The 71,204-nt window shown below is 48.6% G+C and overlaps 2 protein-coding genes across 2 annotated transcripts in view; one reads left to right on the top strand and one right to left on the bottom strand.

The window, feature by feature from the left end:
* Window positions 1–5,597, bottom strand: part of Csmd2 (CUB and Sushi multiple domains 2) — a 547,489-nt gene extending 541,892 nt beyond the window's left edge. Inside the window, exon 1 of the mRNA XM_055610909.1 lies at window positions 5,326–5,597. Within this exon, the coding sequence (XP_055466884.1) occupies window positions 5,326–5,533 (208 nt within the window). The 5' untranslated portion in view covers window positions 5,534–5,597. The remainder of the gene's footprint in view (window positions 1–5,325) is intronic.
* Window positions 5,598–24,074: 18,477 nt separating this feature from the next.
* CUNH1orf94 (chromosome unknown C1orf94 homolog) lies at window positions 24,075–67,783 on the top strand. The gene is made up of 7 exons (XM_055611513.1): window positions 24,075–24,388; window positions 43,726–44,414; window positions 47,761–48,021; window positions 49,234–49,415; window positions 55,942–56,019; window positions 60,135–60,331; window positions 67,708–67,783. Exons 1-7 carry the CDS (start codon window positions 24,075–24,077, stop codon window positions 67,781–67,783), a joined length of 1,797 nt encoding a protein of 598 aa, XP_055467488.1.
* The last annotated feature ends 3,421 nt before the right edge of the window (window positions 67,784–71,204 follow it).

Genomic DNA, 71,204 nt, shown 5'->3' with positions numbered 1-71,204 from the left:
GACGAGATTCCTGTTCTGAAGTTTCTGGATCATAATTGCACTTAAGTGAGTCTGAAGGAGACCCTGGCTGGGAAGAAGGCTATTTGTGCAGCAATGTGAGCCCTCGACCACACAGAGAGTCTCAAATAAATTTATAAGAGTTATCTGGCATTCTCAATAATTGACCTATGCTATATTTAGCATCACAAAATAAAATCCTTCTGATGATGATTCCTGGGAGGAGGCCGCCAGCCCTTCAGAGATCAGCTCAGTTTCGAATTTTCCGATGATATGGCAACAGATAGGTGGGAAATGGGGTTTTCAGTGGAAAAACTCTCTCCAACAAGGACAGGCATGAGTCAAGAGCTCCTGCCCCACCCAGGCCTCAGATGCTGATGGCTCAAGAACAGACACGAAGGCTTTCTGTGTACTGGGTTTGACATGAGTGGCCTTAATGTTTCTGGCTTGTACCAGAGGCACTTCTCCGATTATGGCTCCTGGTGGTGGCCACCCAGGACTCTCCCTGAAGAGTGATTCGTTGCCGTTGGATAGGAAAACCCACAGCACTTAAGGACTCATGTCATGTGGGAGTAGAAGGTACAACGGAGGGCTTTGCTGCCCTGGACGCTCCACAGTTCAGGCAAGAAGCTGACTGGACTTTAAGGAATCTTAAGGAGGATGTGGGGAGATATAAGCTCCCACATCAGCTTTCTACCTAGAGAGGTGTCTGGGGCTCAGCACCAAAGTGACTTTGTGTTCATCTCTGAGACACTTGCCCTGAAGATGGTGGAGCCATTGCTCTTTTTGATGACTGAAAGTAGCGGATCCAGGGAAGGAGTCCGAGTGGCTGATACCTTTTAGGTCCCCTGGGATGAATGGCATTTGGAGGCATGTGTACGGGATCTCAAGTCAGGTAGACCTGGGTCCTGGCCACTAGCACTTGAGACTTTGACAGCAACCCCTCAGTGAGCCTTTGCTACAGGTCTCAATCCCCTGGCTGTCCGGACAACGTCACGAGAACCCTAGCTTGAAGAATGTGTGCTAAAGGTACACAGGCTCCCTGGCTGGTTTCTTTGTCCTCCGTGTTACTGCGGCACCTCCCCAAGGCAAGGACAGCGGCTGCAGTCGGTCAGCTTCCCTTCTCTTTTGGAATCTTATGCTAACAGAGGAATGACGTGTCCCTTTGGAGTTGGGGAGCCTTGTGCCTCAGAGACCTCGGAACATCATCCAGGTCTCTAGGAGAAGCATGTATTCTTCTGAGCGGCCAGCTTCCCTGACTCCCGCTCCAGTGACAGTGACAATGAAGTGGGTGAGTCAGATACAAGAGCTGCTGCTGCCAAAGCCACCTGCTGGATTCTTCTGGACCAACAGAGCCCCTCAGTGTATCCGAGCCTGCACACTAGTTTTTCAGTCTCTTTGATTCCAGCTTCTCCTACAAAGCCATACAGTCACCAACCCAAGATGGGCCAGCACTGCCTGCTGTACTACAGTCAGCCTAATTAAAAAAAAAAAAACAATCACCACAACAAACAAAAACCATAAGCCCAAAAATCAATACTAAATGAGATTTCAAGTCCAAACCCCTTGGTGACCAAGCAGTTAAATGCCTTTCCTTGCGCATTCCCCCTTTGGGGCCCGGAAGTATTGAGGATTTGTTGCATTCCTTCTAGAATCTAGCACACCGGCTCATCAACCTGTGACATTGGTTGTGAGTCAAAACAAACAAAAAAACAAACAAACAAACAAACAAACAAACAAACTAGGAACTGGGTGTCTTTCACTGTGTTTCTTCTGCAAACTAGCTGGCTTCCTTAGTCCCTAAAACTTGGGTTTGCTTCATCAGTCCCTGGAAAAACTGTCCAAGGAAAAGACCATTGAAAAAGGATCTGCTGCTGGAACAGCTGTCCATCAAACACCAGCTCTGTGCTGAGCAGGCCTGGAGTAACTGGGTGCTGGGGCTACCAAGAGAAAGAAAACACTGTTTCTGCCCCCCCCCCCCAGCTCATGGTTTAGTATTGAGACAAACACTGTTACATTTATTGGATACCATAACAGAACATTGGGTCTTTCTGGTGCAAGCGGCAGACTAGAAGTCAACCCTTAAGTAACAAGCGATGCAAAAGACATTGACTAAAACTTCGTTTTTAAACCACAAAGGTGAGGACATGAGAGAAAAATCAGAGCTCCTTACATGTACAGCTTAATATCTGTTCTATTTCCTTATATCTGTCCTTACTCCTTAAGGACTCGGGGACATACCAGCCTTTTCAATATTTAGAGTCTCTCATTCCAGAGAATAGCAACAATGCTTGAGGAAAAACTGAGGGTGTCAAATTTCAGACCTCAAGGACCAGTGCTGCTGCAGAAGGGCATGAAGGCCCTCCTAAGGCTCTGGGTAGCTGGGCAGTTCTGGAGGCACGTGAGAAGGAACCACCAAGGTAAGGTGCCCTGAGGGCAGGTGAGTGTGCAGGCTGACTGGACTGAGCGTGTCTGTGGACTAGGGAGCCAACAGACGTATACCTGGAGACTGTTAGGCAGGACAGATCTGTCTGGCAGCCTCGGAAAAGTATTAGAGAACAGAACGAAGCAGGGATGAGCTCGCCAGGAGAGTACGGAGAGGGTAAGAGCAGTGACTGTTTCAGGGCCCTACGCTTCAGGGAGGAGGTTGAGCGTTAGTGTTAGAGACTGGGAGGCAATGAAACAGAACCCCACAGCCTGAAAACAAGAAACTTCAAAAGGACTGGCTCAGAGGAGCTACTGGGAACAGGGAAAGTGAATGAATATCCCCTTTGAAGAACTTTTTTTTTTTTTGGGGGGGGGGGGGGGGAGAAGCTGGGTGAATGAGGTCAGGAAGGCCAAGCAAGACATCTTCTTGGTGTATTACATGAAAGACACACCTACAGGCTGACGGTAAACAGGCTTCAAGGAGGAAGCCTCTTTCCTGATGACTGATGGAAAGTAGGAGGGCAGGTAACTGAGGAGGGGTCTCTAGAGAGGCTGGGGTCCCACAGAGAGGGGGTATGAGTGTGATGGGAGGCAGGCCAGGAAGGATAAAAGGAAACAAGCATCGACAAGGAACATGAACACACACACACCAAATCCTCCTAGTCATTCTATCCAGCAGCCCCCTAGCCAGGAGAGGTCCAAAATCCCAAGGCAATCTTTTATAAAGTCAACGGTGCAAAGAGATCACAAAGGGAATGCCTTTTCTTCCGCCAGGCCTCACACCTCACTTCCTGCAGACCTCCCGTCACTAACTCCATTTCCAAATCTTTGCTGCTTGCACGGTGGCGGGACGGTATGTGGAAATGCACAGGAGAGCTTCCAACAGAAACTAGCGCTCTGCAAGCCAGGGCTGGGCCTGCCAGGGAGCAACTGCCCGTCCTTGAGACACACACCCTCCAACGTACGCACCTACCCAAGCGACAACGACAAACGGATCTCAACAAGGCAGCCTTCCAGTACAGATGAACACTGTGCAGGCCCGAGTGAATTAGCCTTTTTCTCTCCCGGGGGGCCATGGCGTGCTCAAGGGGGCAGGGACAAACCTATCAAGAAAAACAAATTTGGCAATCCCAAACAAGTTCCAGTTGGCCAAGGCGGAGAGGGCCTTTGCCTGGACAGATATCCTAATGGACCCCACAGCAAATAACAACAGACCCCACACCTCATGTGAGAAGTCTTGGTAACCAGAAGCATTTGATGCGGGCAGCCTCCCGGTGGGTGTGAATGCGTGCGAGAGGCCAAAGCTGAGAGGCACGCGCACCGCGGGCGCCCCTCTCTGGGTGTCAGTGGCTATGACTCCTCAGGAGAACCCGAGAAAGTCCGGTCAAGTAGGGATAGATAGACAGGACTGTCTTAGGGAGCCCTCACGACAGGGAACCCCGACATTGAACGACTGTCGGGATTATGACAAGGTCTGAGGGAACAGTTCACTAGATGCTGAAAGCCAGAGAGGGCCTGAGAGTTTTTACCACTCACTCACTGGCCGGCCAGGGGAGGGGCGCACTTTCGAAGAAGCGGCAGGATTTGGGGATGGTCCAGGACAAGGCTGGAGAGATTCAACCTGTGGTTTTAAAAACACCAAGCAAACAAGCAACAACCACAAAAGCGCTACTCTAGGCCGGGTGTCCCGGCTCCGGACCCAGGCATCAAGCGCTTAGGGTTTTCTCTCCCAGGGGGTGTCAGCATCCAGGGAAGTGAAAATGCAGCTCCAGGCACCCCTGGGTAGACCGGTCCCAATACAGGCAAACGGAACTTTCTAGATTGCGGCTAAGCTTCCGAAGGTGCGGTGGGGAAAGTGGAAAAGGACCAGTTGAAACCAGTAACCTCCAGTGTGGCCGGGCTCCTTAAAAGGTCCATGTGCCTCCAGGCCCCTCTACCTCCCACCTCGTCCTCCCCCTCCCCCCCGCCCCAGCTGTACGCTGCAGCCAGACATCCATCTTTAAGTCCCGGGACTCTCCACACCCTTCAAGTCTGTCCCGGATGGCTTAAGGAGATCGGGTCCGCCACCCGAGCCACGGATGCCGCAGCCCAGGCGTTTGGCTGCAGCAGGGCGCGGGAAAGGGCACTTTGGCGCGGAGTGGGAACCGAGCAGAAGGGATGTGTCGGCGCGGACTCTGGCGGCGACATTCCCCCTCCTCCCTCCCCACCCGGCGCGACCCCCGCCTCCACCTCCAGTGGTTCGAACCCCTCCAGACCCCGACACGGGCCCTTCAAGAAAGACTGCGCCGGACCCCGGTCCTGGGCGAGCTCCCACCTGCATCCCGCCCCCAGCTGGAGCACCGAGGGGGCGGAGGGCGTACGAGGAGGAGGGTGGCGACCGCAGTCTCCGGGCTGCTTGGGCGGGGGCAAGGGCTCTGGTCGGAGAAAATGGGCGGGGGCAGGGAAAGACAGACCCTGCAGACGCTGAGGGGGCGCGCCGAGCCTCTCCAACCCCCAGGACGGGCGTGCCAGGCAGAATGGGGAGGGGATGGGGGAGTAGGGCTCCGGGAAAGTTTATCCCGGAAAAGCTGGCATCTTGGGGAGGGGGGAGGCTGGCAGGCTGGAGAAACTGAAGCCACAGTCCGGGTGCCCTGCAACCCGAGGAGGGGACGTCTGTGGTCCCAGGTCCCCCACACCGGCCGGATCCGGCCAAGTTGCGGCTTGGGGTTGGAGACGTCCGTGAGGGTAGAGGTGAGGATGTGGTCGAAGATGGAGATGAAGGATCTCCAGGCAGACCGAGGCGAGGAGGAGCAGGCGGGTGGGTAGTCGGAAGGAGGAAGCCGAGCCGGCGTGGGGGAAGGGACGGGACCGCGTCGGGGTTGGGTGGGCTCGGGTGGGGCGCGCGGCGCGGGCCGGACTCACCCGCGGCAGCGGAGGCGCTGAGCAGCCCCCAGCCCAGCAGCAGCAGCAGCGGCGGCGGCGGCGGCGGCGGCGGCGGTGGCGGTGGCGGCGGCGGGCGGCCCCAGCGACTCCCGGTGCCCGGCACGAGCGCCCAAATCCCGGTTTCGCCGCGAGCCCTCCCTGCCGGGCAGCCGCAACATCTCTGCTCCGGTCCCCGCGAGCGCGGCATAGCGCGGCCAGCAGCCCGAGGGAGAGGCTCCGCTAGCCGCCGAGGAGAAAGGAGGTCAGGAGAGCTCTGTAGCTTTTTTTTTTTTTTTTTTTTTTTTTTCCTTCCTGCCCCGGGGGGGGGAAAAAAAAAAAAAAAAATCCCGGTACGCGGGAGCCCTGAGCTTCTGCGGCTGGAATGAACCAAGTGTCCGCCCGGCCGGGGAGAGGCGCGCTGCGCTCTCGGAAATGACTCGCTCCAATCCTGCTTCGCGGGGTTCGCGCCGGGGGGCGGGGGGGTGAATTATCCCCGGATTAATCACTCCGGAGCCGCTTCTCCGCCGCTCCAAATGCTGAGGGTGGAGGCTCAGCTAAGAAAAAAAAAAAAAAAAACTGGGGGGGGGGGTGTCTTCAGCGCCACCTGCACCTCCAAATAAAGCACAAATTCCATCTAAAGGGTTGTTTATTCCTATTTGTTTTACAATTGACCGGTTTAAGTTCAGTCCTCCGGCTTTCATTTTGAGGCTCACCATTAATACACCCTCTCCCGTACACACGCATGCATACGCGTAGAGACACACACTCGCATACACAGGCGCATACTCGCCTCCTCCGGGTTTGGAAATGGGAATACTGTCTGGGGAAAGGTAACCAAAGAAGATTGCAGTTCCCCAAGTCATGGCTCTTAGACAATCTCGGGGGCTGGCTTTGAACTTGCGGTCTTGGAGCTGGAGAGGACTCTCGGGAGCTCACTTGGCAGTAGCCGGTTCCAGGAGATGGGTGCGCGGATGGAGAGAAAGGCAGAACTGAGGGGTGAGGGAGGCAGGGGCGAAGGATCCCCTTCACTCAGTCCTACTCCCAGCCTAAGACAAAATCGCAGGGATGTTTACTGGGATATGGGGGTTGGGGATGTGATCGCTGGAAGCACCGTGTAAGAGTTACTTGTACAATTTATCCTCTAATTTAAATGACCGGGCCCTGCTTGTACCCCCCCCCCAACACACCGTCCCAACCAGAGCCCCAAGCCAGATGAGTTTCTCCCAAGGAAGTGAGCCTTTCTCTTCCACGGGCTGGTAACGGCTGCCTTCAGACCCCAAGCGCTCAGAGTAGGTCCCCACCCCATCCCCCACCCCGCCTCGGCAGCAGTCTCGGTCTGGTCTACCCTAGACTGCTCTGCCAGTCACGATGGCTCCTCCGTTGTCTACGCCAAACTCTTGCCTAGGGCGAAGAGACGCTTAGGGAGGTGGCGGAGGCCGGAGGGGACCACGAGCTACAGGGCTGGAGGAGGAGGCCCCGCCTGGCGCTCGCAGCGTAGAAGCACCTGCCGGCGGGCACCCCGCCCCCTCTGCTAGAGGCACCCAGAGAGGCAGCTCTTGCGTTTAGCGAGTCTGGCAATCAAGTGATTTGACCAAGCTGCCGCTCCGACATCCTGCAGGCTCAGGAGACAGGGACCACTGATGGCGGGCGGCAGGGCCGGGACATTTCCTGGGAAAGGCTAAGCGAGAGGCTTCGGGGTTGGTGACTTGGGTTTGGGGGTGGGTGAAAGCCAAGTTGGCCAGCTGTGGGAGAGCCTGGGAATTTTGCAGGAAAGGCACGCGAGAGGGCTCCGGGGTTACGGCTGGGATTGGAGAGGAGGGGGAGATGAAGGAAGAGTGGACGCCAGTTTCTTATTCCCATCAAAAACTTGCTCAGCAGAGCACTCCCCCATCCCACCCCACCCCTGGTTGTTCCGGTTTCCCCGCATGAGCTCATCTCACAGCTGGGGAGCCAGCCCGTTGGCCCCCGGGGTGGGTATGGAGAATTCTCTGAATTGCGGGCCCCATTCCCCACCCCCATCACACTTGCTTCCCTGGGCCATCTCTCGCTGGGTGCCAAGAACCGACTGAAGCAGCCAGAAAGCCTCAGTGAAAGGCCTGCTTTATATGCCTGGGGCAGAAACGAGGGGGTGGGGTGTCCGCTTCTCATCGTCCAGCCCCAGCCCCCCAAAGAGCTCAGCTAACTGAGGTTGGCTGGGCCTTCCACCATTCGGGCAAGGCGAGGGGTTAGGGGTGGTATGGTGCTGTGGACTTAGGGGAGGTTGCCAGCTGCCTGGGTCTTGCCTAGGATGGACTCTTGGCCCTTCTCCTCCCTCTTGTGGGCAGGATTCTCTTCCAGGGAAAGGCAGACAGTGATGGCGAGGCCTTTGCAGCCTACAGCTGGGCTGTTCCATAATTCCGGGGCTCGAAGCCAATGGACTTTCTCCGACCCAAGAAATCAGCTCTGACTGCCCCTTCATTCCCTAGATAAGCAATAGGCAGCCCCGATTTAGCCTTTATTCCTCTTGGGCGGCGGGGGGGGCGGGGAGTGCTTGGCTTTCCACTCCTGGGGTCTGTGGAAGTCAGGGGCCCACGTTTAATCCCTGTAAACGACCCACTTACTCACATCCACCACTGGGGTCTACTCTGATCTATTTGGGTCTACACAAATTTCCACAGCACCTCCTGCGTTCAGGGGACCTGTGCTAGGCTGTGCTGTGAGCCCTGTGGAGCTGCTCAGTGTGCGGTCCTGGTTTGGGAGGAAGCAGAGGTGCAAAGCCACAGGTAATTGATACGCTCAGACAGGTTTAATCACCACGGATGGAGGAGAGGCATGCTACTTAGAGCCACATCAGCACACCGAGTGGGCTTTGAACTTGGGATATCAGAAGGCTACTTTAGGGAGGCGAGGAGGATCTGAGCTGGACCCTGATGCCAGGATAAGGACTCCGAAGAGGATGAGGATTCAGTTGCTCAACAAATATTGATTGAGCCTTATTACGTGTCCAGGTGCCCTTTTAGGTAAGGAATACACAGGATAGTGGATGGTTCTTGACTTGCTGCAGCTATTAAGTGAGCAGACATGCCTAAGGCTCCTGATGAAGGGTGCTTATGGGGGAAATGTGGAGAGCATTTCTCTGGGAGCACCTGGGAAGCCCTCTCCGATGTCACCCCAGAAGTGGTTCTTTAATTAAGCAACTTGCAAAGGGCTTTCTGTATAGAGGGGTCAAGCAAGCTTCCTCATGAAAGGCTCCCAGTGACACAGGGTAAGGCTGGATCGAGGTGAGCAGAGCTGCAGGACACCCAGTCAGGAGGCAGATCCTGCAGATCTCCTCAAGGCTGGTGAGGATTTGGAAAAAGAGGAGTGTCTGCTTGCTAGGGCTGAGATAACTGCCAATTGTGTGGCTTGGGCAACAATGATTTCCTCACAGCTATGGAGGCTCAAGGTGTCCCTGGGTTTGCTTATTCCTGAGGTCTCTCTCCTTGGCTTGTTGATACAAAGGACTTCAACTCTCATCCTCCATGCTCTCCCCCCTCTACACGCCTGCATCCAGATTTCCTCTTTTTAGAAGGCTATTGATAAATCTGGGTTAATATCCCACCCTAAACAATCTCATTTTGACTTAATCGCCTCTTTAGAATCTCTATCTCCAAATAAAGTCACATACTAAAAATGGGAGAAGGGCCATCAGGGTATGTCTTTTGGGAAGTGGGAGCAGGAAGTCAGTCCCTAACATGTGAGGAGGCCTGTTCAGGCAGAGAGGAATGGGGACGGATGACAATCAGAATACATATGCAGCAAGGCAGGCATCTGCTGCGGCTCAGGGGTAGAGAGAGCATCTGGCTGGCCGACAAGCAGGAAGCCCTGAGTTTGATCCCCAGCATGGAGGTGGGTAAAGAAGAAACAAAGAGGGGTGTCTCCTAGCCTGTGGACATCACAGAGACTGTAGCAGGGGCTACTGTGGGGGGTGGACACAGTACTGGCTTAAGAGGTACATTTTCATATCTATGGAAACAAGCGGCACAACTCTGGCCTCTCCGTGAGGAGTGAAAGAGGAAGGGGAGGAACCCAGGAAAAGCTCAACCCCTCAGGATGCTCCCGCTATGGTCTGCATTCCAGGTCTGTGCAATATGGGTAAAGGCGGGACTGGGGTAGGGGGATTGCGATGGTGATACCTTCAGAGGAGCTGAGAAGTAGGAATCAGATATTCCAGGCCCTGCTCCCTCAGGCCTAGCAGAGGGTGGCCATCAGCCCAGAGTCAGCTCTTTGGCCCACCACTTCCATTCCCCAGATAAGCAACAGACAGCCCCAGGTCGAGGTCTCTTCATAATATCACATTGCAGGGAGGAAAAAAGAAAAGAAAAGGAAAAAAAAAAAAAAAAAAAAAAAGCCCAATGCAGTGAAGTGACTTGCCAAGATAAGCCTAATATCCAGATAAGATCGTAGTTTGTTTTAGAAAGAAAACAAAGCCTGATGCTTCGGAGAACTCAGCCTGATTCGAGTAAGGACTGTTGTAGTCTGGGAGCCCTGAAATTTTCATTCTGACCCAAGAAGAAATCAGAGAGCCTTCTACAGCTGGGGTGGAGGGGGAAGCAAGGGAAAAAGGGATGAGAGAGTCCACAAATGAGACATGTGACGGCTAGGCCGGATATGGGTACTGAGCTCGCGGAGGAGTGAGCCTACGGAGGGTCTTTGGAGCCAAGGCTGGACTCAGAAGGAAGACTGGGGTCTAGCTGGTGTTCTAGTCCTCAGTATAATTAGGCAGAAGGGAAGATTTCTCAGGGGTGAGACTGGAGTATGATGCTAGCAGGACAGGTTGTAGAATCATGGATGAACAGCCCAGGAGGAGCCACACGGAGCTTCACAACACAGAGGGAGAAGTGCGTAGGGCCAGAGTCCACACTATCCTCCAGTGTTACTGAGTGCTGGAGCCACCAAGTACTCTTCTGGGAAAATCTCTAGTCGTGGAAGGAGGAAAGAAACAGGGCTCACATCATGGACAAGGCAAATCAGTTTTCTCCCTGTGTGTCAGGTCATAATCATAGAAAGGGGGGCTCTGCAGGGTTTATTATAGCTTTTTTTTTTTTCCTAGACAGGGTTTCCATGTGTAGCCATGGCTGTCCTGGAACTCTGTAGACCAGGCTGGCTGAGGCCTGGAACTCATAGAGTTCTACCTGCCTCTGTCTCCCTCATGCTGGGATTAAAGGTGTGCACCATCATCAACCAGCTATTATAGCTTCTTCTTCTTCTTCTTCTTCTTCTTCTTCTTCTTCTTCTTCTTCTTCTTCTTCTTCTTCTTCTTCTTCTTCTCACCTTTTTATCTCATCTGTATTAACCTTTTAAAGCAGAATGTGGTTGGGTACTCTTTCCATTCACAAGACTTGCTGAGTTACAAGACCTAGGGAAGAAGCTTAAGGTTTGTTCTCAGTACTTTGAAAAACAAGCCACAAGGGGAAATCCTCTGTCAAGCTGCTTTAACTTGTGCTGTTCTAAGACTAGTACACGCAGAATTAAAACTACATGGGATGAAAAAAATTACAAGATGAAACTTAAGTCACCTTAACTTTTATCCTTTCTAAACATGCATATCTCAGAACACTTAAAGTGACAAAGGATTTGGTCTATGAAGGAACCCAGCTCAACCACAAAGTTGACAGTAGATTACACTATGTCTTAAAACAAACATTCTACCAACCTGTGGAACCAAACCTATAATATCACAGAATCACAAGCAGAAAGGAATTTTATCTTCCCTTAGTTTTCATGCCATAGATGTTTTAAATGTTAACAAAAAAACAAAACAAAACAAAACAAAACAAAAAAACCCTGGAAAAAATATATTATCAGAAGGAATGAGGGTAAGTATAGCTTCTTCAAGCTGTCCTTAACAGCCATTCGCCTTCCTCATTCGACTTCCCATGCCTGCAACATCATTTCCTCTCCTAACCACCACTCAGCTCAAAACCTACCTCCTCCAGATAGTCTTCCCTAAGTCCTTCCCACTCTGATCCCCTGTTGGGTTAGATGACCCTTTAGGCATGGTTTGCTAGCTGGACACTACAAATACTGCCTTTTTCTTCTTTCCATTTGTTTGTTTGTTTGTTTGCTTGCTTGCTTGTTTGTTTATTTGAATCATGGTCTCCTTGGATTCCAGAAACTTGCTTTGTATACCAAGCTGGCCTTGAATTCACAGAAATCCTATGCCTCTAGTGCTAGCTTTCAAGATAGAGATTCTTAATGGAGGGTAATTTTTCCCTCTAGGGGGCATTTGACCATGTATGCAGACATTTTTTGCTGTCACACTGACAGGTGCTCCTGGCATCTAAGAGACAGAGGCCAAGGTTGCTGCTAACTGTCCTATGATGCCTGGAGAGGCTCCTTCCACCCCAAATAATGGTCCCATCCAAACTTGGTAGTACTGAGCTGTTAGTGCAAACTGAAGAAGAACCACATCTCCCAGACATCTTTGCAGCTAGGTGCAGTGTGAGACAAGGTTCTAGCCAAAAAAGAAAAAAAAAAAAAAAAAAAGAAAAGAAAAGAAAAAAAAAAGTAAGCAGAGGTGGACTGGATTGTAGAACATTTGGGGATGGCTAAACCACAGATAGATGAGGTCTGGCTCTCAAATCACCATGGGACGTCACCTGCCCACTGGAAATACCCCACCCTGGACCATTCTGTATAAACTACTCTTTCACAGTAATAAGCCATTGAGTGACTGGGGGCTGCTATAGCAGCTAGTCGGCCCTGGAATAGCTTTCTTTGTTTTCTCTGTTTTCCTAGGCAGTCCATTCAAAACTCCCCACTTATTCACTCATTCATTCGTGCCACAAGTATTCCTTTATGCGTCCGGCTCTGTGTTGGATCCTAAGGAAACAAAGAAGGAGACATTGAGACATCCCCCATGGGTCCTGCCCTTACTTGATTGATGGTTTATCAAGAACAGTTAAACAAGGCGCAGCTAATTATGCAAGGAGAGTGATGGGGTGTGATGGAGGCAAGAAGAGCTACACATTGCTGTACTTTGTTCCCCCTCTCCTCTTCGTCCCCTCAGGGTTCAGGTTCATGATCACTCCAGACTCTCCCAGAAGACCGCCTCTGGCTGTGTCTCCTTTATACCCATCCTAAACTTTCTCCTCCCCCATCCCTAGGAGTGGTCATTTCCTTTCCTTCTTTTTCATTCACCTGGGGTATCACCACCAAGGCTCTCACTTGGCTCCCATGTCTATAGGATCATTAGTCTTCTAAAATCAGCCTCCTTAACACTATGAAGATCCTGACCAAGATGCCATTCATTAAGCCACGGGCACCCTGCCTCTGCTCTTGCCCTAGTCAATCTTACTCTTTGTCATCAGTTTTTTTTTTTTTTTAAATACTAACTTAGCTTCATAATTTGACTGCTCTTCACGTGCTTTCTGTGAGCTTACAGGGTGAAATCCAAACTCCTGCCTGTCAGGCCCCTCTGCAAGGGTCTTCATCATCTGTCTTTGTCAAGACAAGCTCAGGTTCTTGACTCCTTGAGTCTGCCCTTCTGAGGCCCTCACACTCCTACTGGGAGCCTTCCTTCAGGATCCTGCTGTGTGCTGCTGCATCTTCCTGCAATGTTCTCCTCCCCCTCCTATGTCTGGCCTTCACTTATTTGCCCTTCAAAACTTGGTGCAGATGGGAGAGCTTACAAGTAATCCTCACTAGTGCCATTCAGGGTTCTTGGTGGATTTTGGAGCTTGAAAGTGAAATGTCTCACATAGGTTCACAGACTGGAAGACTTGGTTCCCTGAGAAGGCTGTGGGACCTTTAGGAAGTGGATCCTTGCCAGAGGAAGTATGTCATTTGGGTCATCCTTGGGACTTTATAGCTTGACACAACTTTCCTATTCAGGCTCTTCCTAGATGTGGATAATCCTTTCTCCTTAAATTGCTTTCACTGGGGTATTTTAGCACAGGATCAGAAAATTAGAAAGTGGACATTCAGTGAACATGAATAAGTGGGCATATGAGGAGATGGATGGATAGATGGATCTTGGATGGGTAGGGAGATGGGGAGTGTGTGAACGGCCAGATGAATGAACAGACAGAACGGTAAAATTTTGAGAAGGTTCTCAGTAGTATTTGTGAAATGGGCCTACTACTATCTCCTAGATTTCACTGACTCAATTTCTTAAAGAAATGTCTTCCCTGGATTATGATTTAATGTTACACTCTCTGTCTTCAGAGAACCCTGATATGAGAAACTGACCAACTTAACAGCATTTCTGTCTTGTATGGAAGCAGAATTGAATATATTGCCCACTATGTCACTCAGTGTCCTTTATACAAGGACTCATGATAAATTCATGCTTGGGGTTATTTCCAGGAAGCACTCTGTCTCTGCAGATGAAGATGTGTGCTTTCTGCTGTCAGAAAAAAAAAAAAAAATCTGCTTCTCGACCTGTTTCTACTTCTGCTTTGGCTCACAAGCAGGGACATCTAGCTTTATTATCGTAATACCTCCATTCGGTCAGACCGTTCAGGGGCCTGGAAGCAGCAGCTCTTCCTACCCTCTTCTGATGGAGTCATCGTGGGCTTGTACTTATAAGTCTGAAAGCCCGCCTCGCAGCAGCTCAGCATTAAGTTAGTAGAAGCTGAGAGGAACGCATATAGGGGACCAGTGTCCCAGTGCAAAGTCAAGAAAGGAGGATAAAGCACGAACAGTTCCTATTTGATGGCTCACTTAGGGTTTCTATTGCTATGATGAGACCCCTCTACCAAAAACAACTCGGGAAGAAAAGGGTTTATTCCGTCTTACACTTCAGGTCACACGCTAACACTGAGGAAAGTCAGGGCAGGAACGACTGATGCAGAGGTCATGGAGAAGTGCTGCCTACTGGCTTGCTCGCAGTGGCTTGCCTGGCTTTCTTTTTTAAGATTATTATTTTCCTTTTTTATTATTATAGAATGCATTTATTTCTGCATATGAGTGCTCTATTTGCATGTATGCCTGCATGACAGAAGAGGGCATCAGAACCCATTATAGATGGTGGTGAGCCACCATGTGGTTGCTGGGAATTGAATTCAGGACCTCTGAAAGAACAGCCAGTGCTCTTAGGCACTGAGCCACCTCTCCAGCCCCTCAGCCTGCTTTCTTGTAACATCCTGGACCAGGAGCCCCTGGTGGCACCACCGGCAATGAGCTGGACTCCTTCCACATCAATCACCAATCAAGAAAATGCTCCATGGCTTTGGGCATTTTCTCAATTCCTCTTTCTGAATTATAGTTTATATTAAGTTGACATAAACTAGCTAATCCAGCAGAGATCTTGTATAGAGTATCTTTAAAAATTGCCTGGTATAGAAGGGATCCAAAGTGAACAAAGTGTAATTAATGAAGAATTAAAAAAAATTACCTGGTGGCTAGAGTAACTGAGGTCTAGCAGAGAAACCAAAATGGGAGTAGAAATGCTAGCCTTATGCTGGCTTTGATGTCTTATTGGGCCAACCTTGCAAGTCACTTCTGCCTGCCACATTTCAAACTCAGGACAAATGGCTGAGGTGCCTAGATAACATACCAAAGCAGATGCTGGCCACCATGTTCCACTCGCATCCCTCAGTCTCTACCTGTTACAGGGTCCTCCTGGATGGCACACCCTGGCCCCTGACCCCTATCCTACTCTAGACTTCTCCAGCCCAGCTTTTTCCCTAGCTGCCCTTCCCTCTATAATCCAACCACTTTGGTTCCCCCCTCTCTTTGGGCTGCCTGGCTGCTGCATCTGGTTCCCCTATCTCCTCCCCTATCCTTCAACAGCTCATGGTCAGGTCCACCCTGGTCTCTCCCAGATGTCCCTACCTCTGACTGGACTCTCCCACATCTCTATAATGAACTTTCTCCCTCATCATACCTCAGAGCAGTCCTGTCCTTTCCTTTTGTTTTGTTTGTTTGTTTGAAATGGGGTTTCTCTGTGTAGCCCTGGCTGTCCTGGAACTCTCTCTGAAGACCAGGCTGGCCTCAAACTCACAGAGATCTGCCTGCCTCTGCCTCTTGAGTGCCCCACCACCACCCAACTTTTTTTTTTCATTGATCACCCCAACTTTAAGGATAGTTTTCTTAGATTGCTATTTTTACAAGATTGTTCATAATAATTGCTGTAATTTTTTTTTTTTCTGTACTGAAGGCCAGAACCCATACTAGGAATCTTATGTACATCTTGCCCTGTTTACTTCTTTTTATTTTTCTTTTTTTCTTAGTACTGAGGGTTGAGTTTAGGGCCTCACTCATGCTAGGCAAAACTCCACCACGGAGCTAAATATATCCCCAACCTTCATTTCCCTACTCAAAATCCTACTAACTGCTTGCTGGTTTTTATTTTTATTTTTGTCTGTTTGCATATGAAGGCACAGCAGAGAGAATTCCAAAGGGACAGAGCAAGTGAGCAAATAACAGAGCACGCATTTTAACTCAAGTGTATCAGTTGCTACCTTCCAAGCTCCTATTTACCTCACGTGTGGGCAAAAAGGAGGCAGTAAGGAGAAATGATCCCCCTACCACCACCGCCGCCAGGCCTGAGGGATTGCTGGTGATGTTGCCTAGAGACAGATGGCGCGAAAGCACAGCCTTGTTTCCAGAACACTGCACATTTCTTTCTAGAGCCCTGGAAATGGCTGGCTGGTCTACAGCCTTCTTCCACACCTGAGAGAGCATGGCCTCAACATCCTCTTTCATCTCATACTTTGTACCTCAAGAAATTTCAAATCATAGATGTCCCAGACCCACTTCTGGGCGGTTTGACTCTTTGGATATGAAGAAAATGAGGATAAGAGGAGTGTCTTTATAGATTTTTAGGGATTTCCAAAAGAATTTGAGGCCTAGAAATTTATTAACCCCACAATAAAAGAAGAAAATGACAACATGGAAATCTGTATATATTTAATTAAATGAAAAGTATAACATGTCAATTTCCTAAACTGTCAGATTTAGTAGGCATAAAAACTTCATTACCTTTGATAAGGATTTATAGGTTAGAGTTTGCTTGCTGCCCAAGATTTCCTGAGCAATCACCAAGACTGGGGAGAACCTGCAGTGACCATAAATTAAATAAATTACTTGTGGCCAAAAACACTTTCAAAAGCAAAATGGCAAACAAAACAAAACAACAACAACAAAAAAGAAAAAAAACTCTGCAATGTTTCTTTTGTATCTTTATTTTGTATCTTTTGTATCTTTATCTTTATCTTTATCTTTATCTGAAAAGTTACCTTTAGTGTGAGAAGTAGGCGGTAGGCTTAGTAACATATGCCAGATGAGGAGGAAGGTGGGCACGGGTTGGGTTTGTTTGTTTGTTGGGTTTGTTGTTTGTTTGTTTGTTTTTCTTTTTGTTTGAGACAGGGTCTTACTATGTGTGTCTGGCTTAGAACCCATTACGTAAACTAGGCTGGCTTCAGACTTAAAGAGATCCTCCTGCCTCAGCCTCCAAACAGCTGGCTTTCTGAATTTCTTTTTCTTTATGCGTTCTAGGGCAAGTACTTTAAGCTGTGCCCTGTGCTCCATTGAGACTTTAAAAGAGCCTGTGCCGTGTCCATTTTTCTTTCTTCATCCTTTCTTTTCCTTCCTTCCCTCCTTCCTTCCTTCCTTCCTTCCTTCCTTTCTTTCTCTCTCTTTCTTCTTTGTTTTCTTTTTCTATAGTTTTTGGAGATAGGGTTTCTCTGTGTAGCCTTGGCTGTCTTGGACTGGTTTTATAGACCAGGCTGGCCTTGAACTCACAGAGATCTGCCTGCCTCTGCCTTCCTGAGTGCTGGGATCACAGGTGAGTGTCACCACACCTAGCTCATGCCCACTTTTGTAAGTTTTGTAACCTAGTCATATTTGTGTCAGGCATGGAAGCAGCCTTTGGCTGGGGGCTGGGTAGGAATGCTGTCTTCCCCAGAGGTTTTTCTGATTCCAGATCAGAGGCATGGGGCTGGAGAGGTGTAGTCCATTTGGAAGAGTGCTTGCCTCACACTGGATTTGATTTCCAGCAGAAAAAAAAAAAAAAAAAAAACAGGTGGGAAAGTGTGTCCTGTAGTCGAAACATATCTTTGGGAAGTAGGACCATAAGGATCAGAATTTAAGCTTGTCCCTGGGCTACGCAGACCATGTTGTTGCTTTTTGTTTTTGTTTGTTTTTTAAAGAAAAATAAAAAGAAAGTAGGAAAAGGGTGGGTGGGGACAAGAACCCTCCCCCTTATGACAGCTAATGTTCACTGGAGATACCGTGGTCACCAAACTAACTTCTGAGCTCTTTGCATATATTGTCTCAATTGGCACCAGAAAGCTCTGAGGTCCGTGTTTTTATTACATCTATTTTGTAGAGGAGCCAATTGAAGCATAGAGGGGTGAAACAAGCTGCCCAGGGTCACAGTCAGAGTAACAGGGAATTTAAGAACTTTTCCAAGTTAAAATAACTCATAAATACAATGGTGTCTGTGACCGTTAGTGCCAGGCTTCAAGCTCAGCTAACTCTCTGGACACTGGGATGAGCTTAATTTGTGCCATGCCTGCTCCGTGCTGATGGGATGCTTTGCTCCTTCACGAGGCAGTGATCTGTCTAGGGTACGGGATTCCTCTAATCCTGTGCCTTGTGCTACGGGGGCTCATGACTGGGTGTTCAGAAGTGCAGCCAGCTGGTGAGGTGGTACAGTGCATCCAGTGCTTGCTGCGCAGCCCCGAGAAAGAGTTCCTCTACCCAGCATTCACATAAAGAGCCAAGTGACCATAGCCACCCTCCTAATCCCGGCATTTGGGAGGCAGAGAGATTTCCCCGGGCAAGCTGGCTAGCTAGACTAGCCCACATGACGAGCTATTCTCTCGGCTGGGAGAGGAGACCCTGTTCCAGTTACGGGAAAAAAAAAAAAATGTGGCAAGCAATCAAGGAAGACACCTGAAGTCAGTCTCTGGCCTACACATGTGTAGACACATGCACACACACACACACACACACACACACACACGCACGCACGCCAAGCACACATGCATGTATAAAAAAATAATCACATCCTGGGGAGGTTCACCCGGTGGTTTCCCCAGAACAGTTCAAATTCTCCCTCCCTGCACTTGGCCCAGAAACTGTGGCTTGGAAACTCTAATAGCATACATTTCAGTGTAATCAAAAAGCAAACCGAAGGACAGTGCTTTGTAGGCCCTTTCGGGGCCAGGTGTTGTGCTAGAGATTACTGTGTGTTAAGCGGTTACTTCACGGTACAGCATCTAGCACCAGCAACATTCCGCCGAGCCCCAGAGAGTCACTTCTCTCTGCCTCCCCAACCCTGGGATTACAGGCAAGGACCACTATGTGCAGTTTTCCAATGGGGTAATGAGGATCAAAGGCAAGCACATCTTAGTGCTTGCTTGACAAGTGCTTTTCCAGCCAAAACACCTCCAGAGTCCATGAGATCCTTTTAAGAAAAGGAAACTGAGACAGGGTCCTGCACAGAGAGAACCTCTGTGAAGATGAGGGAGAAACCTAGGGGAAAGAGATCCTGTCTTGGTTTCTTTGCGGTTACTGTTACAAAATACCCGGACAAAAACCAATTAAGGGAGAAAGGATCCTCACAATTCTAGGTGACAGTCCACCAATGAGGGGATGGCAAGACTGCCATACATCCACGGTGGAGAGTAGGGACAGTGACTTCACGATTGCATGCTAAAGCTGAGCCCATTTCATCAGTTCTCCTCGGTTCAGGATCCTCTACACAGGGAATGGTGCCTCCTACAAGTGGGCGGAGCTTCCCACCTCAATTAACTTAATCTGGGCTTATTATCTTATCTCCCACAGCCATGCCCACAGGCCACCCTAATGTAGACACTCCCTCACCCGCACATCGTTCCCAGGGGGTTCTAGATGATGCCAGGATGGCAATTAAAATTGATCATCAAACTTGTGAATGAAGGCAGCTCTGCTGACTCTGTATCCTGAACTTCTAGCCTCTAGAACTATTAGGAAGCAAAGTTCTGCATTTTAAGCATGTAGTGTGACAGCCTCGACAAACCAATATGCTTTTATTGATTTTTGTTTTTAAGATTTATTTTATGTATGGGTGTGCTCTATCTGCATGTACTCCTGCGCACCAGAAGAGGGCACCAGGTCTCATTATAGATGGTTGTGAGCCACCACGTGGTTGCTGGGAATCAAACTCAGAACCTCTGGAAGAGAGGCCAGTGCTCTTAACCTCTGAGCCACCTCTCTAACCCTGACAAACCAATATGCTAAAGAACACAGCAGCTCACCTCAGTTTCTAGTGACGGACAACTCAAAACCTAATGAAATCTTAATGTGAACCCAAGTAATCTGATTCTAGAGTCCATGTGTTTTGCAGTATGCCCTCGTGCTCTCCAACATGATACTTCCAGACACAGGTGGCTCTTGAGCACTGGAGATGTGCCTAGTTCAGGAAAGGAACCCTTTTATTTTATTTTATTTTATTTTATTTTATTTTATTTTATTTTATTTTATTTTATTTTATTTTATTTTATTGGTGTATATGTCGGGGGGCGGGGTGCTTGTGCACTCAGACATGTTCCTATATGTGTATATGCATGTATGGAGGCCAAAGGTCAACACACTGAGTTCCTTTCTCTACCTAGTTGCTGTTACAAAATACCCAGACAAAAGCCAATTAAGGGAGAAAGGATTCTCACAATTCTAGGTGAATTCTAATTCTTTTTTAGACAAGGTCTTTCACTGACAGTGGAGCTCACTGATTTCTCTAGAATAGCTGGACACACACGCACACACACACACACACACACACCCCAAGCCCAGGGTCTCGGTTAGGGTTCCTATTGCTGTGATAAAACACCATAACTAAAAGCAACTCAGGGAGAAAAGGGTTATTTCAATTTACAGCTGAGTGTCGTGGTCTTATCATCCAAGGATGTCAGGGCAGGAACTCCAGGCAGGAACCTAGAGCAGGAGGCCAGGGACAAGTGCCGTTTACTGGCATATACCTCTCGGTTTGCTCGGTTTGGTTTTTCATACACCCCAGGAACTCCCCTCCAGGGGTTGTACCACCAAAGGTAGACTGGACCCTCCCGTATCAATCACTAATTAAGAAAAAGCTCCTGCAGACTTGCCTGTGGACTCATTGCATGGAGACACGTTCTCAGTTATGATTCCCTCTTCTCTGACAGCTCTAAGCTGTGTGGGGATCCACACAGTGAAGGATCCAGGATGCCAGGGACACTCCAGTCTCCACCTCCTCAGTGCTGGGATTACAGGCATCTGCTGCCTAACTTCTTTCACGTGGATGTTGGGAAAATCTAAACCCAGGGCCTCCTGCTTCCAGGGCAAGTACTTTATCTACTTTCCAGTCCGGGAACTGAATTTTTAAACATATGTTAAAATACAATTAAAATTTCAACAACCCGTGTGATGGGTGGCATTCATATGGGACGTGGCTTTATGCAGCTTTAAAGACAGCACTTAAGGATCTTTCCAGCATCTTGAAGAAGCCTCTGTGCTCAAAGACACCCACCTCTACCATTGTTTCCTATCCCCGTTTGTTTGTTTTATTTTTTCCTTCTGTCCTTTCTGGGTTAGCCCCTCCTCCCTGCCCCCTAGTGCCTGGTTCTGGGGAGAGGGTGAGGCATCTGGCTTTCCTGAATCCTGTGGCCTGGGCAGTGCAAGGTCTTGGCACTCGGCTCTAAGCACGGGTGTTAGCCAACCAAATGCCAAGCGGCACAAACACTGAGTGACATTTTCAGAACTATTAATATTTCATCAGAAGTGATCACTTTTCCTTTAAATACACTATCTTAAAAGGTTTTCTACATTCTTAACTATAATTTTATTCAGTCTAGGTCCTCGGAATTTTCCCCAAAGGAGCACATCTTCAATTTCATAATGAAAATCAAAAAGGAATGAAGCTCAGCTTGCAAAACTCAGAGTCAACATTTCCAGGAACTCGGCCCCTCTGTAAAGAGCAGAGCTGTGTAGTGAGTGCCTACAGCGTGCCAGACACTCTCTATACAGTATACCACTAGTTTATCCAACATGTATTTATTGAGCGCCTACTGTGAACCAGAAATGTGATGGTACTCGCTATGTAGCTCAGACTAGCCTGGAACTTGAGATCCTCCTACCTTAGCCTCCCCAGTGCTGGCATTACAGGTATTTTACACACACGGGTTAGTTTATAAAAGGGTTAGAGGCAGGCTGGCAGGATGGTTTAGTGTGGGGTTAGGTGTTTACCAACAACTTTGATGACCAGAATTTGAACCCCAGGGCTCCAATAATGGGATGAAGAAACAAAGTCCTGCAAATTATCCTCTGACCTCTGTTGTCTACAAACAGACACACACACACACACACACACACACACACACACACATATACACGAATGTAATAAAAAAATTTAAAGGGTGAGGCTAGAACATATATCTCTTAGTAGAGTGCTTGCCTGGCATGCACAAAACCCTGGGTTCAGTCCCCAGGACTGCTTAAAGCAATCCTGGTTGTGTGTGTGTGTGTGTGTGTGTGTGTGTAATTCCAGAACACAGGAAGTAGAGGCAGGATGTTCAGAAACACAAGGTCAAGACCAGCCTGGGCTATTTGAAATGGAAAAAAAACAAAGACATAAAGAACCTGGACCTATTCCCACTATCCATCCATTGGCCACCTGAACCGCCAAGGCCTGAGCTGTGAACACTCCCTTATCTCTACTGTCTCTATCCAACTCAGGCTGGTCTGGCTGGACACCTGTAAGTTTTCCATCTGGACCGTGGGGTTGGATGCTCCCCCCAAAACATGTCAAAGGCAAGCTAGTGACATTTAACTAATCTTCTGTGCAGTAATGACACTTTAAGAACCGGCAGTTTGCTGGGAGGTGGGGGGATGGTGGCACATGCCTGTATTTCCAGCACTCAGGGAGGCAGAGGCAGGAGGATCTCTGTGAGTTCGAGGGCAGCCTGGTCTACAGAGCAAGTCCACGCCACCATGCCCAGCTCACAAATGAGATTCTTCACGATCCGTTACTTTAATGGCAGCTCTTTGGCCCATCTGTAATCATCGCTTCTGCTTCTGGCTATTTGGGTTAATAATACACCTCCCTCGTTCAGAATACAGCCCCAAGGGGTGGGGGTGGGGAGAGTACCAGGTCTTTCTCCATCATCTTGCTTCTCCGGTGCCCAGAAGCTCACCTGGTACAGAAGGAGGGTCCGTGAGTTCTGGAGGGGAAGAGTCAGGGGAAGCGAGGAGATCACTGTGACTGGCTTCTCCAGGCTGGGACTACCTGCTTCTAGTCTCTCTTCCTCCACTTCCGGCGGCTGGTTTCCCTGGGTGGACCCTGGGAGGAGTAACTGCTGCTTTGGGGATCCAGGGAGTGCCTGGCAAGGTGCTGTGCAGGCTTTCTGTAAGGAAAAGCCTCTTTCTCGGGAGGGGGACTGATTGGACGATGGACTACCAGTCCCTAATAAAGCCTGAGTGAGTGAGGTCTTTGTTGTTGTTTGTTTGTTTTCCATCTCCTCCCGCATCACTGTCCTAGTGCTGCGGCCTGCTTGGGAGCTAAAGGGCGTTAGATCAGGCTTTACTCCTGAGCTTTGAATTCCGGTCTTGCTTCTTGAACTCTTCTTGAACTCGGGACACAACTATTTGTAACTTGGAGACTCAGTTTCCTCCCACCGTGTGCGCTGAATAAAAAGCGGTACTAAACTCGTGAGCTTGAACAGGGTAAGATTTGAGCTCAGCTCCTGCTATTCAGTGCTCGCCTAGGAAAGGCAGTTAGGATTGAAATCAGAGAACAAAGGTTTCTGCCACTCCCCGCCCCCACCCTCGCAGCAGCTGAAGTTTGGATACAGACAGGGTGTTTCACTTTGACTTACTTCTAAGGGGAAGCTTCCCCGGGTCTTGCCAACTGCACCCCGCCCCCACCCCACCTGCGACCCTTGAGTGCGAACGCCCGGCCCGTGACCCCGCGCACCCAGCCGCCGCCGAGCCGTTGCGCTTGAACCCACTGAAAGAATCTCAGCTCTCGACGGCAGGGGTGTGGGAGCTACTGGCACGCCAATCCGCTGACCCCGCCCGGGCTTGCCCTGCCCAATCGGCGCCCTTTTAAGGGTCGGGACCCTTTGCGGTGCCGGGAGCCACAGGTGTCCGCTGGGGACCTGGGCCAGGCTGACTGCCAGCAACACCGCATTGGAGATATCTTTCCTGGGAGGCAGAACAGCAGCAGCAGAGAGAGAGGGACAGAAGGGGGCGGCCGGGAGAGCTAAAGCCAGGACCTGAGGCGGGCTGGGGCCTTTAGCCCTCGGAGTGCACCGGATCCTTGGGAAGGTGGGAACCCACAGTCCCATGGCCGGTCCAGGCCCAGTCTACTAGCAGTGCCCCGCCCCTACCCAGCCCCTCTGGCGGTTTGGCCTGCGATAATGGGCTGAGTCCCAGGCCCTGAAAAGTGTCACAGGGGTGTCGCAAACGGGGGAGTGCCGGGTTCTGTGGGGAGAGCCAGTCCTCCCCTCCAGCCTTTCCCAGATGTCATTCTGCCCGCCCAGGCGCTTGGTTCCTGAGTTCCGGGCCATTCCACGGTTACCAAGTTACTGGTTTTTGTTGACTTTTAAATATTTTCTTCTACGGGAGAGGGGGAGGGGGGCAAAAGTCAGGAAAGAGCAAATACAAACAAGTCAACATAAGCCCCCCCTCCCCAAAAGAAAGTTGCCCCCTACTCCCCATCCCTACCCAAACCAAAGGCCTCTGAAACCCACCCCTTGGCTGGAGCAACAGCCGGCCAGAACTGACTACTTCCCAGGCCCAGTCTTCAGCTCCATTTCTGGTGAATGAGGTCTGGTGGTGGACAGTCCCTTTGTCTCCCAGCCCTGGGTGGACAAAGGGGCTTCCGGAAAGAGAGAAAGAGGATGGCCAGTGGAAATGGTCTCCCTCCATCCTCGGCCCTGGTGGCCAAGCGTCCCTCCGCCCTGGGGCCATTCCCCAGATATGTCTGGATCCACCAGGACACACCCCAGGATAGCCTCGACAAGATTTGCCATGACATCTGGAAGAGAGTTCAGGGCTTGCCGGAATCCCTGCAGCCCAGGACCTCGTTGGAGAAACTCTCTGCCCCCATGACTGCGACTGTCAGCTTCCAAGACGAGTGAGTAGTCCCCAGTTTGGTTGATTGTCAAGGGAGGGAGGGAGAATGAAGTCTGAGTTTGGGTTGAAAGCTCGTGTCCAGTGTTAAATTCTTATATAGATTTTCTCCATTCCCATAATACTGAGTCTCAGTGGTTTGGTGGAGCTGGCCACGGTCCTGAAGTTGCAGAGGCGAGCAAAGAGACCATTCCTGGCAACTTCTTTTCCAGCAACTAAGGAGACTTTTTTTTTTCTTTCATTCTAAAGGCATAGGAGACTAAGATGAAGATCTAGGGTCCTTGCAAGAGCATTCTCGCCAAGCCAAAGGGTTAAGTGACTCATTACTGTCCCCAGAGGCAACTAGATGATCACTCCCTGTCTCCCAAGACAAGTCCAGGGATTAGCAAGATGAGTCTTGTGGTTGGAAACCACATCTGGAATCCCCTAATACAGAGAGCAGCTGTCCCATTTAGCCTCCGCAGAGCTACTGCAAGAGCACACATCAAAATATTTACTGGGAAGGCATTGACATATTCAGAGGACATAATAGAAAATTAAAGTGCGGGAAGATGCTGTAAATAGCCGGTTTCCCGGATGGGAAATCCCATGTCTGGGAAACACAGAGCTAAGTGTTTGTGTACTAGGGAAACACTGAGGAGATATCGTCGGGGCTGGTTATTGGAGAGAAGGAGCAGAGAGGAAGAGGGGATCTCATTAGGAAAGGAAGAGCATCAGCTGTGGTGATTAACGCCACTGCTGAGTACTCTTTCAAAGCTCTGCATCTTCAAAGTGGGCTGCAAGTGTTAATTAATCCTCCCAGCATCCCTATGACACAGGTATTAGTGTCCCCATTTTACAGATGGATTAAGTGTTAATAATTAAGTGCTAATTAAAGACTGAGTGATAATTAAGTGTTGTCTGCCCCGAAACACATGCTCCAACTCAGTTCAGATACGCTCAGGAGTGAGGGGAACCATTCAGGCATTTGTCAGCTGCCTCTGGTTTCAGGACTCTTCAAGCAATAGCTGGGTGGGAAAACAAAGTACAGCTGAGGCTCAGGTCTGCGCTTGCTGCAGTCCCTTTGCAGGCTCCTTTGCTGGTTGCAGATGAAGGTGGAAGGCATGCTGGTTGCTTCTGCTTTCTCTGCCCTGTGCTCAGCAGGACCCGGCTCTGAGGGAAATGGCCTTCCTACAGCCAGAATCCTGCCGTTAGCCTGTTCAGTGGCACTGAACTCCTTTGCCATCTGCTCTGGGACAGTGCCTTGGCACGAGGAACCTTAGGTCCGTACTCAGCTCTCCCAGTGGCCAATGAGCTGATCGTCCACTTTCTGGATCAAAGGTCAGCAGCAATTTCCAGTAGACAGCCCCTTCTCTGCCAGGTCATACCGAATTCATGGAGACAGACTCTACTTCCAGTCTTCACTTGGCCGGAAATTGAACTGGCCTACCTTTGGCCGGTTGCTTCACTCCATTTGGCCTTGATTTCCTCATCTGAAAATTAAGGATGATGCACCCTGCCTTGTCTGCCTGAGTCGATAACGAGGGTCGAATGTGATGGGAAACAAAAAAAGTGAAAGATGAATTATACAAACAAGGCTGCCTTAATGTGTAATTCATTGAGTTTGGGGGTGGGAGGGTTACCCCTGTTGGCTTTCATCTAGGGTTTTCATGTTGTGCACCAAGAGGGTCCTTCAGATGGCCACCCTGGAGTCAAGCAGGCTGTTCACAGGGCTGGTCTCCTTCTCCCTGACCCCATATGCTTCAACCCGAGCTGTTCAAGCTTTTGTCAATTTTACTAACCGGAGTTCTGAGTATGGTTGCATTTGACAGAGTTTTGAGACTGAGCAGAGACCCGGGAATCCATTGACTCCGATGAATAAACCACATCATAATTGTTTAGCCATCCACCCCGTGGAACACAAGGAGCTCTTGAAATGAAAGCCAGCCTCGCTGCTGCAGGCAGATAACCAGGCTCAGCCCCATGCTGACTGCAGAACCCGTGACTGTGTGATTGATCCCAGCTTTGGTTTCCTCATCTGCCAAATGGGGCTGATGGGAGGGGCGGCAGGAGGTGACAAATCAGGATTGTCCAGTGGTTCTGCTAGCAATTAGGATTGACAGATTCCCTCTAATAATGACAATTATAATTTCTGTAAACTCTGCTGTTTTTTTTTGTTTTTTTTTACTTTCACTACTTGCAAACTCAAAATATAAATTAGGAAAGTGAGAGTCCATGTGCATATAGACCTAAATTTCCATAATTATCAAACTGTGCCATTCCAATTTCAATTGCTCCTCTCCCTCCTTTTAAGAGAAATTCACTCTCATTTATTTGTTTGTTTTCATAAGACAAGGTCTCACGATGCAGCCCAGACTGGCCTGGGACTCATTCATTATACATCCTAGGATGAACTCAAACTCACAGCCTCCCAAGATGTTACAGGGGAGTAGGCTGAGGTTTGAATTAGTTCCTCGGCCTGAGGTCTGAGGTTCTACTCCTAAGAAAAGGGTAGAATTTCAGAAATGAAGTACTGGACCATCTTGGCCCAGCTGTAACCAGGTTGGCCATCTTCCCCTACAACGTGAGACATCTCTTTGCAGTCAGTTTACCCCATGCTCTGAGTGATCACAGACAGACTTTAAAACCAGAGAGCACGCCACAGCGCCTTGTGTGTTCAGGCCATGAGAAAGCTGCCTACTGTTCTTTTTCCTGCCTAGTCCGTAGAGATGGATTTGGTGGTATCTCTTTGCAGGATAGCTAAGGTTTTGGATCTTGTAATTCATAAATTTTAAAGATTTTTTTTAAAAGTATGTGTGCGTGTGTGTGTGTACCACATGTGTGCCTAGTGTCCACAGAGGCCAGAAGAGGTCATAGGATCCCCTCAGTCTGAAGTTGCAGACTGTTGTGAGCTGCCATATGGGTATTGGAAAAAATTGCAGCTGGGTCTTCTGGAAAAGTACTCTGCGCTCTTAAACTACTGAGCCATGTCTCCAGTCCCCAGAAAAAAAAAATTTTTGACCCTGTCCCTACATGTCATGGAAACCTGGACATGAACTCTTGGAGGCCAGCCTGAATTTCTTGAGTCATTTCCTTGCTGACCTTGTCAAGTACTCATCATACCTCTCTGATGGAGAAATCTGAAGCTGTGAGCTCTCTCAAAGGGGCCTGAATCCCCTACAGCTGAAATCTCTTCCCTTCAAACTAAGTGACCTGCATTCCCTTTTGGGGGAACTCCAGAATTAATCTATTCTCTCTGTGATGCTTTAGATGGTAAAGGATGGCAGATGATCCCTCAGGACTTTTGTTTTCTTTTGTTTTTATTTTGCATGCTGAATACCCTTGGTTCTCTTTTCCACCTTAACTGACTCATTTGTTGGATTCCTCTTTACATTGCTGGTGCTCATGACAGTGGGGGTCCCCAGAACCAAGTGCAGATATGTGGTTGGGACCAGCGCATGCTGACTGTATATGCTCCTCTGCATTTTATGTTCCTACTAGTGATGACTGGCACCGTGGTCACGTTCCTTCTCATGCTGTTTGCTCTAGAGGAACATAGGAGTTCATTTATTCAATCAAAAAAGTATTTGTTAAGAAGGTACAGTGCTTAATGATAGGGGGTGGGGGGACAACCTTTCTGAACCAGATGAAAGAACAGAAAATAAGTAAAAATTTAAAAAGTCTGTGATAGGTGCAAAACATGAAAATGTTGTCACTGGAGGAGACCAACGATAAGCATGTAAAAGTGGTGAGATAATTTCAGAGAGCAACAAGTGTAGTGATGGAAGCAACTTCCAACGACGTAACAGCAAGAGACCCATGAGACTGAAGTGTAGGATCCTTTGAGTCTCAGACGCCAAAGAGCAGCTGGCTACCTGGCAATCCTAGAAGAAACATCTAGGTGGAGGACAGGGGGACACAGCAAGCACAAGGACCCTGAAAGGATGATGTGAGCTTTGTGGCCGGAGGGACCTGAAGCATGGGGACATGGCATCAGTTGAGACCCACATACGGCTGGTGAGGTCTCAGGAGGTCTCAGAGTGCCACCGCATAGAGCGTAGATCCACTGCGTGTTTGCTGGCAGACCCTAGGAGTTTTTCAGAGATCCCTTTAGTTTCTTGTGGTGTGTGAGAGGAGTGAGGGGTTTGTGGGAAGATGCTACATTAGGGCCAGCTGAGGCCCACATGGATAGTATCTGGACCACAGTGACTGCACCACAGATGGAAGGCGTGGGGGTTCCATGTGCCACATGAGGGGCCAGGGACCCTGCTGAGGGCTTGGGCACAGCGAGGCTCTGAGGGTGGAATGTGGGGTTTCTAGCTTGGGTTACTGGTTGAACAATGGTGCCATTTAAAGAGGTGGGGAAGAAGTGGGGAGAAACGGGTTTTGGCAAGAAATCAATAGTTCTGTCTAGAGTCAATTAAACTCCAGAATCTTGCTCAGTTATCTTTTAATTAGCCTTAAATTCGGGCTTAGAGAATTGTGGCTAGCCACTTACTGACTCATATTCGAGGATAACATCTTCATTCATTCGCCACAGCATACACTAATAAATTCCTCAGCCTCAGAATGGGGGCTCTGGGTTTTCTGTTGCCTCCACTGCTCCGACTTGCAGAGCAGTACTTGTTGATTTGTTTTTGTTTTAATTCCTCCAACAAATGCTTGCCATTGCCTTCTGTAGGCCAGGCCTCAGGGGCATGGGGCTAAGAAGCGCAAACCCCCTTCCCTTGAACTGTTGCCAGTCCAATGAGTAGGATAGCACACAGACTCATCATCAGAAAGCAGCAATACCCAGGAAACATTTAAGGCACACATACTGTCTTCAAGAAAATGTTTTGGTTTAAAAAACAAAATAAAACAAAACATTATTTTGTGATGGAAAAGAGGAGACAGGGCCTGACATCTTTCATGGAGCTTCGGTGTCTTGCAAAGGATGAAGAGTGATATGTAACAGTAAGCATGCTAAGGAAGGAGCATGTGGTTGAGACTTGGGGAAGGCTTTAAAAATAGATTGGGTGCCCCTGCACTGTGAGTGTAGTAGAATATGTGGGTACCTGGAAGGAGATGGTGCCATCATTAACAATAGCTTCACTATCAAGGTTTCCATGCTCTTGAGGATGGAAAAGGTAGAGCTTGCGGAAAAATCTCAGCAAGTCTGGAGAAGGATGGGCGCTTCCTAAGGATGGACCACACCATGAGTGAAGAAAGGAGTAGGAAGGTGACCCTGGTCTGGCTGGCTGTGCTCAGCTTCCCTGACTGATTTCAGGCCCTTCCTGGGCAACTGAGCTTGTCAAATCAGGTAGAACCTGGTTTACAGCATTCAAAGGCTTTGCGGAGGATCATGTAAAGCCAGATTCTAGCAGGAAGATCAAGTCTGCAGGAAGAAATCTGTATGAAGCATCCAAAATCCAAACAAAACAAAAAGCAAAATCAGGAATGAGCCCGGTAACCTGGTGCTTTGTGCTTGATGCTTGAGCCAATCTACACAGGGCAAGCCAGAGAGACTTCAGAAGCCAGAGCACCGCCTTGTCTGAATAACTCTCCCAACAGGGCAATTTTTTTCTACTATTGTTATTAAGCAACTGAGTGGATTTACTTTGCTAGAAAAATCGCTTCAGACACACACTGTCTTTTACCATTATCTTGAACGCTTGCAGCCTTGAGATGAGACTGAAAGTAACAAGACCCACACGTGGAGACCCAGCCTGGTGCCCCATTCCAGAAGCCAGTTCTGGGTATCTTTGTGGTCTAAAGGGATAAGCTATGCTTTCTTCCCCTCCAAGAGTCAACACCTCCTTGAGAGTCTGTGGAAGGCAGTTGGGCCCCATGCTGCTGGAACACATATTTTCTGCATCTCTCACCAGGTGGAGAATGATAGTGGAGACCCTGTGGGCTGCAGGTTGGAACCCATAAGCAGATGTGTCTCTCTCCCCAGCTTCCCAGGCTGAGTCTCAGCACCTGTCCATGTTGTGTGATACCCGCATCCTTGCTTGTCATGTGAGCTAGTACATGGCAATCAAAATCAAACAAAACAAAACCAGGAGTGAGTCCAGTTAGCTTGGTGCTCTGTGCTGAAGTTCACTCATTTCAGTAGATCCTTACTTATTCCAGTCTTCTACCCAGGACAAGCCAGAGAGACTTGGGAAACCAAGGCACTCTCCTGTTTGAAGGACTCTTCCAACAGGGCGTTCTTTCTATGGTTGTTAGTAAGTGGTTAAGTGAGTTGGAGAGACAGAGACTCAAGAGCCCCTGGCCTTTCTCCTCTGGTTCCTTCCATCAGGGCCTTTGAGTCATTCCTTCCTCATTGTTATCATTTCTACCATCATTCACTTTCATCTTCTGGTGCATTTGGTCCCTCCTCCTGAAGGATGTCCTCTTCCCTTCACCGACTTCATCTTCCTGAAGCTTGTCAAGAGCTCTGCTCAAGCATCTCCCACTGGCCCCTATTCTTTTGGCTAGGCTGGCAGCCCTGTGTAGCATCTCTAGACATACATTTTGCTGTTCTCAATGTTCTGTAATCCAAGCTGAGCACCAGCAGGCATACATGGTCTTGTCTCTCCTCAGGCTATCAACTATCAGGAATGCCTTTCTCCTTTTATCTGTTGAGTTCCTATGTGCTCTTAAAAACAGGGGATAAATATGCTATCTCCTGTATCACTGAGGATTGAACTGGGGACCTGGCAAGTGTACTATCCCTAAGCTTCCTCTGCAGAGAGTTTCTGTTCACTTCAGTACTTTAAAACAAACAATTATATTCCCCTTCTTTTTTTCAGGGTTTTCTAAAATTCTATATGACAGAAACTAGACGGAAGGATTAGAAACATGGCCCTCCTTAGCTGAAACCAAGTTACTTAGGATGTGTCCCTTGTTGTCCTCATCTGAAAAGTATAGAAAGGTTACAGTGACTACCCCGAAGGGTTGTGTTGGTGGAGAAATGAATGTCATGCCTTCATGGTACCTGGAATAAGATAAAAGCTCTGTTACTCATTGTCATTACTACCACTGCCACCATAATCGTCACAACACCATCACTGTCATTATCATTACTGTTGCCATCACCATAATCATGGCTGTTACTATCATCGTTCATCATTTTCACCATCATTTATCATTACCAGCACAATTCTTAACATCATATCATCATCACCACCGTCAGCATCACACCATCACCATCATTGTCATCATCATCATCATCCCATGGCTGTAACTATTATCATCTTTATCAACACTAGTACCATATCATCATCATCATAACCACTAATCACACTGCCATCATCATTGCCATCACCATCACCATCACCATCAACTTTATCACAGTCATTGCCAACATGATCCCTCTCACCATCATCATCACTGTTTCCATCACTATCAACATACTCCTCCTCCTCAGCACCACCACCACCACCACCATAATTACCTTCACCATCAACATTTCACCATCAAGGATGAAATGAGAGCACAAGAATGCAACAGGGAGAGGAGAGTTTATGTCTCCTGCGTCAAGCTAAAGGAAACCACTCAAGTAAGAAAAAGAGATTTGTGTTAACCATGGCAAAAATGAAGAACAGGTTTAGGTGACTCTGCTACTCTTATTGTCTAATGAGAGAAAGCAGAGGAAATAATCCCAAGAGAGAAATGCCTCCCTGGCACCAACGGCAGAGTAGTGTGGTCTTTATAACGGTGATGGAACTGAAAAGCCAAACTAAAGCCAGTATTCTCGTTGCTGTCAGCTCCTTCCTGGTATGGGAGCCTGGTGTTCTGATGAGGTGATGATCACCAGATGCAATAGGGCACACTGCCTCATGGTAACAGCCCCCTGTAGCACTGCACCACGGGGTTCCTTAAGGACAGGGATGGTGTCTTACTCATCTTTGTCTCTCCAGCGTCCAGCCAAGTTCCTGGCACTCCGTGATTATGCATTATGAGTGAGGGAGGAAGTGAATGATGGATGAGCCATTAAAATGCCACCTTGAGGAGAGTGAGGCCTAGAGGTGGCTAGGATCCAAGCAAAGGGTCACAGCCAACACAGAGAGCATTGAAGCATATGGGGAGAGAATATCATGCAATCTAAGACGTGGCAGGTTTTGTCCTTCTGCCTTAGGCTGCATGAAAGGGAGCTAGCACATTCTCAAGCAACTTGCATACGTGAAGCTCCAGATGTCAGTTACTCTTATTGCCTTTTCCTAGAAACCTTTCCGTGTAGATGGTCACCATTACTCTCATTTTGTGAATGGGGTTGATGAGGTTCAGAGAGGTTAGGCAACTTGACCAGCTGGAAGGGAGCTGAGGAAAGATGGAAATCCTGAGGGGTTTCCATGTCTGAGCTCACCGGACAGCAGGCACCTTTCTCAACAGCCTTTGGAGGCTGCTTAGCACCAGGAGCCATGAGCCGGGAAAGATGATGAATCACGATTAACGTCCCGCATCCCATGTCCCCCTTTGTAATTTAATTTTATGGTTTCAGGAGCTGTGTCGCAGGTTGTGGGAGCCTGCAGAGATGGGCCACCAGTGGTTTGGTTTAATCCCCTTTTTAATATCTTTGTTGCAACGTTCTTTCCAATTCAGCTCCCAAGTCACATTAAAAAAATACCTCTTCCTTGGGGTAAGCCTTCCCTTATTAAACAGATTCAAATGAAAAGTTTTAAAGATAATTTGAACGATAAGAATCACTCGGTAGCTCACAAGCGAAGTTCCTTTATTGCTGTATTTATTCCCAGTATTTCCTGTCTCATTCCCCAGCTGACTGAGTCCCTCATTCCCCACACCCCGTTCTCCCAGGTCTCTGTCCCACTCAACATTTTCTCCCCTCAGGGAGTCTCAAGGAAGGAGCATAGTGTGGATGGGCATGACTTACTTCCAGTTGCCAATGACTGATAGTGCCAGGGTTACTGTCAAGACTCTAGGAGAGTTACACCAAGATATTGTGTGTGTGTGTGTGGCTACTGTGAAGGTTGTTGTTTCTCTAATTTCTTTCTCAGCTCATTTGCCTTTTGTTCACAGGAGGGCTACTGATTTTTTTTTCTTGAGTTAATTTTGTATCCAGCCACTTTATTGAAGGTGTAGGCAAGGACCATGCATGTAGAGGACCGAGACCCTCTGCTCAGATGTAACCCATAGGCAGCTCAGTCTTCATGTGTGTCTCTGAGTAAGGGGAGCAGGGGCCATCACTATCATGAACTTGACTGCCTGCCCTTTGATCACTTGCCCCTGGTGATGCGGTCTTGCCAGGGCACAGAGGAAGAGGATCCAGGTAGTCCTGATGAGAACTGATAAGCTATGGGCAGATGGCAGAGGATGAGAACTCCCCCTTTCAGTGGACTAGGGGAAGGGGGTGGAGAGGAAGAGGGAGGGACTGGGAGGAGTAGAGAGAGAGGTCTTAAAATGGGGATAATATAATGAATAAATTGTTAAATAAATAAATAAATCTAGGGCAGTGAGAGACACATCTAGGGTGTCTCTAAAGATAACATGGAGGAAAAGCAGAAGGGGAAGTAGGGGGTGGGCAAGGAAGGACCCACTCAAAGTGTTTATACTTGGGACCAGTTCCACTCCCTAATGCCCAGGAATCTACTATAGAAACAAATGCTTTGCCTCTCTTAGACACTCTGGCTTACTCTCTCGAAGGTGAGAAATCCCAGGCTGAAAGTTGAGAAGGGAGAGTTCCAAAGAAAAGCATGGTAGGTAGGCAGGCAGAAGACTGATCTTTACTGAGTCCTTTATGCATTGCCAGGGCACTTAAGGAAGTGGGCTCTACTCAGCAAAGACCTTTGCTGAGAAATGTGATAAACAGGCTTGGCATTCTGGGAGCAGAGCGATTTTACAGTGTTGCTACCTTTGACCGGGATGGTGTCACCATCCGGTCCCCACTTAGCAGCTGAGGAAATGAGGTCTCAATGATTTTACACCTTGGCTGGCACTTGTGTGGCATGGGACTCAGGCTGTGTAGGTATGAACCTGGCCTGCGGGACTCCACAGCATGCTATGCTGCCAGTTCCAGCTCTCCTGCTCCCTCTGCCTCCTCTCAGTCAGAACCGCTAACATTTGCATAGCGCTCCTTACAATTTACCAAGTGCTTTCACGTTCATCATCTCACTTAATCCTGCTGAGGCCTGAAGAGGGGAGGAGGGCTGGCAGGCCAGGGAGGCCAAAGCCTTTTCAAGGCCCACTGTCTACTCCCTACCAGAAAAGAGAGGGCAGGCAGCTCAGCAGGGTTCCAGGTACCTTTGGGACACAGGCTGTGTAGCTGACCGCTGAACCCCACCTCTAAACTGAGAGTAGTAGTCTCTTGGTGGCCAGAGAGGTGGACTCAATGTTTATTTGTAAGCAAGAAGGCTATGGGTGTGTGTGTGTGTGTGTGTGTGTGTGTGTGTGTGTGTGTGTGTGTAACCAGGTTTTATGTGTGGTTTTAGGATGTATGTGTGTACTTGGCTATGGTTGTGTGTATGTATATGGATGGATATGTGCATATGTTGTGATATGTGGTATATGTGTTTCACTGTGGTGTGTATACATGATTGTGTGCATATACATGTCTCTGGGGTAAATGTCTATGTGCAGGGGTGCGTGGGTACATGCATAACTGATGTGTGGCATGGCTGCAGGATTATGGGGAGAGGATGCCCAGCAGTTCACTGAGTGTTGGACCTGAGCAGAGGGAAGTCGGAGGAAGACAGGCAGCTTTGAACCAGCTGTCCCTCTTCTCTCCACATTGGTGACAGGCCACCCCGAGCAGTGTGATACATGGGAATAGAATGTTGGCTTCTGAACCCATGTAGGCAGGAAGAACAGAGACGCCACTATCCTCAGCCCTAGCCAGGATAGGTCTCCCTTGGGGAAAATTCAGGCCAGCCCATGAGCCTCTGTCTCCCCGGGGGGGGGGGGAGGCTCTCCTTCTCTGGAGCCCTTGGGTACAGGAGTCTAGGTTTTTGTTTTTTGTTTTTGTTTTTGTTTTTTTTAGAACTTACCGAACTCCAAGCTCCTCTGGGTTTTAAAGCTTCCATTAATAAATCAGATATTATTCTGATGGGTTTTACTTTATATGTGACTTGTGATGTTGGGGTGTTTTTCTGTTTTCTTTTGTTTTGCTTCTTGTTTTATTTCTTGCATCCTTCAATTCCCATGCTTTGTTGTGAATATATAATGTTTTAAGTGTGATGTTCCACGGGGAGTTCTTTTCTGGTGTTCTGTGTGCTCCTTGTATCTATATGGGGGTGTCTTTCCTTTTCTTTAGAAAAATTTCTCCCATGAACCTGTTGAAGATATGGTCTAGGTCACTGACCTGGCATCATTCTTCTTCATATATGCCTATTTCAAAGATTTTGGTCTTTTCACAGTGTCCTACAGTTCCTGAATGTTCCTTTCATTTCTTCATCTTTGTCTTCATCTTCCTCTTCTTCTTTGCTTGTGTGGTCTAATTCCTCTACTTCAACATCAAGTCCTGATATCCTGTCTTCTACTTGATCCACCGTGGGGTTCCCTGCGCAGTTTGAGTGAGCAATAGACATGAAGCAGAACCTAGAGTTTTGTCTTGAGTTCACGGTTGAACAATGATGACATTTAAAGAGATGGGGAAGAAGTGGGGAGAAACAAGTTTTTTAAGAAAACAATTGTTCTGTCTAGAGCCAATTAAGCTCCAGAATTTTGTTTAGTTGTCATTTAATTAATCTTAAATTTGGACTCAGAGAACTGAGAGAATTGGGACAAGCCACTTACTGGACTCATACTAGAAGATTACATCTTCCTTCATTTGCCGTATCTCTAAAATTCCTCAGCCTCAAAATGAGGGATCTGGGCTTCCTGCTGATGTCATTTATTGGGCTGTTCATTCGCTTTCTTGGTTTCTTCCACATGTGCTCATCACGACAGTCTGTGGGCCAAGCCCTGAGCTTTCTAATTGGATTGTTGAGTTTTTCAATTCCATCTTCACTTCAGCTTGAGTTTTCTCCAATATTTCTCTACTGAATTCAGTTTTCAAATCTTGAATAGTCCTTGACACTTCCCTCTGCCATATGTTTGTGTTTTCTTGGCCCTCATTCAGGCATTTATATTGTTTGCTAGTCTCATTAAGTTCATTGAGCTGGTTTGTTATGTCTTTTTTAAACTCCTTGAATTCTTTGATGAACTTGATTGTTCTTTTAAGTGTTGTGTCTTGAAGTTCATTTAGGTAATTCTCATGGGAGAACAATTGGACTAGTGGACTAGTGGACTTTATGGGATATACTGTTTTGGCCTTTCATATTATTGGTATTTGTGATGAGACCTAGATGTGTGGATTTTCTTATTTTGTTGGTTGTGTGTCTGTGAGTCTGAGGCTAGACCTGAGGGTTGGGATAGTGGGGAAAGGCAAGATTCCCAGGACATACCAGGTCGGGCTGGGTCACACATGTGCCACCCAGGTTAGGCCTGCAGGTTGGATATGGTCTGGGAAGGTTAGGCTCAGGATGGGCCAGGCTGGGATGGCCCACAGGATACATGACTAGGACCAAACCTGGAGGTTGGAAACTGTCCAGGCAGGACTCACCAGACTGAGTCTGAACATACAGGTTTAACCCAAAATAGGTCTGGAGATTGGGGAAGGTAACAGTGGACTAGAGTCATATGGAAACACCGGGCTGGACTGAAACACAGGCTAGGTAGGCCTAAGTGATTGGATCTCAGCTTATCAAGGTCGGTCAAACACCGTAAGCTCAGTGATTTGCAACTACAACCACATACTTAGCCTCCCTTTCCATGGTTAAGCATTGTGGGCTGAGTTTAGCTTGACTGAACTGAGCTGGTTCCATGGCTAGTACATGCTTCTGCAGCTGGGCCTGACTACTGTGGGCTGAGGTGCCCTGGAGGTTTCCTCCATTGGGTGTGTCATCCTTCAGCAGGTTAGTCTGGGCTAGTCTGCGTGGAGGCGAGGTAGGGTAGTCAGTTTCCAGAGAAACAACAGGTTAAGACTAAATTGCGAGCATGTTTTAAGTCTTTGATTCTTACTGAATCTTGAAGAGAAGCAGCTGTCAAAGGATTTGACAAAACCGTGATGAAGCAGAGGTGTTTCACCAGATAATCATATTACCCCACTGAGGCTATAGTGGAGAGTGTTGAGGGTGTTATCACGTAATAAAGGCTAACAGTTACTGTTAATTGTCATAAATAGGCCCCGTGGCTTAGATATGAGGTCATCTGTAAACGATCTGGCCTCTGCTAAATGCTGGGTAGTTGAGTCTAGTTTCTGTCTCCCTCCAGAAATTTGCCTCCTAGCTACTCTACCGAGCTGTTCTCCACCACGGAGACAAAGAGCCTTGAGGTCAGAGGTCAGTCTGCAGATGGACTACAGTTGAAGCTTGACTCTGTGTGTGTGACTCCAAAGCCTTCTACTGGCTTCTCTTTCTAATCAGCCAGGGCACCTGGCCTGGGTGATGTGTTTGCCATTGCTCTAAGATGCCATGTCTGGAAGAAAATATTTGTCTTGGTGTCCTCCTTTGGCACTAACAATTTCCTGCTTGCAATTTTTTTTGTTGTTTGGCTCAGCCGAGTAGCAGTTTTCATCTTTGCTCTGTGTTATCATGTACACAGAACTGCTGCTGGGGGAGCTAACAACATGCTTGCTTAGTCATTACGCTGGGAAGGGGTGCCAGCCAGCCAGTAGCCTTTCTTTTATATACTTTACACAATTCTGTACATTGCAAATGCAGAACTAACACAGCACTGGGGCCACAGAGCACACCATCATCTTTTTCAGAGGCTGGTGAGGCAGAGGGGCAAGGATGGGCCTGGAGTCCCAGAACCCTGGCATGGGTTCGTACTTGATTCCTTTATCCGGAGCTCAGGAGTTGGGCTGACCTTCCTGGAATGATTCGCTAGATAGAGTCGGGTCGGTTTTGTGGTGCTCATCAACCCAAAGGCAAGAGCGAACACTGAAGGAGGGCTGCCAGTGCTAGCAAAGCTCAGGGGGAGGAGGTGAGGGGCTGGTGGGATGGTCCAGTGGTTAAAGTGCTCTGCGCAGACATGAGGACCTGAGTTCAGATTCCTGACACCCAGATAAAGGCTGGCAATGCACATCTGTAATCCCAGTGCTGGGGGGCGGGGCAGGGACAAGCAGATTCCCTCAAGCTCATTGGCCAGCCAGCGTAGCCAAACCGATGAGCTCCAGGTTCAATGAGAGATCCTGTCTCAAAAATAAGTGAGTAAAGTGGAAAGTGACGAAGAAAGCTATCTGACGTAGACCTCTGGCACTGATGGTATACACCAAGATGAATATGCATACATACCTGAAACAACACCTCGTACCTCCACCCTTCCCCCTCCCCCACGACTTCCTATTGGATTCCAGGAAATGTGTGCTTATCTTTGTACTTAGTAAAGTTAGGTGGTACTTGGGAAATGTTCCCTCAAAACCCCAGGTAACTGCTGAGAGTCAGGTGTAGGGTCTCTGAGGCTCTGCACAACCCAGTGCCCACAACAGTCAGGGAGCATGGCCATCTGATGAAAGGCCCCCACCTGTGCCTGGCAGGGAGTGCCTGGGGAGCAGGCTAAGTGGGAGGGTTTGGAGGAGTGGTCTTTTGACCAGCCTAAGGGGATGCCAGTCCAGAACCGAGAGAGAAAGCAAAGCCAGACAGATTGCAACAAGTCAAGGAAGCTGGCACCATTATTGGCCAGGAGAGGGGAGGGGGAGTACACAGCATAGGACAGAGACAAGAGAGTTCCTCCCTTCCTTTAGCCAACACATCCTTTCTGAGCTGGAGCTTTGTGACAGGCGCTGTTCTAGGCTCCAAGGCCTCTGTGACTACCAAGACAGAGTCCCTGCCTTTGTGGACTGCATATAACACGGAAGGAATATCTTTTTAATAAAAACCCACTATGACAGGGACAGTCACCATGAAGAAGAAAACAGACTGATGGAGACCCCCACAGAGCATGCTGAGAGAGAAGACCATTTCTTTCATAGTCAGATAGGAAAGGACACTTGGAGGTTATGGGATCTGAACTGACACCTGAAAGTTGCAGAGAAACCAGGGACGCTCAGGGGATACACTGAGCATTCACTCCACAGAATATGCAGGGGTCCTTTGTCGCACAAATGAGCTTGGCATTTCAAGGGGTAGAAAAAAAGACCAACCTGGTGGAAGGAGAGGGAGATGGGCCAATTCGTATAGTGTCCTAGGGATCATCAAGGAGTTTGGATTTATCCCACGGGTAATGAGAGTCCACAAGACGGTTTTAAGCAAGGGAATTGCTTGATCTGATTTCTGAGGATGTCCCTGCTCCGTGGCCATGCAGTTTTCTAAAGCAAACAAGAACGAGCCAATCTTATTTTCTTGGGGATAGAGAGGGCTGAGGAGGCAGGGAAGACATGGGATTAAGGACTTCTGGGTCTGCGATGAATCTTGATCTCAGCGGGCTGTTTGATAAAGGTTCTCACAGAGGTATGGGTGGTATGGAGTCCGTTGCTTTGTTTTCTCCACATGCTGATACCCTAACCGGGTTACTGTCATGCTACTGTCCTGCTGCAAGTAGGGTCTTTGGCAGTGTCCTCATGGCTCTGCCCCGGACTCTTTCCTAGCTAGACAGTTCTAACTGTAAATTGGTGGAAGATTCCAAGGACATGCTCATCAGACATGCTGCTGACATGTGGCTGTCAGGGATGGCTAATGCCACAGATGACAGGCTCAGGAGTCGCCATGGTGATCTTCCGAGGGCTAATGTTATGGGGATGGAGAGGCAACATCCCTGATTGCATTTAGATTGGGGAACAAAGCCCAGGCAGGAGCTGGGGCACTTTGATGGAGGAAGTCTCCAGGAAGGAGGCTAAAGAGGTTGATATAGCCCAGGAAGTGGACCAGCTGTATTCCCCTACACAGGCCTCCTTCCTAGAATGACGACAATATTCTTAGTCTTTCAGGGCTACTCTTCCAGTCTGTGAAGTGGGGATGATACCATCAAGTGTCTGGGAATGTGGAAGGGACCAAGTGTGTGCTGAATGTTGCTCTCTGGCCTCCCGTTTGCCTTGTGGTAGATTTATAACAAATGATGCCTCACGTGGCCTTGGGGGGGGTGCCTGGAGAGCTCACAGCTGGGCTGTGCACCTCTATTCTAGGCACAGTGCTTTCTTCTAGCTGTTAAACAACCCCATTGACCTGGGCAGAGCACCCAGAGGGGAATGAGCCGAGTGAGTCAGGTTTGAATTGTTCCAGCTGCCCACAGCAGTCTGGTGTTGGTGACAGGCTGGGCAGAGGTGGGTTAGGGTGTCTTTTTACAGATATAATCACTGATAAGAACACCGGTCATCTGGCTTGCTATGCACCAGGCTTGTGTTGCCTTTGCCTAACTTACCTACCGCACAACATCTAATGCTGAGAGGCAGTTACTTCCTTGACAGAACGGGGAAACAAGGCTTAGACAGAAGGTGAGGGGCAGCACAGGAATTGCCATCCAGCACCCACTGCTCATTTTCCATCGCCTGGCTCCCAGGTTGGGAATGATGGGAATATCAGTTGATGTCAAGTGAGAACCATGCCTGGGGTGTTTTGATGCAGGGACCTCACGGTCTTTTAGAAGGTGTTTTCTATGGAGGGTTTAGGGGATAACTCAGTCATTCAAGTACTAGCCTTTCAAGTACCCTTGGACCTAAATTCAACTCCCATAACCTACACAAAAGTGGCAGGTGTGGTGGTATGTACTTATAAGCCCATCCCTAGGGAGGTGAAGACAGGAGGATTCCAGGGGCTTGCTAGTCAACCAATCTAAACTGATTGATGGACTCTGGACCAGTGGGAGACTCTGTGAGCAATGTTCCTAAGGAAGACACCTGAAGTTGACCTCTGGCTTCTGCATGTACATAAGCACACAACACCCCACCCACCCACACAGGTAGTCTTGCACACACACACACACACACACACACACACACACACACACAAACACACAGAGAGACACTGGGAAAAAAAAGCTGCTTTCCTACTACTTGGTGCCTTTTTGAAGATTCAGCGCGTGACTCTTGTGTGTGTATGTGTAACCCAGAAACCAAATATAGATGCCAGTAGACTAACGTGATGGCCCCAGGTGTCTGCCTCCAGCTTTCCCGGTGATTGACACGTAGAGCCTATGAAGGCTTTTGTCTGTGGTGCCCTCTCCCTCCCTCCTCTCTCCCTTCCTCCCTCCTCCCTTCCTCCCTCAGCTGGATTAGTTTTTAAAGGAAACCCCAGATATAATTGATCTACCCCCATTTAACGTGTAGCTCTGAGAGATAAAGGCTTCTTTTGTTGTTTAAGTGTGACCACAATACCATGTTCACAGTGTTAAAAAAAACAAAAAAAGCATCCTTGGGGTGAGGCTAATTCAGAAAAGCTATTGGCCTACAGCTGGCTTTCCAAGGTGGGGTGGGGGGGCGGGAGAAAACTAAAACTGGCCCTTCAGGTGACTGACTGGTCCTTCCTAGGAGTGGAGACACACCTGATCCCTTGAAAGGGAGGAGGAGGATCTGAAACTTGGGGCATCCTCTTTACTCTGATTGTTCTGAGGGCACAGCGGTGAGAGTAGGGCCTATTTATAGCCCTAAGTCTAGACATAGGAAGGAGGCAAAAGGAAGGAAATATTTGAGAGGGAGAGAAGAGTTATGAGGGAAAGAGAGGCTGAGAGTAGGAAGTGAGTCTTCTCTGTAGACCATCAAGGCTCTCTTCCCCTGGTTCTGAGGGAGCTGTGAAACTGCCTGTTTTGTACAGACCTGTGTGCATTGAGAAATGGCCGTGTGTGTGTGTGTGTGTGTGTGTGTGTGAATTTCCGCATAATTAAACGTCACTATCAGAAAAGTAGGGGCATCCCATGGACACTGTTTTGCGTACTTCCTGTGCCTTCTTAGTGGATAGTGGATTGTCAAATAGACCATGTCTTGGTTTACCTACAAGTGAAGCTGTAGCAGCTGAACATGACATCCCTTTTATTTTTTTCCCTTCTGTCTCTTAACCATCTTCCCTTTTCCCATGCCCTGGGTGGCAGCTGATTAGGTTTCCACAATGTGCCAGGCAACGGTACCTGCCCCTTCCAGGAACCATTCGAGTATGCATAGCTGATGCTTCTAAGCTGGGGTTCCCGAGGTCCCTGGGAACGCAGTGAGGAAGGTGCCCCTCACCAAGGTTGCTAGTAGGTTGGGATGGCAGGCTTACCACCTCCTCCCTCACATGAGGAGAACCACTAACCAGGAGCTAGGTATTCATTGACCCATCAAGTGTCATCAGGTTGTTGGGGTCTAGATCAATGTTGGAGATCAGGGACAGTGACAGTGGTGCAGGGAGAGCCTTATGAACTGGTTCAGTGTCCAAGCAAATCCACACACACACACACACACACAAATCAGAGGCCATGACCCTGTCGGGGGCCACGCCAGCAATGGTGGATACAGGTATTTAGATGGTTGCACTGTGGAATCTGGGATGCAGGATTTGGTCAGGCTGTGAGCCTGAGCTATGCAGACATAATAGCTGATAGGTGGATGACCTTTGTGAGAGTGCCTGGACTGTTCAAGCAACCTTCCCCCCATCTTCCTGGGAACCACACAAGGATATCAGAGTGCCTGAGACGCTGAATAGCTTGCTCAGGGTCATACAGATGAGCAGTTCCCAGTCAAGCAATAGTCTGACATATCTGTCTATCGCAACAACTGATCAGAAGACCAAAAAGGTCTAGATAGGCGCCTAAACAGATACAACCAGAAATCAGACTAACCTGTTCCGAGCTCAACCTCCAAGCCCTGTCTGATGAGGGTTGGGGAAGGGGCACGCAGTTTCCTGGCCAAATGCACCAATTTGTAAGACCTGGAGTCTCACTGCTCAGGAGCTCAGGATCGCGCCCTTGCCAGGAACTCTCAAGACCACAACTCGATGTAAAAGCAAGAGGTTTTATTGCTATTGAGATAGGGTCGCCCCTCCAAAGACAGGAGATGACCCCGAACATGCAAAGCACAGGGTTTTTATACCTGAAAACCAGATCACTTTTGCTCTATAGTTTACAGCTGGCTGTAGCTAGTTTACAGCTGGTTGTTTCTCAGAACAGCTCACCCCATCAAGAACTCTCTGCACCTGGCTTCAATTCAAATAATCACAGTTGTTTTTCTCATTCCCAGGTGGCCCCTCATTCCCAGGTGGTCCCTCAATGGGCTAGTGGGTACTGTTGAGCCCTATTGGTAGTTGGCTTTGTGTCTACCTGGCTAATCTTTCTTCTTGAGAAAGCAACAGGTTTTCTCACGAGGAAACATGATTTCAACAGGTTGGGAATCCACCCTCTTTTCCCAAAGCCTGCATCCTGCTGGCAGGGCCACTGGTTGGTGAGCCAGTGAACATACTAACTCCTCTGTGTCTTTGTACCCTTTTTTTTTTTTTTCAGAGCTTTGGAGCTGAGCAGTGGCAAGGATGAGATCTCCCTACTGGTGGAGCAGGAGTTCTTAAGCCTCACCAAAGAACATCTCGTCTTGGTCCAAGAGGGCTCTGGGGAGCTTGCAACACCTATTGTCACTCCCCAGGGGACTCGAGAGCTGGCGCCCTGCTTTCTTGTGCCTCCTCTCGGGGTAGACAGCACTGAGTATGCAGGGTCCTCCATAATGGCTGGTGACAAGCTTCGGGAGCAGAAGTTATCCATGCCCATCATCGGTAGCAGGCAGGACTCTGATTCTGCCATGTCTACAGTCACGGACATCCTTCATGCTGCCAAGATCAAGAGTGTCAAGGGGACTAAGGACAAGGGCCATAGTCTGGGTGCCTCAAATTCGGAGATCAGCAAGCTCCTGGCCCAGTTCCCGCTGAAGTCTACTGAAATGTCCAAGGCCCCGGACAACAAGATGGTATTGGAAGAGACCAAGGTCATTAAGGACTTCCTGCAGAATAGCATGTTCAATGGCTCCAGACCCCGAGAGCCTATGGGGCTGGGCCCATTCCTGCTGCTGCCACCACCACCTCCTCCCGCACTCCCTGACAAGATCCCTGAGTTCTCTCCTCCAAAGAGGCAGCTCCCAGTGTTTGCCAAGATCTGCTCCAAGACCGAGGCTGACCCCAATCTTGAGGGCCACCACTGGATTGGTGAGTGGGACTGAGAATGGGAGTGAGGGGGTTTTCAGAGAGGAGAGTCTTGATCAGGAAGCTGATAAAAGCCACGGTGCATATTTGTGCAAAGCAAAACAGTGCAGTGTGTGTGTGTGTGTGTGTGTGTGTGTGTGTGTGTGTGTGTGTGTCTGGGTAAGTATGTGAATGTGAGCATGTTCATTTGTGGAGGAATACACATATGCTTATGTCTGGAGGCCAGAGGTAATGTCAGGTGGCTTCCTCTGTGGCTCTCCATCTTATTTCTTGAGATGGGAACATTTAGGGTCACATAGGCAGAGTAGCTGGCCAGTGAGCTCCAGGTGTCCTGGCTCTGTCTCCCTAGCACTAGGATTACAGACATAAGCCATTGCATCTAGCTCTTTATATAGATTCAGGGAATCCAAAACCAGGTTCTCAGGCAGATGTGACAAACATTTCACCAATTGTTTGTGAAGGCCCTGGAAGACGTGTGATTTCTGATTTACTAGGTACCCAGAGCATGCTGGGGGAAGTATTTACTTTATCAGGAAGGGTCCCTGCCTGAGGTTTAGGCTGGGAGAGAAAGTTGGTTGGCATCTGGAGGTCACTTACCTCGTTATGGAGGAACCCACACTAGTCATCAGGACTGGTCCACCCTCTCTAGGGCATAAGTTATCCAGGCACAGTTCAAACTGTAGCTCCTGGGATTTGTCCTCTGGTACTCCAGAGGCTCAGATAAGCATGTTTTCAACACTTGAATAGGAACTCCAGTCTTGCCAGGCATCTCATCCCCCTCCCCATGCTCCCTACCCATCTCTGGACTTTGTGTATGTTCAGACTATTTGCCCACAGTCCCCAATCACTAGGAGAATACATTATACTCATGCCAACCAAAAGAAAGGTCACCCCCAAGCTGAAGTGTGCTGGTTAACTGACAGTGCCTGTCTGGGGAGGGCCTACACCCTCTTCTCTGAGAAACAAGAACAAGTTATGCCAGAGGGCTCGTTGTACAGGGTGAGTGCACTCACTATAAAGCACAGGGGTGGCACATGTGAGGGTGCCTGTGTGTGAATACTGGTGAGTGTGCTTCAAGTGTGTGTGCTTGTATAGTTAGGGGGCAGCAGAAAGATAGGCAGGCAAGGAGGAGGGAGCCACGCAGAGAGACAGAGACAGACAGACAGACAGAGGGAGAGGGATAGAGAGTACCCAGCTGTTGGGGGGGGGGTGTCTCACAGATGTTCAAGAGACTGACTGTAGGTGTGTGAGAGGCTGCAAATATGCCAGCCTCTGGGGAAAATAACTATTATTAGTGGTGATTTCAGCATTCTAGCTGGGGGCTAAACTCAGCAACCAAGGAACTCCTGGAAGAGACTCTGGGGACATGTTCTGCTGAAAGTGTCATAGTCTCCTAAATTGGCCCTGGCTAGAGCAGTGCTTCCCTTTGCTGGGAAGTTAAGGTCCAGGCCCAATGCAGAGGCCCTCAGGGCTGCTGGGTCGGTTGGGGGTCCATGATATGATGGTAACACTGGCACACAGGTTCTTGGATCGGGCTACTATCAGAATTCCCAAGTGCCAGCAAGGTGTCTAGGGCAGCACTAGCCATCAGCCTGCAGATTGGCTTCTCAGCCAAGCTCTGTAGAGGTGTTCAGAGATAGCCAGTCTGAGGAAGGAGCAAGGGGCAGAGGGCAAAGCCAGCTTTCTGTTTTTAATTGTAATTATGTCCATATATGTGTGTGACTATATGTATACAGTATATAAAATATGTGTGTGTGCACATTTATAAAGTTATCTCCTTATTTCTTGGAGAAACACCCGATCCAAAGATGCTCAAGAGCTTTACACATACTGGTATACAGCCTAAGCACTTCCTCCCACACACTATAGATGACTGATGATGCCTAATCCAATGTAAATGCTGTATGAATAGTGGTTACAGCACGTTGTTTAGGGAATAATGGCAAGAAATTTTGTATGTGTTCAGTGAGGACACTGCTTTCTTAGAATGTTTTGCCTCCACTACCTGCTCCCTCCCTCCCCCCATACACATTCCAGTTTTGAAGAGTCACAGCAATGAAGAGTGAGAGCTCTGTGTCAGAGTGTTCTTCTGGGAGGGATGGGTGCTCTGAGTACTTCAGTGAGGTCTGACTCTGGCGCCTGTGCAGGCCCTCTGTACACTCCCGTCATTTACCATGACTCATTTTGTCCCTTTGATGTTTCCCAGCATTCATCTGTAGTTGCCCAGGCCTGTAACACCTTCCTGATAGCCTCACATAAGAGCCTTGCTAAACCTTCCCTCCTTCTGGGCTTTAGGATCCTCTCAGACAGACAAGATCCCAGCCAGTATCTTCTCCCATTTTGTCTCTTTGTCACCTCATAGTGCCCATCTGCTGTGTCCTAGAGCTATTTCTGGGCACATTTCCCTCTTCCTTGTGTGAGCTCTTGCAGGGCAGTCTGGCTCTGACTCATCACTGTGTCCCCAGTACTCAGGGCTTGGCCTGGCGCTGATGGGAGAGCTGAACGGCCTGTAAGAATCACAGCAGAGGTGAAGCACATGATGAGGGACTAAACAGCACGGCCCAGACTGTGTGTTCTGTAGGGAAGTGTGTCCCCTTAATAAGCCACGTGCTCCCTCATGGCTGGACCGCATCCAAGCACTGTGGATGGAAAGAAGGAAGGAAGGGAGAAAGGGAAAAATAATGGGAGAAGGAAGAGAAGAAAGGAGAGAGGAAGGGAAGGATAAGAATGAATGGCCAGGCATGGTGTTGCACGCCTTTAATCTCAGCACTCAGGAGGCAGGGACAAGCGAATCTCTGTGACTTTGAGGCCAGCCTGGTCCACATAGTGAGTTTGAGGTCAACCAGGGTTAAACAGTGAGGCCCTGTCTAAGAAAAACAGAAGAAAAAGATATGAGTATCTGGATAGATGAATGGATAATAGATGGATAAATAAATGGATAGATGATGGATGGATGGATGGATGGATGGATGGATGGATGGATGGATAGATGAGTGGATAGATGAATAGATAGGTAGGTGAATGGATAGATGAATAAATAGACAAGTGGCTGGCTGGATAAACCAATGAACAGATGAGAGAATGTAAAGATGGATAAGAGCAGATGGGTGAGTAGGTAGGTGAATGGATCAATAGGGAGATGGATGAGCAGACAGATAAAGAGGCAAATGTATAAGGCAAGAATCTGGGCAGCAATCAGAGCAGACGTCAGCATGAGCCTGTGGATGCAACTCACTGAGACCCGGTTCCTCATGTAGCCTAGACCTCAGTGTGAGCTATGGGCTACAAGAAAGTAATCTACAAGAAGTATTTGCTTTCCAGAGGTTTTGACTCAAGCTCTCTCCTGTAGAACGAACCCCTGGCACCAAAGAGCTGGCCAAAGGTCGAGAGAGCCTCTTTCTTAGCCAGTGGCCCCAGAGCCGGAAGGACACCAGTGGTGAGGAGGCTCACAGTGACACAGTGGGCACCATCTCTGTGACTCTGCCAACCAAGAAGCCTGTGTGGCCAGTTGAGAAGAACCTGCTCTATGAGTTCTTTGGGACCACCAAAAACCCCAGCGGGCAGCTGAGGCTTCGAAGCAAAGTAGATATGGACGGGCTGGATCTGAAATGTAAGTGAAATCTACCTGGATGTGTACCTGGAAACCCTCCTAAGTCCAGGTAGGGGTACCTCATCCTGTCCATGGGCAAGTCACTGTTTACCCTTGGGTCTCAGGATTTTTAACTCCATCAAATGGAGGAAATGATTTTCTTCCGGCATCCCCGGAGGGAATCCAACTGCTAGAGGAATGTAATTGGTTTTCAGAGATCCCACGGGCACAAACAAAAACTGATGTGGCACACACCTCCAACCTGAGATGTGTTGCAGCTTCTCAGTTCGCCACGGAGAAATCCATGCTTTGTACTATTTCCACAACGAGAGAATTAGTGACCCAGCCCGGCTGCCTCTCCTTTGCCCTCCTACAGCTGCATCAGTCATAAAGCCAAAAACCCCTTTCCAAACACAAACAAGTCAACAAAAAAGAGATGCTGATTTCATAGCCCATGGATGTCTCTGCAGAGGGGAAAAATCCAGTATTCATGCCCAATAACAATTAAACTTAACCTCATTCTTTTAAACTCAGTATTAAGTTAGCCCGCACTGAACTATCTCATGTTTTTAAATACCTGGCTTTGAGAACTAGAGAGAGGGCTCGGTGGTCAAGACTGCTTACTGTTCTTCCAGGGGACCTGACTTTGGTCCCCAGCCGCGCATGTTGAATGACTCACAGGACTCTCTCTAACTCCAACTCCAGGGAATCTGACACCTGCCCTCTTTACACACACATGACACAAACACACATGTGCACGTGCGCACACACACACATAAAGAAAAAAATAAAATTAACCTTTGAAATATTTAGAAAACCATTCCCACGCACAGAGCCAACAACCTGCACAAAGTTTCTAGTGTTGCCGGGTAGCCACCCCTGGCCCCATGGATTTAATCATTACGAAGGAGGGGCCCTTCCTTTGCAACAGCTTTGCACTGGTCTGGACAAAGCTGGAATTCGGCTTTGCAAGCAGGTGAAATACAGCCCCAGCAATGTGGTTTATCGCATGCCTTGCTCACCAGCCTTGTTTACCAGTGAGTGATGGGGAGAGAAGCCAGTCCTTCCAAATGAGCAAGCGCCATTAGAAATCCCCTAGACTTAAAAGGACCCTCTTGGAAGTTAAAGGACCTCACCCTCGAGAATATGTACCCCAGGTAGTTGTGGCCAAGAGGGCTTCCAGCTTCTCCCTGAGACAGGCACTAGATGCTCTCCCTCTGCTGTGACTTGCAGTTAACCCACCTGCGACGACACCAGTGCCAGACAAGAACAACATTAAGTATGCTGGGAACGTTTTCGCCCCCCGCTTCACCACAGCCTTGACCTCCACCACCCTGAACCAGCCTCTCTGGCTCAATCTGAACTGTCCACCTCCACCGGTGTTTTCCAGCCACTCTACCTTCCCACAGTATCAGGTAAGCGAGCCGCTGCGGCAGCAAGAACCTCAGGACTCCCCTCGAACACCATCCCTAACCATAGGTTACATGAGGGTTGAGAGCTGACACCGTTAACCCTCAGACCTCTGCTCTTATCTTCATAGTGATCAGACCGCCTCACCACTTGGTGTACACACGCGCACACACACACACACACACACACACACACACACACACTCTCATGTGCTCCCACACGTGAATACCATGTATGCACACATGATCTTGGGATCCTAGCTGAAAAAGAATTACAACTCCCACACAGAATAGATCGTGAAGAACTTGTAGCCAGGTTTGAAATTTTACTCACGGAGCTTATTTATTCGAGGGAAAATGTAGTTTCTTCATTTTATCCATTTAACTTAATATCCCTTAAGAGCCGTGGCCTGCTTGGTAGAAGGAAGAAAGAATCAAATAAATGTCCACTCTGGTTTAAGCCTTTGTCCGATCCAATAACTTAACAGTCCCCTTAGGTAGTACTCCGTGTTTTCAGGAGAGGCGCTCAGCGTCCAAGATTTCCCCCATCGCCTTCTGTTCCTGCTCCTGGCTCTTCTCCATCGTGTCATGTAGCTCCTCCAGGAAGCACAGGGTCTCAGATCTGTGCATCCAGACCTTGAGCCATGTGCTGGCCTGGCCCACCCTAAGCAGGTCTGGAACGTAGAAATGGAGAAGGAATTTGTGTCACGCTCAACTTGTCTTCCTCCACGTTCATTCTGCTTGGATAAAGTGCCATTCCTTTGTTTAGGACTAAGCAAGAAGCAAATGGCCTAGACACCCCAGGTAGGCAGGGGGCCTCTCTGCTCTAAGGACTCCCTTTCATCTTCATCTTAAAGGAGCTTAGCGAAGGACCTGTTTCTGTTTTGTTTTCAACATTTTCAGAAAGAAAGAAAGAAAGAAAAAAAAATTAGTCCCTGCTTCCCCACCCTCCACCGGTACAAAAATCTTTGCAATTCATGATGAGGTAGAGATTGTCCACAGGTAATCACGGGGCATCATCTTCACATTAGTGATATCATCTGCACACAGTCTCGAGAGAAGCATCGGGGTCATTAATTCATGGCTTCCTTCACTGGCGTTCTCAGCCCCTTGCAGTTTGGGGCTTGCCTAATTCCCGCTCATTTATTCACCTACTCATTGACTGACTGATTTTTATTTATTTATTCATCTTCTTAAGTAATTTTTAAAGACCTTTGCTCTGTGCTTACTGTAAGCTGAGCACTGTGCTAGATGAGGGCACTCAAAGGTGATGAAGAGGCCTGGAGTCCAGTGCAAGTCCAGGAGTAAATCAAAGACACAGGGGATACACTCAATTTCAAAATCAGGAACAACTGTATACTTTTCCGTGGTTGGAAGTCACACCTGCTGAATGCATGCCCAAAGCTCATGGTGTCAGGCCACATTGCGATGCTTCATCGACTTGGCCTTTTTGAGCAAGGTTTGAACATGGTTTCTGAGCATAAAAGTCTATCTCGTGTCTTCAGAGACACTGCTATTCTTATTGTAGGGCTGGCTGGGACTTCTTTTTTTTATTAAAAAAATTAAATTTTGAATAAACAAAAATTAAAATTAAAAGTTTTCATTTTCTATCCCAGTTATAACCCCCTCCCTCTTCCCGGTCCTACCCTGTTTCCCCTATTTTTCAGAGGAGGGGAGACCCCACCCACCCACCCCAAGCCTATCAAGTTGCATTAGGGCTGAGCACATCCTATTCTCCTGCGGCCTGGCGAGGTAGCACTGCTAGGGGAAAGTGATGAAAAAGCAGGCAGCAGAGTCCATGTCACAGTCAGCCCCCATTTTCCTTACTAGGGAACCTATAGGTGGACTGAGCTGCCCATCGGCTACATCTGTAAAGGGGGTCTAGGTTCAGTCCATGCATGGCCCTTGGTTGGTGCCTCAGTCTCCACAGGCCTCCATGGGCCCTGGTTATTGGCACTTTTGGTCTTCTTGTGGAGCTCCTGTCCCCTCTGGGTTCTTTTATTCCCCCCCCCCAACTCTTCTACAAGGCTCCCTGCACTCTACCCAATGGTTGGTTGTGGGTCTCTATATCTGTTTCTATCAGCTGCTGGGTGGAGCAGCACAGAGGACAGCTATATTAGGCTCCCGTCTCGAAGCACAGTAGAGTATTATTCATAGTGTCAGAGGCTGGCTGTCTCCCATGAGGTCTCAGGTTGGGCCAGTCATTGGTTGGAGATCCCCTCAACCTCTACCTTTATCCCTGCACATCTTGTAGGCAGGGTAAATTTGGGTTGAAGTTTTTCTGGGGGGTTGTTATTCCCCTCCCTCCACTAGGAGTCATGTCTAGTTAGAGGGTGGCCTCTTCAGTCTCCATGATCCCTGTTACTAGGAGTCTCAGCCAGTCGCTCTCATATTCTCTCAGGACCCTACCCTGTTGTGGGTCTCCACCTTGTCACAGAGAAGCCCAAGGTTTCTCTTCTCTCTGCAAGCCCTCTGTCTTCCCGCTCCACTCTCCCCAGGCCTGATATCACCCTCATTTCTTTCCATGCTCCCTCTCTTCACCTGTTCCCTCTCTTCAACCACTTTTACTATTTATTCTATTTCTACTTCTGAGTGGGAGTTAAGCTTCCTTCCTTGAACCCTTGTTACTTATCTTCTTTGGGTCTGTGAGTAGTAAAATGATTGCCCTGTACAATATGGCTAAATTCCACATATAAGTGCATACATACTATGTGTGTCTTTCTGGATCTGTGTTACCTTAGGATGATCTTTTCTAGTTCCATGCATTTGCCTGCAAATTTCATAATTTCCTTGTTTTTAATAGCTGATTAGTATTCTCTTGTGTAAATGTACCACAATTTCTTTATTCATTCTTCAGTGGAGGGGCATGTAGGTTGTTTCCAGATTCTGGCTATTATGAATAAAGCAGCTATGAACATAGTGGAACAAGTGTCCTTGTAGGGTAGAACATCTTTTGAGTATATGCCCAGGAGTGGTATAGCTGGGCCTTGAAGTGTTATTTCCAATTTTCTGAGATAGTGTTAGATTGATTTCCAGAGTGGTTGTACAAATTTGCACTTCCACCAACAATGGAGGAGGGTTCCTCTTTCTCCTCATCCTCCCCAGCATGTGCTGTCACTTTTTTTTTTAATCTTCAGCTCTGAATTTTAGAAGGAGGGAAACCGAGTCAACACCTCTGCATGACAAATTTCTAGAAGCAGAGAGTACTTTCTTGTAGATCAAATTATAGATTTTCTATAACATGCATTAGAAGTTCAGCTGTATAGTGTCTCAAACAGGTAGATCCTCAGGCTCATCCTGAAACATTCCCTGACTCTGCTCATTCTGGTCTTTTTGTTTTGTGTATCTATCTTTCTGTTCACTTGGCTATTCATCCATTATCCATCCATCCATCCACCTATCCATCCATCCACCTATCCATCCATCTACCCATCCATCCATCTATCCATCCATCCATCCATCCATCCATCCATCCATCCATCCATCTATCCAATTCTGCAAAGAAGTTGTGTCTATGCCTATGTAAGAGGACCTACTGGATTCTGTGAGCAATTCAGGCAGTGAACGGGCTCAGTTGAAGTTGGCCATGAAGGAAGTGATCCTCTCAGGTGGTAGATAAAGACAGCATTTCTATCTTTTCACGGCATCAGCATCTCAGAATCCTAGCGCTTGCTTGGAGATAACTGATCAGGAAGTCTGATACAGTAGAAAGAAGGCACATCTGGAAACCTGAAGATGAGTGAGAGGGTTCTGCAGCATCTGTGCTGTATGGCCTTGGGCAAGTTCTTTAACAGTCCCAGTTTGTCTGTAGGAAAGCAGGGCTTATCATAATTACAGCAGCAGCAGAACCTGATTGGGTTGTAAGGATTAATTGAACCCACTCACAGGGAAGGACTCTTAAAATCCCCAGTGTGACACAGACGTTCATTTCATTAATATTCAGTTATGGCCCTCTAAGAAAAGGGGGTCAGGGAGTTCAGTAGACCCTGAGGGGGCAGAGAAAACAGGGGACTAGTCTGTCACAGTGTCTTCCACACAGGGCCTAAGGAATAAAGATGAGGCCCCAAATCCAATTTACCCAGAGCTCTGTGGTGGAGACGCTCAGAGATAGGAAGACAAGGTTCCCCCACACGAAGCCTGGGCATCTCAAGATAAAGAAGGAACGCTGTGCCGGGAAAAGCTATGGCCTCAAGCGAAGAGGAGTGAATGCTTTATTTGCCCTTATTCGCTCGTGATTTTACAAAGCTGCAATTCTAACAACCGCAAACATCCCTAGAGTCAGGCAGCCTTTCTCATACTAATGAACACAACAACGCTTCTCCCAAGGAGGGGCCAGGGCTGGCCAGCTGCATGCCCTCCATCAGCCTCAGTGCGGCCCTGGGCAGTACAGGAAGTATTGGAGCAGGGTGCCTGGTTGTTTACAGCCCTGCGAGAGGTGTCAGGCGAATGAATGGATTTGAAATGAAGCAGCCATAGAGGGGCCCTCAGCAACCTGCCCAGAGGTCTGACAGCTAGCTCACCGAGGGTCGGGCACGAGCAAGGTCATCCCGTCCCTTTGGCAGGACTTCTCAGTCCAGGTTCATGCCAGGGCAGGTGATTGGGAACTGGCTGTAGCATGGTAGTAGGTGAGGCTGTCCTGGTTGCAGAACTTTAAGCTATAGGGCAGGAAAGGTGGTGAAAGGACTGGCTTTAAGGCAAGGGCTGGCAAAAGTGGGAGGGGCCAAGACAGGAAGGTCTCAAGTGTCACCGCTTAGTAACAGAAGATGGGCGGGGCTCTCTGACAGGATGTGCTATTCTTGATTCTCGGAGAGCTGGAAGCTGGGATAGGAAGGAAGGCTCAGGGAGGCTTCTCTGCTGACTTCACATCAGAGATCGGGGAGCCCTTCATGAGGAGTTAAGGACATCATCAGGAGCTGGTGTCCACCATTAGCACTTTGGTGATTGACACAAACCAAGCCTAGAAGAGAGGCAGTTACTTTGGGATGAAGAATGCTCTGGAAAGATGTCCTGGGCTGAGAGGTGCACTGGGATTTGAGCATCATCCTAGGTGCAGAGTGTCCAGCTTTTTAGCTTCTCTGGGCCACGCTGGATGAAGAATTGCCTAGAGCCACACATAAAAATCAAGGGGTGTACAATCCATGACCCACGGGCTACAAGAGCAAACATGTTTACTTTACATGACATTGGGACCATACACTGTTATCTATGATGTTCATGCCTTAGAATCGTGCTATCAAGTTACACAATAGTTGTGAACCAATCTTACAATAGTGTTTTAAGTAAGCTTACAATTTCATGTTAGGCTGCATTTGTAGCTATCCTGGTCTCCATGTAGCCTGAGGGGTTGGGACTAGACACCCTTGTGATGTAGGTAATGACTGGATGGACATTTGGAGGGGTCATGGGTTAGCCCATGCTTTGTAACATTTCTGCTAGGTGTGTGTGTGTCTTGTGTCTGTATGGCCACAAGGATATCCCCCCCCTTAATCAGAGTTGTGACTAAAATTTCCATCCCCTCAGGCTAAGCTGCTAGAGATTCTGGAGGGAGGGGCCAGTGGGGGATGATGGACAGACGTAACATTTACAGAGTCCTTACTATGTGCCCAGGTGCTTTCTCCGCTCTTTCCTGGCATTGCTTTGTTTATCCTCCTGCTTACCCTCACCATGAGTTACAGATACACACGGGCCCGTAACAGCAGAAACCCAAATGAGAACGCATGAGAGCACAGTTGCACATCTGTACACAGAATCACAGCTGGCTCGATGCAGGCCCCTACACATGCAGATATTCTCGAACACGGATTTATCAAAACATCAAAATCGATGCACAGATGTGTAGTGCACCTCAGGTGTTGGGTGAGAATGGGCTTAGGGAAAGGTACAAAAGGCCCACAAAGGCTGACGAGACAGCACAGTCCATAAATTGCTTCCCTTGCAAGCTTGAGGACCTGGATTTGAACCACCAGCATTTAAACGAAAAAGCTGGGCACTGTTAGGCAGAGCTGTAATCCCCGTCCTGGGAAGGTAGAGACAGGAGGATCCTTGGGGCTTACCAGCCAGCCAACACAGTCTACCTGGTGGGCCTCTGGCCAGCGAGAGACCTTATCTTAAGAAAATGAAGAGGGGCAGCACCTGAGGAATGACACAGGAGATTTGTCTCTGCCCTCTCCATACATGTGCAGAATTGTGACAACAACAATGTGGCCATTCCCACAGGCTTCGTGGGCCTGGCCACCCACTCTTCTGAAGATAATGGAGAGTCTTTCAGAAGGTGGAGTAGCTTTCTCGGGAACCCATCAGCCTCCGCGAATACTCAGAAAGAAAGCTTTGGAGTCTGTTGAAGAGGGGCTTCCCATGTGATCTGAGCTGAGCTGGCCACAGCCTGATCCAGTCAGCTCTAGGCAACTTCCTGGAGTCGGTCAGCTGGATATGGGAAGTCAGCCCCGGAAGTAGGTCTCGGCCCATGAGCAGATGCTGAGGTATACAGTGTTCATGCTCAGCCAGCATCAGGAACCTCTCTCTTTCTCCTTAGGGCCTGTACCCACAAAGGTCAACCAGGATGCCCTACCAGCAGGCCGTGCACCCCCCACTGGGGTGCTACTCCAGACAGGTGAGTAGGTGCCTTCCGCTCCTATGCCCTGGCTCCATGGAGGTCTTCAGGTCAGAAAGATAGCTGTTCTTCATCCTCGCCCAGCACTCACTACCACTACTTTCTGGCCCATCACCTTCTTAAGGGGACACACACAGATACCGAGCTGCTGAATCACAGCCCAGTGTCGCCACACGGTAACACCAGATATCACTTAACAGAGTCCTTACCTTACGACAATGCCAGGCCCTTCCCAAAGGCTTCTCCTCTACTAATTGAACCTTCTCAACCACCTTATAGTGTATGCTCTTGATGGGGAAACTGAGGCACAAAGAGATTATACCGTAACACTTGCATATAAGCCTGGATCTGCTGTGACAAGTAGCTTCAACAACTCGGGGACCTTCAAAAAGTCTTCAGTTCTTGCTCCTGAGTCTCTGGGTTGGCTGAACTGGCATGTGGATCAGGGTCAGGTCTAGCCTCCTTTCTCTTGGGGGTCTGACCTGAAGATGCAGGAGCCATTGTTCCTCTCTCAATGAGTGACAGGAGCACATAAAGATAAGGGGAAACTTACAGTCCTTCCAGAAGCCTCTGCTCTGTACATGGTGATAGCTACACACTTTCAGCTGGCCAAAGCTAACCCCACAGCTCTGCCCAGCATGTGTGGGCCAGAGAATCATCTTCATGCTATGTAGTTCCCATAAAAGACACTCTAACTTGAATTTCAAATAAATAGTGAATACATTTTTTAAAAAAATAAAAAGTAAATCCTAAATATTGTACAAGAACTATTCATGTTAAAAATACGTTCACAGTTAATTTCCAGTTTGATCCAACTGGTGTCCTGCAGTTTTATTTGTTTGCTGAATGTATGAGTTACATAAGTACTTCTGGTGCAAAGGCCTCTTGGATATTAATTCAGAGGACAAATGGAGGCCTGGTCCCAGCAGCCAGATACTCTTGGCCAACATGATGGACACCTCTCATAGATAAATGCACAAAAGCACAACGTCAGAATAGTAGGGCACAGATAAGAACACACCTACATGGAGAGAAACAGATGGTGGGCTGGGAAGATGCCTCACTGGATAAAAGGGCTTGCCTTCAAAGCCTGGGGAATGGAGTTCAGACTCCTAGAACCCATGGAAATCCAGATGCAGCAGCGTGAGTCTGTGATCCCAGTGTGCCTAGGACAAGATGGGAGACGGAGACAAGCCAAAATGTGAGCACTGGCACCTAGGGTTGTCCTCTGACCTCCACGTATGCACAGTGGTGCAAGTACCTACACACACACACACACACACACACACACACACACACACACACACACACCCCACATGAGAAATACATGTAGCTATCTCCCATGTTCCCAAGCTGCTTGAGTCGGCCTATATGCTCACACGTACTCATTGACCGACATGGAAGCAGGCTCCGGGTACTGCGACTTGGGGCAGACATAGGATATGAGGAAAGTAAGTTAGACTGGGGACATAGAGGGGGCTGAAGACAAGTGTGCCACATTCCCCAACGAACTTAAACCTCACACACAGGTGCACGGGGAATCCATTCCTTGAGTTCCAGTTTCTTCTACTTTTCTCCTTCCCGGGAAGTCCCAGCCTTTCTCTGAAAACCTCCTCTCTGGGCTGGCACATGCTAGCATGTTCTGGAGGGTAGTGATGGCCCCATAGGCGAAAACTACCTTGGTCAGGACCTGCACCATCGGGAATAAGAGCCTCCTTCATCCTACCTGGGATAAGAGTCTGCCTCAGAAATCCCAGTCATATTACCTCTCTCCACCTACAAACAGTAACACCTCCTCCAGGCCCAGTCTTTTTTTAGGCAATTATGAGTGTGTATATATTTGAACAATGTAGTATAAAACATGGTGAAGACAGAGGCCAGCACTGTTTATTGGTTTCTTTCACATCCTGCTAGGGACATCTATTTATATAAGATTTTCAGAACAAGGGTATCTATCATTCTTAGCACACTGTTCTGTGCTTTTGTAAAAGATAAGAGTATATTTGAAGGTGGTTTCCAGAGCAGGGAACAATGTTGCATGCGATGGCTTTGATCAGCCCCATGGAATCATGGGCGTATCCCTGGACAAGGCTGGTGTGAGCTCTGGGACTCACCAGTTACTAGTCCCATTGTGGGAGACCAGGAATATTTCCCAGTCCAGTATGGCCCCCACAGAGTCTGCCCTGTGAGGTGTCCTCTCCTGTCCCCTCCATGAGCCCCTGGGTCACTTGGCCATTCAGGTTTTTCACACACAAATCCAGTGTCACTGGGCCTTGCGACCTCTCTTTGAGCATCATGGCGAAGATTGGAGGGATGAGCTCAGCTTCCAGAGAGGGCACACAGAGCAAGGCTGGAACCACACCCACACTCTGGGCTCTCCCTGGGGGTTCTGGCTGCAAATCAGGACTGGAAAGACTGGAGATGCTTGCTAAGCTGTATTTTACTTTGCTGAGCCTTAGTTTCTTTGTCTCTCAAATGGGAGTAATCATTGTGACGGTGAAAGAACAGACAAAAGCAACTTAAGGAAGTTTTAGCCTTGTTGTTCTTTGGTTCTCTCACCTACCTTGAGAGTACAGCCCACCACGGTGAGTGAGGCCCTCTGGTCACATTGTGTCCACAGTTAGGAAGCTAAGAGAGACAAAGGCTGGTGTTCAAGCGGTTTTCTTCTTCTTTTTTTTTTTTTTTCCTTTTTATTTGGCCTGAAAACCCCAAGCCAAGCTGGGTGCGGTAGCACACTGCTGTAATTCCAGCACGCAGGGAGGCAGAAGCAAGTGGTTATCTGAGAGTTCAAGGCCAGCCTGGTCTACAAAGCAAGTCTAGGACAGCCAAGGCTGCACAGAGAAAACATGTCTCGAAAAACAAAAACCAAGCAACCGACCAACCAACCCAAGCTGCCCACATTTAGCATGGGTGTGCCATCCTGTTACCCTTCTCTGGAAGCGCCCTGCCAGCACACCCTAACTGCAATGACACAGACAATCAGGATAAGACCACAGGGTCTTGTCTCTCAGGGTACAGAGGTGTAGTGACAGAGGCCAGCTGAAGGGTCTCCTGCAGCTCTGAGGGATTCTAGTCCAAGTCGGTTTACAGCAGACATGGACATGTTAGGGAGAAAGGGAGCTTTTGAGAACTGCAGGCTTCTATGGCTAGAGCGGAAATCCAGAAACTTTCCAACAGAGACGCCCCTCAGTGCCCAGAAGAACCCATGTGAGGAAAGGCCTTCCGGTGCCTGAGCTGTCAGTGGGACCCGTTGCTCCCATCATGCCAGTGGATGCTTAGAGCTCCTCATTCCTGGCCGGTCCGTGACCCCCCTTACTGCATCTTCTCCGCTGTGTGGGAGCTGCAGCAGTAACAACCAATGAGATGTATAGTACCCTTGCTTGTTGGGCATAAGAAAGGATGAGCCCCAGTTTTTGGTGGGCGTCTGCCCAGGTCTTGGTCATGATCCTTTTGGGGGAAGGGTGTGTTCCAAAGACCCTTCCACAGGGGTCACCTAAGACCCTGGGAAACCGCAAATGTTTACATCGCGATTCGTAACCGTAGCAAGCTTACAGTTATGACGTAGCAACAAAAATAATTCTATCGTTGGGGGAACTTTAAAGGGCCGCAGCATTAAGGGAGGCTGACAGCCGCCTCTCCAGCTGGATTTCAGGGGGCTGATAACCGCCGCTGGTGGTGATGCCGTAGTCCCCCAGCACAGATCTGTTCTTCCTGGGGGGGGGGGGTTACTGTGGGTGGGGCTGTCTAGTGCTCACAGTCTGGTCAAGGTCCTAATGCGGAAGCAGTAACCTTGAATCACAGCAGGTGGGTTCTCTTTCACGGCTAAAACTGAACAAGGAGCTTCGCAGGGAGCTGATTCAAGACAGAAGGGAGACAGGGAGACAGGAGAGAGTGTGGAAATGATGGCCAGTTGCTCTGAACCACGACACGCCTCCTCCTCTATTTCTCTCAACCGACCCTCTCCACACAGAGTAGACAGTGTTTGTACAGTTTATAGAGCAGGAGTTTGAGGCTCAGATTCCTAACCCAAGTCAAGGGACGCACAGATTGGTAAGAGAGTAGACGGGATGAGGGTCAGGGCTTGAACTTGCCCCTCTCTTCTCTCTACCCTACAGGTGACACCGTACAATCCACAGCAGATGGGCCAGCAAATCTTCCGCTCTTCCTACACCCCCCTGATGAGCTACATCCCCTTCGTCCAGCCCAACTACCCCTATCCTCAGAGGACACCCCAGAAGCTGTCGGCCAATCCCCGAGACCCTCCCCCGATGGCAGGAGACGGGCCTCCATACCTCTTCCCCCAGGGATATGGGTAAGTCCTCCTCTGTGGTGGCAGAGGGGAGCTGACCTGCATCTAGATGGCTGTCACAGACGGCAGGTGAATGGGGCGGGCTTTAGAGAGCCCTTCTTGGTGTCTGTCCCCCTGTGGGAGGTGGTGGAACATATCTTTGTACCCCTGCCCAACGTCTCTGCGGACTTGGAGGGAACAGAAGTGGAGATGAGTCTGGGCTGGGGTCTAAGAGGAGCCTTTTGAAGGTCCTTAGCTGGCTGCCACCTATAGGCTGGTTGTAGAACTGCAGCTGCCCAAACGGAATCTAGAGCAAGTAACTTGCCTCAGGATGCCCTGTCGTGATCGTGATCATTTAATGATTTGCAAAGGATATGGTTAGCTAATCTATATATGGCTCCTATCCCCTTCCTGGATGCATCTAGAGTCCCTTCCAGGCTAATCTCTCAAGCATCCCCTCCGGTCTTCCTGACAAGTCTCCATGAAGGGTCTTCCACAGCTTTATCCACTGAAACCTCCCGAACAGTTGCAAAGTCCGGAATTTCCTGGGCCTGTGTGTGGGCTCAGCTGCAAACTCCTAACACAAACCGGCCAGTTAAGATTCCTCTTGGATTTTGCGTGGTGTGGACTAACAAAGTTGTGGAGGTTGTTTGTTTTAAACTTAACAAGTAGCCACTCACTCCAACAAGACAAACCTTCAGCTAACACTGGTGACCCAAGGCAGGGGGCATCACGCTACTCCTGTGGACCTCAGACTCCTAGGCAGATCATGCGGTGTGTGTACCCCATTTGGAGAAGCTCAGGTCCTAGGTTAAGAACTGGCTCTCAAGGGGGATACCGAAACCTGCCCTCTCAATCTCTCACTGTGCCCAGCAGACACCCTCCCCCCTCCCCGACCCACTGCATGACCCCAGACTCTCACCCTTTGAATCCTCCATCTCCCCTAGTATCTCGTGAAAAGGGATCAATGTTTCAAAGAGGTTTTGATAGTCAGAGCTATTTAGGGAAAACTGTGAGAAACAAAAGCCAAGCAGATTTCCTGACGGCTGGAACGCTCTGATCATTTAATTGCCTGGGGTACTCAAAGAATGTGGTCGATGGTGGTACTTCACTACTCTACCCTGTGATTTCTTTCCACGTTTTCCTGCCCCCGCCCCCACCCCCAGCAGTTCATGTTGAACCTCCCCCCGACCATCATCACACACACTAGAACATGCTGTGTTAGTCCACAGAGTTAATGTAAAGCTACCATGATAATAAGGCATACCTCTTCCCTTCAAAAAGCAGAGGGCTAGGGGCTAGAGACATGGCTCAGCCATTAGGACCACTTATCTTGCAGAGGACCCAGGTTCAGTTCCCAGCACTCACTAGAGAGCAGTTCACAAACATCTGTAACTATAGTTCCAGGAGATCCAATACCCTTTTCTAGCCTCTGCAGGCAACCCATACACACATTTTTGTTTGTTTGTTTGTTTGTTTGGATGGTTTGGTTTTCTGAGACAGGGTTTCTCTGTGTAACTTTGGCTATCCTCACTTTGTAGACCAGGCTGGCCTCGAACTTACAGAGATCCTCCCGCCTCTGCCTCCCTACATGCTGGGATTACAGGCATGAGCACACATGACATATCTAAACTCAGGCAGACACACATACATACACATAAAAGAAAAAAAAATGAGGGCTTACAGGACTGATGCCATATTCTCTGGCCCCAAGGCCTGAGGCAGGGCCTCAGACAGCTGGTGTGTGTTGCGGGGTGTGGCGGTTCAAGTGAGTGGCTAGAGGAGGCAGTCTGGATAGGGGACTCAGGCCCTGCTGTGGGAGGGGGCAAGGCAATAACTTAAATGCTCCCCTTGAGTTCTTGATTTGGAGGTGCTGTGAATTGAACCGAGGTCCCCACTCATGTTAGGCAATGTGAGCCAAGTGACTTTCTGCTGATCACCCCTCCAAACCCCCGCTCTAGCCCAGAAGGTACAAGGCAAGCTAGAGGCCTGGGGACAGAGATGTGCATGGTTTGAAGTATTAGATTTATCCCTGGAAAAGGTGGAAAACAGGATTGGAAAGGGAGGTTGGGATTGGATTATTAAAGGCTATTTTGGATGGTAGGGCCAGGGTATCTAATAAAGAGCTGTGCACATCAGAGCAAATACATAGGCCGAGGGGAGAGAACAGAAGGCAAGGTGTAGTCTGGGGGCCTCAACAAGAGGTAATCTATTGCCTTCCTGGAGGGGAGAGTGAATGAGGCTGCCAGGAGACACAGAGAACCACCCCTCAGCTGGCAGTCACCCCTGCCCTGCCAGCATCACCACCTACGATTCTTGAAGGGACAAACCGGAAAGCCGGCTCTCCAGGGAGCAACGGGAGTTGTAAGCCTGAAGGCTGGAAGCCTGGTCTCTGTGTGTCTGTGGGGAGATGGCAGGGGGCAGGGGAAAGAAAGGACAGGAAGGAGCATCCCAAAAAGTAGGCACATGACTGAGAAGAGTAGGAGTCACTGGAAACAAAGAAAGAGATGAGTAAGGGAAGGTGGTTAATGAAAGGTAATGGCACCCCGAGAAGCTGGAGAAACCAGGAGGATGGGACCAGAAACAGGTGCCGGCTCACATCCCTAGAGAGGATGATTTGTTCATAAAAAATAAAAAAAGCTGAAAGATGGCTTGCTCTGCAAGCATGCAAACCTGACACTAATTCTCAGAATTTGCACAGAAAACAGGGCAGCACTTGTAACACCGGTGCTGCAGAGGCAGAAACAGGTGGGTTTCTGAAGCCTGCTTAGCTGGCTTCATCTAATTGGTGATCTCCAGTCCCAGTAAGAGAATCTCGAAGAACAAGGTGGATGGCTCCCGAAGAAAGACTCCCAAAGTTAACTTCTAGGCTCCATATACTTGAATACAAGTATGTGCGTGCATCTGTGCACACAGAGGTTCACACACACACACACACACAAACATACAAATACATACATACAAATCTGATTGATCTCTGGGATTAACCATACCTGAAATCCCAACACTTGGGGAATGAATTAGGGAGATCTTGAGTTCGAGGCCAGCCTGGGCTACATGGTGAGATGCTGTCTCAAACAAAACAAAATACACTGAGTCGAACAATTTCTGTGCCTCACACTGTCTGTGGTATTGTGAAGTGGAGTGAACAAGACACACAAAATGTTTTTGTTTTTTTTTTTTCTCTCACATACTTCACAGTTGGGGCTGGGGCACAGCCATAAGATGAAAACATGTCAGCAGAGGCAAGACCCAAAGGAGGAGGTGGCTCCTCCTCCTCCTCCTTTTTCTTTAAACAGGGTCTCAGTGTGCTACCTAGAGCTGGCCTTGAGTTCACAGCTTTCCTGCCGTCTTAGCATTCTGTGTGCCAGGAGTAATGGCATGAACCACTGGACCTGCCAAGGAGGCTCTCTGAACCACCACGCATGCACAGAGAGACACGCACTCCACCAGGATGAGACATGCAAAGGCCCCTGTGTGGCTGGAGGACAAGGGGATGTTGAGAGAGTGGGTGGAACAGAATTCAGAGATGCAGCCATGGCTGAGCAGGTTGGGAACAGTCAACCTGGTCAGAATTTTAAGAGCAGCACGGTGTCGTGGAGACCTTTGAACTGGGGAACGGCATGCTCTCATTTCCTGTACAGAGCAGATCATGTTGGCCGAGGTGTGGAGAATGGGCAGTGGGAGGGAGGGCCGGTGCAGGGCTCAGGGCTGGGGTCTTCAGTGCGGCCCATGAGATAGATAGACGCTGATGGTGTAGAGAAGGGTGGTTCCTGTGAGGAAACAGACATGTGAACGGACCTAGGGTGCTCGTTTTCTTGGCAGAATCGGTTGGACTTGATCATGGTTGCGTATGGCAGGAACGAGGGGGGACAGGCTCTCTCGGGTGGTGGGGTGGGCAGTGGGGGGTGGGCAGTGGGGGGTGGGAGCACAAGGCTTAGGCTTCTGATCTGTGCACTGGGCGAGTGACAGTGGCCAGTGCTTAGGTTGCCATGACTAGAGCAAGGATGTTCATCCATGGTTCATCAGCCTTGGGCACTGAACTTGTTAACTTGTTAGTCTCAGTACTCTCTCTCTCACACTGATAAAACATCATGGCTAGAAGCAAGGTACAGAAGGAAGAGATTATTTAGGCTTTTGGTTCCAGAGGAATTACTGGTCCATCTGGGAGGGGAGGCATGGCGACAAACCTCAGGCATAGAGGCAGGGACAGGAAGTTGAGAGCTCACATTCTGAACCACAGCATGAACCCGAAAGAGGAAACAAGACCTCAAGGGAGGCCCGGCCCTCCCAAAGCCTGCCTCTTAGTTACATAGCTCCTTCCTTTAGGAGATAGCACCTTCTAAACTTCCCCAAACAGTGCCACACACTGGAGGCTGGGGGTTCAAATGCCTCAGACTATGGGAGGGGAATTTCTCATTCAAATCATCACAGACAGACAAGTGGAACTATTGGTAGTTAGGTGGATACAGGATCATGGAGCTTGGGGACAAGGTTGGGGCTGGTGACCGATTTGGGGGTCATTAGAATATAGATGATAGATGAAGTCACAGGACAGGATGAATCCCTAGGGAGTGTGCATGCATAGAGGAGACCCCAAGGATCTAGCCTGGGGGCCTCCAGCAGGTGGAGGGACTGGGAGGGGAAAAGGGGCCAGGAAAAGATCTAGGAAGCAGCTTTTAGTGAGGTGTGTGTGTGTGTGTGTGTGTGTGTGTGTGTGTGTGTGTGTATGTGTGTGTGTGTGTGTATGAGCTATGGGAGAGTCAGAAAAAAAAATGGAAACCACGTGTAGGAAATGATTCTGCAAGGGAGCACATGGGAAAACAGAGTGGGGAAATGAGAGCCAGGTACTATGGCAGCCAACATGGGGAATTCTGGGTAATACGGTTGCTGTGAAACTCATGTGACCGAGGATTAGACAAGACCTGGTGAGGCTGGATCAGGCAAGGGAAGAAGCATGCATGGACTTAGGCGGACAGTTTGGTCTGGAAGACAGGCAGGGTCATCAGAAGCAGAGGAAGCAAGAGATGAGAGGGGGTGGAGTGAGAGAGGAAGGAGCAAGGGCCTCTCGGCCTCAGAAGAGGAGGAGAGAGAGCCCCGAAGTCCCTCTGCTAAGTCGACCTGCGTTCCCCATTAGGGATGACGATACGACACAACTTATCCTCCGGGCAGTAAACTAATGAGCGTGAGTGTTTATTGGGGCATGAGTAATCCTTGCTCTGGAAACAGTATTGTGTCAGCCGTCTCAGGTGAGTCAGGGTGTACACTCATCATACTCTAACAAGACAGCACTCTTGACTCGTGGGTCACAATCCCTCTGAGGGTCAAACTACCCTTCCACAGGGGTCGCTTAAGACCATCAGAAAACACAGATATTTGCACTACGATTCATAACAGCAGCAAAATTGCATTTATGAAGTAACAACAAAAATAATTTTGTGTTTCGGGTCACCACCACTCGAGGGACTGTATTACAGGGTATCAGCATTAGGAAGGTTGAGAGCCACTGCTGGGAGCTGACATATCCCTTCCTCCCTCCTCCCCCCTCTCTCCCCTCTTCCTCAGGAAGCATTCCTTGGTAGCTCTAGTCCATATACACTGCTTCTTCTCCAAGCCCTGTGTTCATGCTCTCTAGACCATAGACTTAGCAGTTGACCTGATTATAGGTGATCAACCCAGAGAAGCAAGGGACATAAGGTGCAGTGATCAGATATGAGAGAAAAACTGGTTACTTTGCTACTGATAATCATTACTGTTTCAGCTTTTATTTTATAAATCAGACCAAATATCCATGGTATCTTATAATGACTGCTTTTCTTCCAGCACTGGGGATGAAACCCAGGGCCTTCCACGTGGCAGGCAAACGCTCTACCACTGAGGCACGCCTCAGCCCCTGTCGTATGAGACACGATCTGGTGAGACTGGACTGGCTTCAAATTTGTGATCTCCCTATATCCTCCTCCCAAGTGCTAGGATAACAGGCACATACCATGCTACCATCACTTTCAGTCACTTATAATTCATCTTTTTTTTCATGCTTTTTTTTTAATGCTTATACGTGTTTGCTTGCACGTATTTCTTACGCCACATCTGTGCAGTGCCCAAGGAGGTCAGAAGAGGGTATCAGATCCCCTGGAACCAGAGTTAGAGATGGCTGTGAGCCACCATGTGGGTGTGGGGAATTGAACCTGGGTCCTCTAAGAAGAGCAGCTGAAGCTCTTAACCACTGAGCCATCTCTCCAGCCCCTCCAGCATGGTTGTTAAAAGGGGAGCAGAGGTGTGGTTTCCACAGATAATTTGCCTGTTAGGGATGTACTGGCGGGCCCTGGGTTGGGGGCTCAGCAGCCAGGCATTGTCTCTGCTGTCCTGGAGCTTATTTTAGTGTAAGGGAAATGAAATATTACCCAAATCTTGGCCGGTCCATGAGCTATCCTAACTAAAAAGCACAGATGTTATGAGCAGCTGAGACCATTAGCACACTCACAGTCTTCTGCTTCCGACTCTCCGCCCCTCCCCAGCCCTCCCACTTTGTTGTTTTTTTTTTTCATTTATAGGAGGGTGACTTGAAGGTGACTCTCTTTTGTAATATGCATGCGCCCAGGGGAAAAGTGGCTGAGAATCCCAGGATTAGACTAAATCTAGCCGTTTGCTCCGCGGCAATTTGTATTAAGCTCTAGTTCCATTGGAAGTGTGATAGGAGACGGGTGAAGAAATTGCAGTCAGGTCCCAGAGGTCTGTGTTAGCTGTTTGAAGAGGTCAGGGGAAGCCTTGTGGAGGAGATGGCCTTTGAACTCTGTTCTGAAGTGTGCATACAAGTGTGCTAGTAGAAGAAATCAGAGAAGCGTGTGGGTTTCTGCTCTTGGAAACAGAGTCACACAACATGCCAGGCACTCACACAGTGGGGTGGAAAGGTCGCTGTTCTCAGGAGTGTTGCGATAAAAGGACAGATCTAGTGAGGCTGAGCCTGGAGGCTAGCTGAGAGGGGAAGTCGAACTGGGGTGTTGCCTGAACGCAGATCAGCTGCAAGGACAGGCCCTGTTTTCTCCAAAGTTCTGGGCTTCCCTGACGAATTTGCTCCTCTAAGACAGATAGGTGTTCAGTTCCAAACACTGCTTTCTTTGTGGCCCTTCCTGGAGACAGCATGTACTCAGACATTATCCTTACGTGCACCCCACAGCACCCTAGCAGGAAACTCAACTCTTCTTCGTCCTTCAACAGCGCCATTTTGTGTTTAACTTGCCCAGAGCCAGAGACTCTGTAGGATGCTAAAGCTTTCAACCTCCGAACCCATTCCAGATTCCTAACCTTTTGACGGCCACAACACCAACAGATTATTTTTTTCCCAGTCTCTCCGGGAAACACCAGACTTCATCACAGTACCCACCGCCCCTCTCTTCCAGGTTCAACTCGGCGCCCAGCGGACCCGTGATGAACAGCCCTTATTTTTCCTCCAGTGGGAATGGCATCCGCTTTTAGACTTCTCTCTCTCCCCACCTCCTCTCTTTGCCCTTGGATCAGGGCTAAAGGTTCTGGAATTCTGGATTCTGCAACAACTTGGTGTGAAGTTTGGAAAGCCAAGGTTCCAACCAGGTGGCCGACAGAAAACAGCAAGACCAGATTCATCTACTGACCAACGCTCACCTCATAGCCCCCCTCACACACAGAGCACACCACAGACGCACCCCCCATTCGTAAGACCACACAGGCACCTGTATTTAGCTAACATGACTGGTTTTTGTTTTTGTTGTTGTTGGTAAGATAGAAAGTAAGACACTTAATTTAGAACGTTTATATTTTATGATAAAACTATGAGCTGCTTGAACATGCATGTGCCTGTTCATTTATTTTGCTGTGGTTTCTCTAAATGGGTCTCAGTGTTCCTTCAGACACCGTTTGGGGTCCAGGGAGTGTTGCTATCTACGTGAGGAACCTCAGGGGTCAAAAGCTTGTGCACTTGACTCTTTTCTCCCGTGAGCCACTTATTCCCCAACATCCCAGATTCTGCATTCCTAGCATGAGCATTACACAAAAAACACTCTCACCTGTAGTCTGTCCCAGGTAGAAGTTTTATAGAAAGTCGTTTTGCAGAAAGTCTCACTTGGGCACAGTAATGGCATAGGACACAATTTCAAAACAAATCTTAAGGGCTGTTAAGATGGCTCAGCTTGGCAAGGCCCTTGCTTTCAAGCCTGATGACCTAAGTTATATCCCTGGGCACCAGTTAGAAGGAGAGACAACGGATTCCTAGTTGTTTTCTGATCTACACACACACACACACACACACACACACACACACACACACACAAATGGAACCAAAATCAATCTAAAATGTGACAAACTATTCAGTGATGCTACACTGGTGCCAACCTCGAGGTCAGTTTCAACTCTGCATCTAGCGACACCATTTTTGACTCTGTCTTGTCCAATTCTGACCAATGACTTAAATGGCAATGCTGAGAGACACCTGGTAACATTCATGGAAGATACACTATGGAAACAGGAGGCAGTGTGAATTGGTTCTCTGGGTGATCTATGGGAAGGCATCACTAATCAACTGTAGGATTTTATTCTCTTGAGGCTGGCCAGAGCTGAAGAATCATTTTCCTGATGGTGCTGCAAGCAGCTATTATCAATCAGAGTTGGTATGTGAAGTGAAATCCCCCATGTGCCGTCTTTTTAAATGCATGTTATCAAGATGAAGTTAAACAGGGGTTGTTAATGTCAGGATGCACTTGTTGGTCCATGCACACAAATGGTCCACCACTCTTGCCTCTGTAACACGCTTATCAATGGTGCTGGGTACCTGGAGGCTGAACTGTACAGTCAGAGGTGGATCTGAAGAACATTAGACACTATACTCTGGCCCCACAAGCAATGGCACACAGAAGGCCTTGGGGTGGGCTTAAGCCACAAAAGTATTTCTCTTGACCTCATAGTATGATGTCACTAGACTCACTGACCTTTCTTTTGGAATCTGGGAAAGTAATTTCTCCCCCTCGGTTTCCCTGAAGACTAAATACCTCATCTTTCTCTGTGGTCTAAATTTTGAGCTTCCTGTTACTTTTTTGGACCTCCACGTCTCTGTTTCTTCTTGATATGCTTGGGTAATAGGTTGCCCTATGTTAATTATCTTCCTGGTTTGAAAATGACCAAAGCAACCTCAGGAAGGAGCGGTTTATTTCCACTCATCGTTCAAGAAGCGGTTCATCATGCTGGGGAAGGCCTGGCTGCAGGAGCATGAGGCTGCTGGTTCAACTGCATCTGCAGCCTGGAAGCTGAGTGTGATGGATGCTGGTCCTCAGCCAGGCCTCTCCCTTGCATGCAGTCTGCAAACCTGGCCCATGAAACGTTGGTCCCCTCTCCAGTGTCCTCAATCTAGAAAATTCAAGACATACCCAGAGGGCTATTTCCAAAGCAAGTTTAGAGCCTGTCAGGTTGACGATGTAAACTATCACAGCCCAATATGACTATAGTTTACCACTTTCCCTTAATCTCAGCATATTGAGAGGCAGAGGCAGAGGCAGAGGCAGAGGCAGAGGCAGAGGCAGAGGCAGAGACAGAGACAGAGACAGAGACAGAGACAGAGAGAATGAACCACTGATTAGATCTGGTGTCTTAGAAACTTCCCAACTTTGACACAGGCAGAGAACATATCCGTTCTGGACCTCAGTTCTGTTAATGAAAGTGGCCTGAGTTTTGAAGATTAAAAGATGATGTAGACTCAAGACAGACTTAATGTCTACTCAGTATACACTATGGTTTAAGATGGGGTAGTAAATATATTTCTGACTACTCCTGAAACTTTCTCCCAGATAACAAAACAACAACAGAATTTTTTTAGTTAAGAAAAATAGGGGACATTATAACCCTATTGTCTAAGTTTCATTTCTGATGCTGAGATAAAATATCCTGACCAGGGGGCTAGAAAGATGACTCAGCTGTTAAGAGCACTGTCTCCTCTTCCAGAGGTTCTGAGTTCAATTCCCAGCAACCACATGGTGGCTCACAACCATCTGTAATGGTATCTTTTCTGGAGTGCAGGAGTACATGCAGATAGAACACATATATACACAAGTAACTAAGTAAATAAATAAATAAATCTTAAAAAAAAAATACCCTGACTAAAAGCAACATAGGGAAATACCCTAAAAAGCAAAAGCAGCATAGGGAAGGCAGAATTTTTCTTTCTTTCTAATTCCAGGTTATGGTCCAGCATTGTAGGGCAGTCAAGGCAAGAAGTTAAAGACTCATATCCACAGTCAAGATCAAAGAGAAATGAATACATCCTTGTTGCCTGCTTGCTTCTAGGTTTCCTCACTGTTATAGAGTTAGAGCCCCCTTTCTGTGGAGAATGGTACTGCTCATGATGGGCTTGGTCTTTTCACCTCAACAACCCAGAACATCCCCCACCCCAGACCCACAGTTAAAACTAACCAGCACACTCATCCTATATGTAAGGCAGAAGAGTGATGGGGGAACGGTAAGTGCCTTGAAGGATGGATCATGCAGGATTGTCAAAGGGGCTACGACAAGCAGCAAGCCACACTTCCTCACAGAGAGCCAAAGTGCACAGAGCTTGGGGTCCCACATGCTGAGCACTGCTCAAGGCTGATGAAAGCAAGGGGTTGATACTGTAAGCAGCTGCCACCCTGGCCTCACAAACCCCAAGTCAGTTCCATGGAAGACACGAGACATCGTCTCTGAGGAGATTTAGTGGCAGTATGTCAAGGTTGTGGCATTGAGGGCCAAGAGGAAAAACTGGGAGAGAAATACACATACATACTTTGAGGGCAGCAGCTAGGCTTTGATGGAGAAGCCCATCAAAGGTTTAGAAGGTCTAAAGAGGTATTTGCAAATTAGCCCACAATAAATGTCCTTTGGTAAATAGTTCCTAATC

The sequence above is a fragment of the Psammomys obesus genome, unplaced genomic scaffold (genome assembly GCF_907164565.1).
Source record: "Psammomys obesus unplaced genomic scaffold, mPsaObe1.curated_primary_1811, whole genome shotgun sequence".
In the NCBI taxonomy this organism is placed as follows: Eukaryota; Metazoa; Chordata; class Mammalia; order Rodentia; family Muridae; genus Psammomys; species Psammomys obesus.
This window is presented reverse-complemented; position numbering and strand designations above follow the sequence as displayed.

Bases quoted from the DNA above. Each gene is read 5' to 3' on its own strand.
- CUNH1orf94 (XM_055611513.1), top strand. From the start codon at position 24,075: ATGAGGTCTGGTGGTGGACAGTCCCTTTGTCTCCCAGCCCTGGGTGGA. The intron at 48,022-49,233 runs GTAAGTGAAATC...TGTGACTTGCAG, and splicing joins GGACGGGCTGGATCTGAAAT to TTAACCCACCTGCGACGACA. The intron at 56,020-60,134 runs GTGAGTAGGTGC...TCTACCCTACAG, and splicing joins TGGGGTGCTACTCCAGACAG to GTGACACCGTACAATCCACA.